The sequence below is a fragment of the Pinus tabuliformis genome, chromosome 7 (genome assembly GCF_031772625.1).
Source record: "Pinus tabuliformis cultivar Carrire ecotype Pingquan chromosome 7, CPIR1, whole genome shotgun sequence".
Lineage (NCBI taxonomy): Eukaryota > Viridiplantae > Streptophyta > Pinopsida > Pinales > Pinaceae > Pinus > Pinus tabuliformis.
Genome location: NC_142293.1, coordinates 524,849,717 through 524,921,805, shown reverse-complemented (window position 1 = coordinate 524,921,805; position 72,089 = coordinate 524,849,717).

Below are 72,089 nucleotides of genomic sequence, written 5' to 3'. Positions count from 1 at the left end.
CAACGGGTCGCTTTCTATTGACATCAGCACATTATCTAGAGAGATGACTTAGAAATCGTCAGTACCTTGAAATCTGCATGCATCAATGGCAGGTTTCTCGCCTTTGACGTCAGTTTACATCATTGACTTTCGATCGAAGGATTCTGTGAAATGTTCGACATCAACTCATTCATTCACATCTCATGGATTGTACTGGGTACTTTGAGAACCATTGACATTACTGGTGGTCTCTCTCACACTTGTTAACAGTTTACATCATCGACTGGTAATCAAGTGGTTTCTACCATGTTCGACATCAACTCATTTATTCGCATGGCTAGAATCGTACCAATTCGGGAAGTAGAAATGAAGACCCTGGATCTAGTTCCCACCATCCAGGCTGCGAGGAGTTTTGTATTCATTATATAGTAGACCAATTATAAATAGATGGCTGCGTCCATACTGTGTCTACGAAAGTCTATGATTATGATGTACTGCAAGATCATTCCTGTATCAGAATAGTTAGTCTGTTAGTTAAAGTTTTGATCTGAGTATGGGAATGCCTACCTCAGCGATGATATAATCTTATACATGTATTTTGTGTTGAAAATTGCAGGTTCTGACTAGGCTCTCCACGAGATAATCCTTGAAATGATAAAGCGCTTCACCCTTCCTAGATAATACAAAACCCTAATCTACTACAGGCTTCGCACTTTAGGGGGCAATCTGTTACACTAAAAAATGTCACCATGGCTATTTACAGTTAGTATGGCTCTATCAACAGTCATGCTATCCTCCTGGGCAAGTCTTATGCCTCTGCTCTCCATGTCAAACTCCAAAAAAGAGAGAAAGTCTTTGTAAATGTGTTTATCTCTGGGTACGCAGATTCTCTCGGCCTTACCTGCGTATACGCACCTAATGTTCACAAAAGCTGCGTACTTGTACGCTCTGTATGTAAAGGGACAGGTGCGTACCCCTGTAAAGGTCAAAAGGCGCGAGTTTCATCTTTAAAAAGTTACTTGTGGTCATTTCTAGAGCATTCTAGAAGGTTGTTCGACATGTATTGAGTGCCTCCAGATGGTTCATGTACCCCTATGAAAGAGGAACTTATCCCATCAAGAGAGGAGCTATCCCATCCAAAGAGGGGATTATCCCATTGATGGTGGACCTGATTAACTTCCTCTTGAGCACTATAAATACAGGCATTGGGCCTGAAGGAGGGGAGGTTGAAAGCTAAACATTTCTAAGGGTAGATGCTGCAGGAATTAGGACTCCCATTTAGAAGCTTGTGAGGAGAGATTCCCATCCTTTCTTGTTTCATTTGGAAGTGGGTGAGCTTTTTCAAAGTAAAGGAGAACTCTTGATGGACCTTGGGAGGGACTTGCACAACACCAAGGCTCAGGTTGTAATTGTTCCTTTTGTTTCCTATTAATGCAAATGAGTCCATTCTTCTCAATAACTTGTTATTTATGAGTTGTTTCATGTACTCCTTGGTCTATATGTTAAATATGTTTTATTTTATGAGATTATCAAGTGCTATTTAATCGTTTGATTGTTAGTGAATGCAGGTTTCGAAGTGAAGGAGGAGCTCATCCGGATCAGCGAGACTGGACTACTACAACAGCGTTGGACTACAGGTAGGATCTAAACACTTGATTTCTTGTATGGTAAATGCATGTTTAGAGAAGGATTTCTCTTGTTTGTCTTGTTTGTCACTAGAGAGTCTCAGACTCCTAGGGAGGTTGGTTGTGTCCACACTATCGACTCTTTCCGCCTGACAGCTCTACTAAACCAGTCTATAATCAGGTCATCATGGGAAATTTAGCATAACACTTCCTTGGAGAATCCAATATGGATCATACTTTTGGGGTTGGAAAGAGGGCTTAGAGGGATACCTCACGATGTAATTTCAGACATTGGAGATCCAAAATTACATAGATACAACAAATTCAATATTGAGCTCCTACAAAGTGAAAAAAGGTGTGTAGTTTTTTTTAATTTTTGCATAAGTTTGGCTGAAAAACAGTTTGAAGGAATTAAAAGGGCGTGGAAGCTAAGGTGGATGGTATAGAAGAAAAACTTTAAGGCATCATGGAATATTTAAAGACATATTTGACAAAATTTCTACAAGAAATGATTACTAATGGTGAAAGGGTAGTAAAGGAAACTCATGATGAGAGCAAAAGAAATGTTAATCATGATTTCATAGACTCTAACATTGGATTGAAGACCCAACATGTTCCAAAGATCGATATGAGGAAGTTTAGTGGCAAGGATCCCATAACATGGATACTACATATGGAGCAATATTTCGATCTCCATAATGTGAAAAAAAACATAAAAGGTATGCATTGCAAATTTATATTTGGAATCAAATCAATTTGTATGGTATCAATGGCTTTGCTCTGATAACCAATTTGTCACTTGGGAAATTTTTACAGAAGAAATGATAGCACATTATGAGGATACGAAAAGAAACACATTTTTTAGCCAATTGATAAATCCAAAACAAAAAGGTTCAATGATGGAGCACATTTAGGACTTCGAAAAATTAAATATAAGGGTAAAAGATATTCCAGAGGAGCACAGGATTGATGTGAACATAGGGACTTTAAAAGATAACATCCAACATGATGTTTTCCTTTGTGAACCATATTTATTGCAGAAGACATTCAGGTTGGAAAGAAAAATGGAATGCAAAATTATGGCAACAAGGAAGCCTACCACTCACAACTATAAAGATGGAAGTGTTGTTTCTCCTAGCTTTTCACCACCTACAAGGTTGACACCACAACAATTGGAAGAAAAAAGAGAAAAAATAATTTGTTAGAATTGTGATAGAAAATACACTAAAGGTCATAAGTTTGCTGAGAATAAACTAATTTACATAGATGGGGAAGAGGAGCAAGAAAAGGAATAGGAAACATCAAAAGAAGAAGATACACATGAGGAACCAATCCTAGAGAGAAAAGAAATGAATCTAACCATATCTTGTAATGCATTGACATGAATTACCACTCTTCAAACTCTCAAGATAAAAGGGCATATCAAAACGAGAAAGGTAATAGTGTTGATTGATTCCGGTAGTACCCATAATTTCATTCATAGTAAGATAGCCAAAGAATTGAATTTCTTCCTATATCCAGAACCAAACTGTCAAGTAATTGTTGTGTGTGGAGCATGATTATTTAGAGGTCTTTGTTTCAGCCGGATGTATACCCCAGGAAGTTTGTGCACCCCTCCACGTGAGGGGGTGCAGGGGGGACTTGTCCCCCCTGTGGGGGTCTGGGGGGGCCGATCCCCCCCTGGTTGGGGAGTCTGGGGGCTAGAAGTCCCCCAATAGGGGCTCGGGGGTAGCACCCCCGAAGCTAAAAATAGATGTAAAATTGCCTTGTAAAAGTATAGTAATTTCTAGTCAATCTGGGCCATTCATTAGGCAGATGATCTGACGGTAGAACTTATGTTTAGTTTAGGGTTTTTTGCCCTAGAAGGCAAACCCTCTCTTTGTATGAGGGCATTGTATTTGAGGTTGTGTAATATATGTGTATTCTCTGAGTGAGAAGCAGAGAGGTGAGACTGTGAGAGAAAATAGGGGATATTACATCAGATCTGCTATAGGTTGTGTCTCTTCATTTTGCTGGATAATAGAAAGAAAGGACTAGTTGTTCGGGGTGGACATAGCCCAAACTAGGTGAACCACGTGTATCTATGTCTCTCTTGTTTTATGTGTTTTCTGTGTTTATATTTCTGCAATATTTTATGTGTTCCATTGCTCCATAATATATAATTTTCTAACAATTGGTATTAGAGCCGAAGGTCTATTTGGCTGATAAACTCGTAGGAAAGAAGGGTTCCTCATTTGAGTGGGAGCAATGGTGGAAGATGGTAAGTTTATGGTCTAGAAATTTAATGGTAAAAACTTCTCGCTGTGGAAGATGCAGATGGAAGATTATCTGTATCAGAAAGAGCTATACCCACCATTGGGCGGAAAAACAAAGATGCCGACGGGTATGACAGATGAAGAATGGAACCTTCTCAATAGAAAGGCACTCGAAACAATACGGTTGTGCCTCGCAGCATCGGTTGCCTTCAACATTTCAAAGGAAACAATGACAAAGGGTTTGATTAAGGCGTTGGAGAAACTATATGAAAAACCCTCGGCCTCAAACAAGGTATTTCTTATGAAACAGTTATTTAATATGAAGATGTCGGAAGGTGGATCTGTTGCAGACCATTTAAATTATTTTAATACTGTTACAAGTCAATTATGTTCTGTAGGGGTAAACTTTGATGATGAAGTTAGAGCTCTGTTATTCTTGTGCTCATTACCAGAAAGTTGGAATGGTTTAGTAATGGCCATTAGTAACTCTGTTTCTAGATCTAGTACTTTAAAGTTTGATGATGTTGTCAGTGCTATCCTTAGCGAGGAAATGCGACAGAAAATCTCCAGTGAGACATCGGGTAATGATTTGAGTGCAGAATCTAGGGGAAGAAAAATGGAAAGAGGAAAGAGCTCATGATATCGTAGTAAATCAAGGAAAGGCAGATCCAAGTCTAGATCAGGGATAGTGTGCAGGAAATGTGGAAAGAAAGGACACCTAAAGAAAGACTGTAGATCTCGGAAGGGAAAAAAAGGAGATGCACAACAAGAAAACAATCATGAAGCAAATGTGATAGGTGAGGTGTTACAAGATGCTTTGATTCTTTCTTTCGAAAATATTACTAATTCCTAGGTGGTAGATTCAGGGGCCTCATTCCATGCCACACCTGATAAGAAATACTTTCATGACTATGTTCAAGGAGATGTTGGACAAGTTCGTTTGGGTGATGATAAACCCTGTAAAATTGTTAGAATGGGTAAGGTTCTTGTAAAACAGTAGAATGGAAACCAATGGCTACTAAAGGAGATAAGGCATGTTCCAGATCTAAAGAAAAATCTGATTTCAACAGGGCAGTTAGGTGGTGAAGATTGTGTGACAAATTTCATAGATAAAGCTTGGAAGGTCACCAAAGGAGCCCTGGTAATAGCAAAAGGTGAAAAGGTTGGTACATTGTATTTATGTAATGGTATTTCTAACTCTGTTAATGCTTTAACTTCCAAAGGAGAAGATGCAACATTATGACATCATAGGCTCGAACACATGAGTGAAAAGGGGATGAAGATTCCTCACTCAAGGAATTTGTTGCTGGGTTTGGAGAATGTTGATTTGGACTTCTGTGAGAATTGCATTTATGGAAAACAGAAGAGAGTCAGATTTCTCAGAGTTGGGAAAGAAAAGAAGAGTAAAAAATTAGAGCTTGTGCATACAAATGTATGGGGACCTGCTCAGGTATCATCTCTCGGTGGCTCTCATTATTATGTTACTTTTATTGATGATGTAACTAGAAAAACTTTGATTTATTGTATTAAGAATAAATCTGATGTATTTGATACTTTCAAGAAATGGAAAGCTTTGGTTGAGATTGAGACAGGAAAGAAATTGAAGTGTCTTAGATCAGACAATGGAGGTGAATATTGCAGCAAAGAGTTTGATAGGTACTGTTCAGAGCATGGAATTCACAGAGAGAAGATAGTTCCAATAACACCACAAGAAAATGGTGTGTCAGAAAGGATGAACAGAACAATCATGGAGCGTGCAAGGTGCATGAGATTGCATGCAGGTTTTCCTTTACAGTTTTGGGCAGATGTTGTAGATACTGTTGTTTATCTAATAAACAGAGGGCCTTCAAGTTCCTTGGATGGTGGTTTTCCAGAGGAATCATGGACAGGTAAAAAGGTAAACTACTCTTTTTTAAATCCTTTTGGTTGTGAGGCCTTTGTCCATATTGATAAAGAAAATAGAACAAAGCTTGAGGCAAAGTCAAATAAATGTACCTTTGTTGTATATGGTGTTAATGATTGTGGTTATTGCTTATATGATTACGAAAATCACAAAATCATTAGGAGCAGAGATGTAATATTCAATGAAAAGTTCTTGTATAAGAATTAGTTGCAGGAAAAGAATCAGGAAAAAGAAAACAAGGAATACATAGTTCTCGATGAGATCACTAAAAAAGTAAAGGTGCCTGAAAATAATAATAATCAACAACCACAACAACAGCAGCCACCACAACAACAGGCACCCCAAACACCTGAAAGTGGTGTTAGAAGATCTACCAAGATAAGTAGACCCCCTGAACGATACTCTCCTTCATTATATTATTTATTGTTGACTGATTCTGGTGAACACGAATGTTATGAAGAAGCAATGCAGGTCGAAAGCAGGAAGAAGTGGGAGGTAGCCATGGAAGAAGAGATGGACTCCTTAATGCATAACCAGACTTGGGACTTAGTCAGGTTTCCTACAGGAAAAACTACATTGAAAAATAAATCGGTTTATAGGATGAAGGAAGAAGATGGAGGGAAACAGAGGTACAAAGCTAGACTTGTGGTGAAGGCATTTGCATAGAAGAAAGGTATTGATTTTGATGAAATATTTTCTCTTGTTGTTAAAATGACTTCAATCAGAACTATTTTAAGTCTAGTAGCAGTTGAAGATTTGCATCTTGAGCAGTTAGATGTAAAGACAACCTTTCTCCATGGGGGTTTGGAGGAAGAGATATATATGCAGCAGCCACAAGGATATGAGGTGAAAGGGAAGGAGAAACTAGTGTGCAAGTTGAAGAAGAGCTTGTATGGCTTAAAACAGGCTCTAAGGCAATGGTATCTAAAGTTTGACAAGTTTATGTCTGAACAAGGTTATACTAGATGTCACTCTGATCATTGTGTCTATCTGAAAAAGCAAAATGATGGCAGCTATATTATATTGTTATTGTATATGGATGACATGCTTGTTGCAGGGTCTAACATGCAGGAAATAAATGTGCTCAAAAGAAAATTGGCAAATTCATTTGCAATGAAGGATTTGGGAGCTGCAAAACAAATCCTTGGTATGAGAATCACTAGAGACAGGAAAAATCGCAAATTAACATTGTCTCAGAATGAATACATACAAAAGGTGTTGAAAATATTTAATATGCACAATGCAAAACCAGTTAGTACACCTTTTACTAGCCATTTCAAACTTAGTATGGAAATGTGCCCAAAGATGCAAGAAGACATGGATTATATGTCTAAAGTTCCATATGCATCAGCAGTTGGAAGCTTAATGTATGCAATGGTCTGCACAAGGCCTGATATTGCACATGCAGTGGGAGTTGTAAACAGGTACATGAAAAATCCATGAAAGGAACATTCGATGGCAGTGAAATGGATTCTCAGATATTTGAAAGGTACCACAAATCAAGTATTATGCTTTGGTGGTTCAAACATTTTTCTACAGGGATATGTTGATGCAGATATGGCAGGTGATAGAGATAACAGGAGGAGCACTACAGGATATGTATTTTGTTGGGTCCCTATAATACTAGTGATTACCCCATTACTATTGTAGTTGTACCCCTTATTAATATTGTTGTGCCCCTATTATTCCCATATTGTTATTACTGTGCCCCATAGAATCCCTCTATTGTTATTTTTGTGGCTTTATATTATTATTGTTAGGTCGGCTGGGTTATATTATGACTCCTTAGACTCCTATATATAGAAAGGAGGTTTTGTCATTTGAATCATCCAAGAATTGTTCATTTATGTAATGTAAAGGAGGTTTCCCCCTCGAAGAGGTTGAATTCTAAGGCGTTGATCTATCTTTTCTATCTTTTTTCTTAAGCTGGTTTCATAACATTTGGTATCAGAGCTTTGGATTCTAGGGTTTCGCTGCTCCAAACAGGTCATCATGGAATTTTCGCTAGAACGTTTTTTCTGCAATGTTTCAGAAGTTACAAAAAAAACCCATTTGAGAAGAAATCACGCTAAACCTTAGGTCTGAATTTTAGAACTGTTTGTGCTATATTTACGGAGATATGATCTGAGGAAGTTGGTCTTTTTGCAGACTCCTGAATTACATTCCAAACAGGTGACCTGGGGAAAAGCGTCATAACTTTCTCTCTGGGGATTGGATTGAAATTTTGTAAGAAGGTACAGAAAGAGGATGGACTGTAGTTTCTTGTATGTGTTTTTCAGATCCAAAGGTTGAAACAGTGACATGTGGCACGTCGTACAAGTTCGCTCTACTGAACTAGTCTATAATCAAGTCACTATGGGAGATTTCGCATAACTCTTCCTTGGAGAATCCAATTTGGGTCAGACTTGTGGCATTGGAAAGAGGAAACAGAGGGCTACTGTAGGTCACAAATGTAGATCTAGATGATTGGAAAGTACAGAGATACATGAAAGGCAATATCGAGCTCCTACAAAGTGAAAATAGGTGTGTAGATTTTCTTAAATTTTTGCTTAAGCTTGGTTTGAAAATTTATTTTGAAATAATTCAAAGGGCATAGTAGAGCATTATTATTGGTAATTGATGCCCCGAGGAAAGAAAATGCAAATTCCTAGTAAGGAACCTGAAAGCTCTAGCATGACTCATGAAGAAGAGGAAGAAATGCAACATGATATATCAAAATTACAAGACCAAGTGCAACAATTGTCCCTTGCACAAAAAGGAACAGAATCTAAGATGGATGGTTTAAAGAAAGGCGTAGAAGCTAAGATGGATTGTTTAAAGAAAGATGTAGAAGCTAAGATGGATGATTTGAAGATAGATTTGAAGACAGACATGGAAGAATTGAAGACAAATATGAATAAGTTGCTACAAGAAAGGGTCACTAATGGTGAAAGGGTAGTAAAGGAAACTCATGATGAGAACAAAAGAAATGTTAATCATGATTCCATAGACTCTAATGTTGGATCAAAGACCCACCATATTCCAAAAATCGATATGAGGAAGTTTGATGGCAAGGATCCCGCAACATGGATATTACAGATGGAGCAATTTTTCGATCTCAATAATGTGCAAAACACACAAAAGGTACGTATTGCAACTTTATATTTGGAACCAAATCAGTTTGTATGGTATCAATGGCTTTGCTCTCGTAAACAATTTATCACTTGGGCAATTTTTATGGAAGAATTGATAGCACATTATGAGGATAAAAAAAGAAACACTTTTTTTAGCCAATTGATAAGTCTCAAACAAAAGGGTTCAATAATGGAGCACATTGAGGAGTTCCAAAAATTGAACATAAGGGTAAAAGATATTCCAGAGGAGCATAGGATTGATGTGTTCATAGGGTCTTTAAAGGATAATATCCAACATGATGTTCGCCTTTGGGAACCTGATTCATTAGAGAAGGCATTCAGGTTAGCAAGAAAAATGGAAAGCAAAATTATGGCAACCAGGAAGCATACCACTCACAACTATAAAGACGGAAGTGTTGTTGCCCTAGTCTTCCACAACCTATAAGGTTGACACCACAACAATTGGAAGAAAAAAGAGAAAAAGGGCTTTGTTACAGTTGTGATAGAAAATACACTAAAGGTCATAAGTGTGCTGAGAAGAAATTATTCTACATAGATTGTGAAGAGGAAGAAGAAAAGGAGCAAGAAAGGTCAAAAGAAAAGGATATACTCCAGGAACAAAGCCTAGATAAAGAAGAAATGAATCCAACCATATCTTGTAATGCATTGGCAGGAATTACCACTCCTCAAACCATCAAGATAGAAGGACAAATCAAGAAGAAAAAGGTAATAGTGTTGATTGATTCAGGAAGTACCCACAATTTTATTCATTGTAAGGTAGCAAAAGAATTGAATTGCTTCTTATATCCAGCACCAGAGTGTCAAGTGATGGTTGCAAATGGAGGAACAATAAATTGCTTGGAAAGTGCCATAATATCAAGCTATCCATGGGAAAATATGTATTGACTAGCCCAATGCTTTCCATTCCAATGGGAGGTGCTGATGTTGTACTAGGAGTCCAATGGCTACAATCCTTGGGTACAATAGCTTTTAATTTTCAAGAAATTTTCATGAAATTTTCTGTGGAAGGAAAGGAAGTTGAATTAAGGGGTATTGCAGGGAAACCGGGAAAGATAATCAGCTCTAACGGTATGACAAAGCTTCTAAAAAAGGAACAAAGAGGTGTAATTGCACAATTATGTTCGCTAGATGTTTCCACATTGGAATCATCTATTTCTCCAGATCTCCAAAAAGTCTTGGACAATCATTCCAAGGTATTTGAGACTCCCAAAGGTCTCCCACCTATTAGTGATCATGATCATGCTATTCATTTGATTCCAGGAAGTGTTCCTCCAAACATCAGGCCGTACAGATATCCCTATGCCAAAAGAGTGAAATTGAACGTATGGTTGCAGAAATGCTAGAGGCTGGTATAATTCAACCAAGTCAAAGTTCTTTCTCTGCTCCAGTAGTATTGGTGCACAAGAAGGATGGATCATGGCACATGTGTCCAGATTATAGGGAGCTCAACAAGCTCACTATTAAAGATAAGTTTCCCATTCCTGTCATTGATGAATTACTAGATGAATTGCATGGATCAATTTACTTCACCAAGTTGGATCTTCGTTCAGGATATCATCAAATCAGAATGAAGATTGAAGACATTCCGAAAATAGCATTTAGAACTCATGAGGGTCATTATGAATTTTTGGTCATGCCTTTTGGCCTTACCAATGCACCTTCAACATTTCAAGGTTTGATGAATTCAATTTTCAAACCATTCCTTAGAAAATTTGTGTTAGTATTTTTTGATGATATACTAATCTACAGCAAGTCTTGGAAGGATCATGTTGAACATGTTGACAGGGTGCTACAACTATTGGAGGAGAAACAATTATATGCAAAAAGATCCAAATGTTTCTTTGGAGTACAAGAGGTGGAATATCTGGGTCATATTGTATCTCATGAAGGAGTTAAGGTAGACCCTAGCAAAATTAAAGCCATTAAGGAATGGAAAATTCCCACATCCATAAAGCATCTGCGAGGATTTCTAGAGTTGACAGGGTATTATCACAAGTTTGTTAAGAATTATGGGAGAATAGCAGCACCTCTAACAACATTATTGAAGAAAGATGCATTTTCATGGACTGCAGAAGCAACAAAGGCCTTCGAACATCTTAAAGAGGCAATGTGCCAAGCACCGGTCTTAGCTACACTGGACTTCACAAAAACCTTTATTGTGGAATGTGATGCTTCAGGAAATGGAATTGGTGTTGTTTTAATGCAAGATGAAAGACCCATTGCTTTTGAAAGTCGTCCAATCAAGGGAAAGTTTTTACACAAAGCTATTTATGAGAAGGAAATGTTGGCAATACTCCATGCACTTAAGAAATGGTGACCCTACCTAATGGGAAGACACTTCAAGGTAAAAATGGATCATGATAGCCTTAAATACCTTTTAGAACAAAGATTATCCTCTGAAGAGCAACAAAAGTGGGTCACAAAGATGTTGGGTTATGACTTTGAAATCATCTACAAAAAAGGGAAGCAAAATGTGGTGGCAGATGCACTCTCAAGAAAGGATGAGGATGTGGAAGCATTGTTGTGCGCCATTTCTATTATCCAACCAGATTGGATAAATGAAGCAAGGGAGGAATGGAATAATGACGAAGAAGTGTGGGCACTTATTCGAAAGTTACAACAAGATTCCAGTATGTCTAATACATTTAGCTGGCAAAATGATTCGTTATGGTACAAAGATCGCTTATACCTCTGTAAGAATTCCCAGCTAAAACAAAAGATTCTTATGGAATTGCACACTTCTCCCTTAGGAGGGCACTCATGATTTTTAGAAACTTACCACACGGTTAAGAAGGAATTTTTTTTGGATGGCCTTAAATCAGATATTCAAAAGCTTATGGCGGAATGTTTGGTTTGCCAACAAAATAAAGTTGAAACAATTAAGACACCGGGTCTATTACAACCTTTATCCATTCCAAGCAAACGTTGGAAGGAGGTTTCAATGGATTTTATCACAGGTTTACCCAAGTCTGAGGGAAAGAGTATCATGATGGTGGTAGTTGACAGACTTACCAAGTATGCACACTTTTGTGCATTATCACATCCATTTAAAGCCAGTATAGTTTCTACTGCATTTATGGAAACAATTCAAAAGCTACATGGAAACCCAAAGATTATTGTAAGTGACAGAGATCCCATTTTCACTGGAAATTTTTGGATAGAATTATTTTATTGTCTTGGTACTCACTTAGCTCATAGCTCATCTTATCATCCTCAATCTGATGGGCAAACTGAGATAGTAAAGAAATGTTTGGAAGGATATCTTTGTTGCTTTGTATCTGATAAACAGACACAATGGGTCAAATGGTTGCCTCTGGCTGAATGGTGGTATAACACTTCCTTCCATACAGCAACAAAAATGACCCCATTTATGGCAATTTATGGGTATCAGCCACCATCCATCACATCATATTTAAGAGAAAATTCTAAGGTTCAAGTAGTGGAACATCACATTGAACATCAACAAGTAGTCCTCCAACTCTTAAAGGATAACCTCGTGTTGGCACAGAATAGAATGAAACAACAGGCAAATCAACATCGTAGCGAAAGAAGTTTTGATGTAGGTGATTTGGTATTCCTACGGCTACAACCATATAAGCAAATGTCCCTCAAGCAAGCTAAGAAGGATAATAAATTATCACCAAAGTATTATGGTCCATACAACGTGTTGCAAAAGATTGGTACTATGGCATTCAAATTGGAGCTTCCTCCAGCTTCTCGATTGCACCCAGTTTTCCATGTTTCATGTTTAAAGAAGGTTATAGGCGACAAGCTCCCAGTTCAAACAATATTGCCAAAACTTGACGAGGAAGGAAAAATTATATTGGAACCGGAAGCAGTCACAGAAACAAGAACTTGATAGCTACGAAATCGATCAATTTCGGAGTATCTTATCAAGTGGAAGAACTTATCCGCTGAAGATTCCACATGGGAGGATGAGAATTTTACACAAAAGCATCCAGAACTTCTCAAGCATTGAGGATAACACTTTTTTGAAGGAGAGGGGCATGTTGGGTCCCTATAATACTAGTGATTACCCCATGACTATTGTAGTTGTACCCCTTATTAATATTGTTGTGCCCCTATTATCCCCATATTGTTATTACTGTGCCCCATAGAATCCCTCTATTGTTATTGTTAGGTCGGCTGGGTTATATTGTGACTCCTTAGACTCCTATATATAGAAAGGAGGTTTTGTCATTTGAATCATCCAAGAATTGTTCATTTATGTAATGTAAAGGAGGTTTCCCCCTCGAAGAGGCTGAATTCTAAGGCGTTGATCTATCTTTTCTATCTTTTTCTTGAGCTAGTTTCATAACATATTTACTGTTGGTGGAACAACTGCCAGTTGGGTTTCAAAAATCCAAAGTGTTATCACACTTTCAACAACAGAAGCAGAGTATGTTGCTGCTACAGAGGCTATTAAAGAAATGATTTGGTTACAAAGGTTTATGGGTGAATTGGGTAAGGAGCATGATATGGGCATGTTATACAGTGATAGCCAAAGTTCCATTCATCTTGCAAAGAACTCAACATTTCATTCCAGGACTAAACACATATAGATCAAGTACCATTTCATATGATCAGTGTTGGAAGATGGAGAACTGAAGCTGGAAAAGATACACACTAGCCAGAATCCTGCAGATATGCTAACAAAAGTTGTAACGAGGGAGAAACTGAGAATATGCTCAATTTCAATTGGTCTTCAAGGATGACGATGAAGATGAGAAATAGCTAGGTCCAAAGAGGAGCCATTGTCCAACAAATGAAGCAGTGGTGGAGTTGCTACAATCATTCTCCAAGTGGGAGATTGTTGTGTGTGGAGCATGATTGTTTAGAGGTCTTTGTTTCAACCGGATGTATACCGAAGGAAGTTTGTACACCCCTCCACATGGGGGGTGCGGGTGGCACTTGTCCCCCCCACAGGGGTCCAGGGGGGCCGATTCCCCCTGGCTGGGGGGTCCAGGGGCCAGCGGTCCCCCGGCAGGGGTTCGGGGGTAGCGTCCCCGAAGCTAAAAACAGATGTAAAATTGCCTTGTAAAAGTATAGTAATTTCTAGTCAATCTGGGCTATTCATTAGGCGGATGATCTGACAGTAGAAATTATGTTTAGTTTAGGGTTTCTTTCCCTAGAAGGTAACCCCTCTCTTTGTATGAGGGCACTGTATTTGAGGTTGTGTAATAGATGTGTATTCTCTAAGTGAGAAGTAGAGAGGTGAGACTGTGAGAGAAAACAGAGGATATTACAGCAGATCTGCTATAGGTTGTGTCTCTTCATTTTGCGAGATAATAGAAAGAAAGGACTGGCTATTCGGGGTGGACGTAGCCCAAACTAGGTGAACCACGTATATCTATGTCTCTCTTGTTTTATGTGTTTTCTGTGTTTATATTTCTGCAATATTTTATGTGTTCCATTGCTCCATAATATATAATTTTCTAACAGTAATGGTTGCAAATGGAGGAACCATAAATTTCTCTGGTAAGTGCCATAATATCAAGCCATCCATGGGAGAATATGTCTTGAATACTTCAATGCTTTCCTTCCAAAGGGTGGTGTAGATGTTGTACTAGGAGTCCAATGGCTACAATATTTGGGTACAATAGCTTTTAATTTTCAAAAACGTTTCTTGAATTTTTTCTGGGAAGGAAAGGAAGTTGAATTTAGGGCTATCAAAGGGAAATGGGGAGAGATAATCAGCTCTAACAGCATGAAAAATATTCTAAAGAAAGAACAATGGAGCGTAATTGCATAATTATGTTCACTAGAGGTTCCCACATCAAAGTCATCTATTTCTCCAAATCTCCAGAACATTTTGGACAATCATTCAAAGGTATTCGAGACTCCCAAATCCCTCCCACCTATTCGTGATCATGATCATGTAATTCATTTGATTCCAGGAAGTGTTCCTCCAAATATTAGGCCTTATAGATATCCCTATGCCCAAAAGAGTGAAATTGAATGCATGGTTGTAGAAATTCTAGAGGCTGGTATCAACCTAGTCAAAGTTCTTTCTCTACTCTAGTAGTATTGGTGCACAAGAAGGATGGGTCATGGCGTATGTGTCCGAATTATAGGGAGCTCAACAAGCTCACTCTTAAAGATAAATTTCCCATTCCTGTCATGATGAATTATTGGTTGAATTACATGGATCAACTTACTTCACCAAGTTGGATCTTCATTCAGGGTATCATCAAATGAGAATGAAGACTCAACACATTTCAAAAACAACATTTAGAATTCATGAGGGTCATTATGACTTTTTGGTCATGCCTTTTGGCCTTACCAATGAACCTTCTACATTTCAAGGCTTGATGAATTCCATTTTGAAACCCTTCCTTAGAAAATTTGTGTTAGTATTTTTTGATGATATACTAATCTATAGTAAGTCTTGGAAGGATCATGTTCAACATGTTCACAGGGTGCTCAAACTACTAGAGGAGAAACAATTATATGCAAAAATATCCAAATGTTTCTTTGGAGTACAAGAGGTGGAATATCTGGGTCATATTTTATCTCATGAAGGTGTTAAGGTAGACCCTAGCAAAATTAAATCCATTAAGAAATGGAGAATCCCCACATACATAAAGCATTTGCGAGGATTTCTTGGTTTGACAGGGTATTATCACAAGTTTGTTAAGAATTATGGGAGAATAACATCACCTCTAACAACATTATTGAAGAAAGATGTATTTTCGTGGACTCCAAAAGCAACAAAGGCCTTTGAACATCTTAAAGAGGCAATGTATCAAGAACTAGTCTTAGCTACACCAGACTTCACAAAAACCTTTATTGTGGAATGTGATGCCTCAGGAAATGAAATTGCTGATTTTTTAATGCAAGAAGAAAGACCCATTTCTTTCGAAAGCCATCCAATCAAAGGAAAGTATTTACACAAAGCTATTTATGAGAAGGAAATGTTGGCAAGACTACATGCACTCAAGAAATGGAGACCTCACCTAATAAGAAGATCCCAGTTCAAACAATATTGCCAGAACTTGACGAGGAAGGAAAAATCATATTGGAACCTCAAGCAGTCATGGAAACAAGAAATCAACAGCTACAGAATCAATCAATTTCATAATATCTCATCAAGTGAAAGAGCTTACCCACTGAAGATTTCACATGGGGGGATGAGAATTTTATACAGAAGCATCCAAAACTACTCAAGCATTTAGGACAACACTTTTTGAAGGAGAGGGGTATGTTAGTTCTGTATACTACTAGTGTAAAACCTTATTGTTATTAGTGGAAATCCCTTATTGTATTATTGTACCCATATAGTCCCCATGTTGTTATTATTATGCCCCATAGAAGCTCACTATTGTTATTTTTATGCGCCTGCAATATTATTGTTATGCAGGCTCTGATTGTATTGGGACCCCTTAGACTCCTATATATAGAAAGGATGTCTTGTCATTTGTATCATCCAAGAATTATTCATTTGTGTAAAGTAAAGGAGGTTGCCCCCTCAAAGAGGATGATTTTGAAGTCGTTGATCTATATTTTCTATCTTTTGTGAGCTGGTTTCATAACACATTCCATGTTCTTGTTGTGTTGCATCATGTTGATCATGGTTGTAGTAAGGTTATCATGAGAAGCTTGATGTTGATTTTTTGGAATGTATCGTCAGGAGTATATGATTGGTTACATGATTATATGCATCTTGATTACATTCTTCTATGTTAGGTTGCATTCTTGGTATGTTTGATTACTACTATCAGTCTTGTAGGTTGGTTACAACAATTGATCACTTATGCTTGAATACATGTGTTCATGAATATGTGTAGTTGATTAAGCATTTCTTATGCATGTCGATGGTTTCATGTGGAAATGTGTAAAATGGAGTAATGGTTGTTGTCATACATGAGATCATAGCATGTATTGTTGATATGGCCTTACATTGATGTCTAGACCCTAGCTAGAATGATGTGTATATGTTTGGTGTTCATGTGTTATATGTCTATATGCAGTTGTGATGCATGTATGGACTTGTTTATAGTTATGCATGGATAGTAGGTCAAACATGCCTTTTGAAGTCATGATATTTAAGCTAGGTCATTAGGGTGATATTGGTATGTTAGGATGCTAATGTGTTGGCTGAGATAGACCAGCAGATGCATATCATCATAATTACATTGCAACATTGGACTTTGGGCTAAGAGGAGGTCGTCATACATGTATTGTATGTTTTGAATGTAGGTATGTAAGATAAGGATTGTTGTATGCATTAGGTTTATATACATTAGGTTTATGTACATGTATTTTGATGTTATGGTTACACTCATGATAGATGTTAGTTGATTAGTGTAGTTATATGCACATGTGTCAGATAGTCAAGAATGATAGTAACATGTAGTTGTGTGCATTGCTATTGTTGTTTTATATTAGATAACATAATGAATATGTTATATGTTGTTGATGAGCATGATAGGTTAACTTGTTGTTGTTATATGCTAATAAATTGATAATTAGGGTTATTACATTAAGATCTTGATGTTATATCTATAATGCTAAATTGGATTGGACTATGTAGATGGTTAGGGTTATGACATTCAGGTATGAGCCGACATATTTGTGATATGGTGTTGTACTAATCTAGATTGACTTTGCATATGTGTGAATAATAATTATGTATGAGTTATGATGTAAACATGCTAGTTAGTGACTATTTGGATATCATGATTGTATTTATGTTTGAGTTAATATCTCATGAAGTTATACCATGCTAACTAGATTGATTGTGTAGGCAAGACTGCCTCCCATGAGATATAGTAAGGTACGAGTTTGCTTATGTCATATATTTGGTGCTTCACTGTTTGATTATGTCATGTAGTTAATTTATTTAACATGGTATTTTGCAAGTTGGTTGAACATTTGATGCATTTCATAATATCAATATGTGTTCCAATGATTTTGTTTTAGATGATGATACTGATACGTATGCATTGAGATAGTTGATATGTACTTGAATGTAGTGGACAATTGTAGCATTATGTCTAATGACTATGACTTGACTATGGATTATACCCTGATTGTTTGTAAAGGTTGACTTAAAATTGATAGATATGATTGCCTCGATATTTGGAACATGTTCTTGACATGTGTGAGTAGTTGTAGGAAATATACTTGGTATTAGGGTGAAAAGGTAATAGTTGATGTGTTTATATAACTAATAGTTAGGTGATGTGATACTACATAGTAAGCCCCGATTGTAGCAAGGTAGAAAGGTAAAAGGAAGGAATTGGACAAGGAATTCCTTTGGTTAGGTTTGGAAACACTAATTCTAAATGAATGAGTTCTTCACATGTAGGAAGTCTTCTTGACCTTAATATTGTCTGACATTATGTGGATATGTGCTAGATTCATGAACATGTAATTGACATATAGGTTAGCTAGTCTCTAGTTACAGGTGTATTTGTCAAGGAATTGGAGTTCCATGAGAGATGATGTGGATGTTTTCAGTTGCAAGGAAACATACTTGGCACACCAAGGTAAGGTAACTGGTGTATTATTATGTTTTGTTATGAAATGACATTATGTCTTTATGGCAGTATGATGTAGGGAATTGCATGGCAAGAGAGGTTGCCATGAAATCTTGAAGAAGGATCAAATTGAGCTTTCCTTGGTAACAATGGGGATTAAGTCATGGTGTCTGTGGTTAGTCTTGTGCTTTTGATATTTTGTGATTGTTGTGGTTGATGTGCAATTTTGAGTGTGTCTAATGCATATCTATGCCACTTTATTGCGGTGTTTTGTTTCTATTGGCTTTCATGCTTTTTATTATTGGTTGTTTCTTGGTATTGCCTTTTATGTTTTGAGTCTTGGGAATTGTTTGGGAAAGAGGAGAGTTAATGGAGCTTGGGGAGAGTTGTGTGGTTCCAAACAAGTAATGTAAGACTTAGATGAAGCTCTGTGCATGAGTAAGCGCAATGGAAGGTAAGACTATGAGAGTTAGTTGGACTAGCTGGTCTATAGTGATAAATGGAGGGTAGCAGTACAAACATTTGAAAGGTAACTAGAAAAGGTAAAGTAAATGGATCTGAGGTGTTAGATACCTTGGCTATGTTTGGAATGATTGTTCTCAATGTTGTGCATGAATAAAGGAAGTTCTCTTAACTTAAACCTTATGTTATCTGGTAATTATGTTATGACCATGATTATGCTGATGTTTATATATATATATATATATATATATATATATATACATGTATGTCATTGTTTGAAAGAATGATGATTTTTTTGTGTTGGTGATCATATATGTATGTATGTATATATCTATGTCATTGTCTAATAGGGTCATCTGGAATCATCCTTGTGGAGGAATGATTTCTTATGCAGGTGAATGGCATGAAGAGGTTCCTGGTCTTATGAGGAATCAATTGAGTAGAGTAGTGATGACAAATATAAAATGTCAATATCATATGGTTATGAATTTATATTATGTGATTATATTATGTCTATGTTCTGGACAAGTTATATCGAGGGATACAATAATGAAATGAAAGCAATGTGGTCTGTGACATGCTGGGACAAGCATGGATATGACAATGGAAGCAAGGTTGCTGGTAGAGATAGTGTGGTTTTGGATGTGTGGTACTATTGTTGTGCACGTGATGTCATGTGCATGTAGATGTTGGATATATGACGCTATGTATGGATGATGCTATGTACATGTTTGATATGCAGTGCTATGTACATGTGGTGTTACGTGCATGTTGTACATGTGGTGCGATGTAAATATGGTGTTGTGTGCCTGAATGTACAAGTGGTGTTATCTACATGTTGTACAAGTGGCGATGTGTGTAGGTGTTGTTGTGTACATGTCATGCATGTAGTGTTGTGTACATGTGGTGCCATGTACATGTCGTACGTGTGGTATTGTGTACATGTTGTACAGTGGGGTAGTGTACATATGGCATTATGTACACATTGTGTACATGGTGCCATGTACCTGTGATGCTTTGCACACATTGTGCAGGTGGTGCTTTGTACATATGGTACAAGTGTATGAGTGGTATTGTGCACATGTCATACATGCTATGTTGAAGGCACACGACACTAGGTGCATGTATTTCATGGTGTTGTATGTCATGTGTGGTTGTATGTGTGTGATGCACACTATGTGTATGTGCACATGGTTGAGGAGAAGGAACTGGGTTTTTTTCAGGTGTGGTAACTAATACAAAGTGTGTACGGAATAAAGAAAAGGTTGAAGATAAGGATTGATGAAAGGACAAGTATCAAAATTTTAATTCAGTTTTATTTATGCATGTGTTTTATGACCATGGTATATGATGATTATATATGATCTATGATTTTGGTTTATGATGGTTACATGTGATTTCTGATTTTGATTTATGATGGTTATGTTTTGAGCTAACCAAATGTCATATGTTTATACATGATGTTTTGATCAAACAATTAGTTTGACAGGAAGCAAAAAAGATTGCAAGTGTACCTTATTGACGGGCTACCAATGATGTCTGATTTGAAGATATTTCAATTTATTTTGAATCTAATGGAAGTTATGTTCATGGAATAGGAATGCATGAACATGCCCGATTTAGTGGTTGAAATTGAATGCAAGAATTGTAAGTAGCAATAAAATAAATTGGAACATGCAACAGTATGTTGGTAGAGTACTTAAGGAACATGGCCATTGTGGAACACTAGTACCCAATAGTTTCCATTGATTTCCATGAGCATGCTATGACTGGTATGATGGTTTTGAGGCAAGTGTATGCCTTGGTTGTTTGATATTCCGATATGAGGAAGCTTTGCGAAGGGACGGATTTCCTAGGCTAGGGGATGTTGAGGAACTTGGAAGGTGAATGACTGCATGGAAGGGGGTGACCAGATTTTCTGATGGACTATGTAGCAAAGAAGGGAAGGTCATGGATATATTGGTTTTGGTCATTAGCATTGCTAGATGGAATCATATGCACATTAGGATTGTGCCTTGAAACAATGAGTCGATAACTGTTCGCTGAGGGGATAAGTGGCGCAGGATTATATTGTTGGACATTGGATGTGGTTTTGACTATGACAATGGATTCTGAACTTCCTGGGAAGGAGGTGAATCCTGGTATTACTTTGAGTGTGGAGGTTTGACCTTCTGGACTCCCTTTTTTACTGATGCAGGCATCATATCATTTTATTTGTTTGTTGAACAAATGTCCATATGTGTATATGTGATTATTGTAAATATCATAATGAAATGTGTTATAAAGCTCCTGTATGAGGTATGTTGTCATGATGTTCTATTTTTTAGTAGGTAATTCATTATAAATACTGTAATGAGATAAGTTATAAATCCACATGGGTAGTATGTTTTTCTTCTGTAGTCTTGTTGCGGTCTTGGTGTGGTTTAACACTGAGGATGGTGTTCCCCGAGGGGGTTCTGTAACAACCCTGGTGAAAATTTGTATAATAATGTAAATAAAGGAAAAATAAGACCACGGGTAAGGGAAACATATTCCAAGTTGAATGTTGGGCAAAGATATCCTAGTGGGCATCATTGGATGTGTGTTTTGGCTAAGGAAAATTGGCAAAGGCTGAGGAAAAGGCATTAAAAGGCAAAAGGCATTTTTGGCACATGTATTTATAAAATAAAGGAAGTTAGGAGAAAAGTAACATGAAAGGTTACAAGTTTAATGTGAGGGTGAAAATTAAGGAAAATAATGGAAAATGCAGAAAATAAAGGCCTCACTAATAAAAAGGCTTTTGATAATCAATTGGCAAGCTCTTAGTTAGTGTAAGATTTTTTCTAACCTTTTATCAGTTCAAGTTTGGAGCTCTCTCATTATTCTCTCTCTCTCTCTCTCTCACTCTTAGTCACTTAGAGTTTTCTTGGATCACTCTAGCTTTGGATCAAGGAAGGAAAAGCAAGGAAAGGGAAAGGAAGGAAAGAAAGGATCAAGGAAGGAAAAAAAGGATTAAGTAGCTTTAGCAGGAATACTTGGAGGTAACATTTCTAGCTGGTTTGGACATGCATGGATTTTCATGTTGGTGTATGGTTCTCTTGCTGTTGGTTGCATGGTTATGCCAGGTTATGATAGTGGCTTTCAACCTAAAATTGCCTTCTTCTAGATGCCATGCTGTTGTGATGTTTATTTTGGATTTTGAGCTTTGGTTTTCCATATGGATTTCAGAATCTAGGGCAGAGGTGCTCTCAAGTTTCATTCCCAAATGCCTAGGAATCTCTTGACCAGTTTTGGTGGGATACACAGTAAATCCTGAGGGAGAAATATCTATTTAGGGCCTAGTGATCTAGGTTTGGATTGCAGTAAAGCATGACATGCTGGTCTTGGTTTAAGTCCTAGTGATCTGGGATTGGATTGCAGTAAAGCCTAAAAGATAAGGAGATGGAAAATTCATCTAGGATAGTGATGGATTCTGGATGGCATTCCAAGTTTAGTTCGGTTGTGATGAAAGAATTGGTTTTTGTGTGATCACGGTTTGATAAGGGTGGAGGTGGTTTAACCTCTGGATTCCCTTGGTTGTTCTTGGATTGGTTGTTCTATAAGATCCCACATTCATGCTTCGAATATGGCACGGGGGTGATTGGGTGAAAGAAATATTTGGTCTAGTGATGTCTACAGTTGGGTTTTACGTGGAAGTCCCAAACCTAGTCAGATTTTCCTATGGTTAGTAAAAGCTAACTTTTGTTACTTTGGAACTCGTTTATATTTGGATTTAATGGATGTCGTATATATGATATTTATATGGTTGTATTCTGGTTATAAGCATGGTTATATCACTGGTTCATGTCATGGTCATTTCATGTATTTTCTTATAATTGTTAAATGGATGGATGCAAGACCTAATTGATGTTATAACAGTTCAATGGAGAAGGTGGTGATCCTTCTGGTAACGTTTCATAACTTCTTTCAGTCATTCATACTATGTCTTGTATCCTAGACCAGAAGGTTACATTGATGCCAATTGTTTGACAGAATGTCAGTCCCAGTTGGGGATTCTCAGTCCTAGTCCTGAGGTTGAATTTTGATTTTTTAATCTTGTCATCATGTATTTTATGGATTTTGAAGTTTGTAAGAAGTTATCGGTAGAGGTCAGGATTCTGGGCTAGGAAAGTGGCTCAAATCTCAGGGATGCTCAATAGGTCTAGTGAAAAGAGTCCAGGGATGTTGACACATAGGCTTGTGAGAGTGACTTTGGCTTCTGGACGTTGTCATTCCTATAACATCATAGAGAATAGGGGTTAAAATGCTTAAAAAATTAGTGGGACTTAGGGACAGGATGCTTGAGTCGCTTACATGTCTCTTATGGGTGTTATGATTGATGTGGATGGTTTTGTTTCATATGTTTCATTGATTCCATTTCCTTAAGGTCACCAAGAAGGTTTAATCCCTTATAGTGACATATCTCATCACATGTTTAATCCATCTTGTCAGTTACTCCTGTAGACTTGGGAGGAGGGGGTGTTTCAAGTACCACATGTACAACATGTACACAGGACAATGTGTACACAACACCACCTATGGAATGTGTGCACAACATCACATGTACCCGGAACCACATACACAACATGTACACAAAGCCGCATATACATTACACCACCTATAGAACGTGTACAAAATACTACATGTACACCCATGCACAACATATAAACGACACCACATGTACACAACGCAACATGCATGACATGTACACAACACCACATGCACACAACACCATATGTACACAACATAACATCTACAACATGCACACAACACTATATGTACATAACATTGTATATATACCATGTAGATAGCACCCTATGTACACAACACTGCATATCCAACATGTGCTCAACACCATATGCACACAACACCACATATCCATCATGCACACAGTATAATATGTACACAACACCGAATATCCAACATGTACATAACATCATCTATACCCATCACTACATATGCAATACACACACAACACCATATATACAACAGGAACACACCATCATATGTACACAATAATACACATGTTACATGTACACATCACCATAGGTACAATCACTAAATATACAACATGCACAACATATACACAAAAGTAGTATTGCACATCCAAAACCATAATGTCCCCACCAAGTAACCTTTCTTCCAGTGTCTCTTCACCATCCATGCTTATCCTAGCATGTCACAGATCACATTATTTTCATTTCTCTGATGTATCTCTCAGCATTATTTATCCATAAAGTAAACATAGGCATAGTATAAACATATAATATCAACTCATATCCACATGATACTGACCTGATAAATTTTTCGACGCTACTCTTCCCACTTGATTCCTCATAAGACCATGAACCTCTTTATTGCCCTTCACTTTCATAAGCAGTCATTCCTTCACAAAATGATCCTTGAAAACCCTATCAGATAGTGAGATAGATACATATATACATACATATATATATACATGTGAACACTAGAAAAAAACAATCCTAACGACCCTGAAATTCAACAACATACATACATACATAACTACATATATACATGCATATATAATCATAAATATAATCATAGTCATAAAAAACTTACCAGATATCATAAGGTTTGAGGTTAAGAGAACTCCCTTTATCCATGCACAACATGCACAACATTGAGAACAACAGTTCCCAACTTAGACAAGGCATCTGTTATCTCAGATCCATTTACTTTACCTTTCTTACCACTGTCCAGTTTCCACCAACGGACCCATCCAATTCAACTCACTTTAATACTCTTGCCTTCAACTACCCCTTACTCATGCACCAAGCTTCATCTAAGTCTTCCATCACCTATTGGGTTTCATCCGGCTCTTCCTGAAATCCATTAACTTTCATCATTTCCAACATCCCAAGACCCTCAAAACTTAAAAGGAAAGAAAAAATACATACAAGAAGAAAACCATGAAAAATTATAGCATTAAAACACCATAAACAAAGTGGCATGATCATTCACTAGATGCAATAAATACCACAAATCAAGTGCAAAAAAATTAGAAAATACCAAAAGAACAAGACTAGAAACAAACACCATGAATGAATCCCTGTGGGTTCTCAATGCTTCCAAAGGGAAGCTCAACCTAAGCCTTCTTCAGAATTTCATGGCAGTCTCCTTGCCATGCAATTCCCTATATCATATTTCCATAAACACATAATTGTCAGTGTATAAATAATCATAACAATATACCAGTGATCTTACCTTGTTATTCCAAGCACATTGTTTTGTAACTAAACACACATGTCAACCACATCTTCTAAAGTTTAAGACAATATGTCTATTAATTTTAAATCAACCTTTAACTATTCTAACAACCATTTCATAATCATCAATCAACTCACATTCATTAGTCATAATACATAATGCTACAATTATCACCTACTTACATTCAAGTACATATCAACTGTCTCAACACGTATGTGTTAGTACAAACAATACCATTATGTCATGTAATCTCATAGATAGACATACTCACATCATGCAATTAATCAAAATTTCAAAAAACAAATAGACAACATAATAGACACCAAACACTAAAACACCAAATAAACAACATAATCAAACATTCAAGCACCAAGTAGACAACATAAATAAAATCATACCTTAATGTATCTTAGGAGAGGCTATCTTGTTTGTACAATTAATCTAGATTAGCACAATATAACTTCACAACATATCAACTCAAACATAAATAAGGTCATGATATCCATAACAATAAATAGCTAACATGTTCACATCATAAGCTCATAAATAATTGTCATTCATGAATAAAAATCACATATGCATAGTTAGTCTAGATTGGTACAACAAAATATCACAAATATGTTGGCTCATACCTGAATATCATAACCATAACCATATGCATAGGCCCATATAGGTTAGTCTGATACATATAACATCAAGAAATTAAAATAAATGACCATAATGATTAGGCATATGACCACAATGCATACAACAACAAGTCATTATCATTCATGACTATCTGACACATATGCATATGACTACACTAATGAACTAGCATTTGTCATACATGTAACCATGAAAACAATAAAATAGCAAGTATATAAGTAACCTTAACTCTTATAACAACCATTATCCTACATACCTACATAGAAAACATAAAAACCTATTTGACGATGTGCTCTTACCCTAAAGCCTAGTGTTGGAATATCGCTCTAGTGATCTACATCGCTTTCTCTATCATAGCCAACACATCAGCATCATAACATACCAATAGCATCATGATGGCACAAGACCGCAACAATGACCATCACATTGCATCTCTCACCTACTATAGATGCATAACCATGACCATCACAATGCATGCATAACAACACATTCTGCTCATCCAATCCAAGGGGTTAACCATGCCCTGATACCACTCTATGGTATCAGATATCACACAAAGAGAACAGAAACCACCCAAAGAAAATGAAACCCTCTATGATAATACACTATAACATCCTCCTCCCACGTCATTTACCCAAGTTAACCAACCCGCTAGGGTAAACGTGTGACAAGAGGCTACTGTGATCTGATTGAACTCCCCATGTATAGATAAAGAAGTGGAATTGACAAAACACAACCAACCTGACCTTCTACACATGCTACAAAACCTCAAGAACCAACCTTCCTAGGTGACCAACCCCTAAGGCAACCAAACATCATACTAACCTAGAGCCTTAGTCGATCCCATGATATGGGCATGCATGCGGCTCGGGCCCTCCAACTCTCACAATAAGGGAATGCAAGTGACTGGGGTCTTTTTCAGCTAGTTCAGAGCCAACAACCTCGAATTATGTGCCACTTTTTCAGGGTTGTGTCCCAAGACACTGACCAAAACTTCATGAAACTTCCAAAATGAAAAGAAACATTGAAACAATGATACAGATGCAAATAATTGAAGAAATAATTGACTCGACCCCTTGTTATAGACATTTTTGTGCCTTACAACATTGAGCATGAAATGTCCATAATCCAAGGGATCCAAAGTCCCTAAATGAGTTGTTCCTACCCCTAAAGGAACAAGGTCAACCAAAGACAACTTCTCCCAGAGGTTCTCCACCAAAAACCACTCAGAAATGGTTAAATCAAGATCAATTCAGGAGCTCCACTAGCTGTCTGCGCTGAAATGCAAAGTCTGCACTGGCTACTTTCACTGCAACGCAGGTAGAAGCACTACCAGGGTGCGCTGAGCAGGAATTGACAAATGGCAAGTTCATTCAACGAGGTGGAAAGACCCTAGAAGCTTCCAGAATCTTCCTCAATGACACTTGCCTCAATGAATTCGACTAGTGATGAGTAAGAGGTTCTCAACCTCCAAGTGGAAGCAAGAACTGATAGTGAGAAGCCACAAGTCAAAACATGAGTTGACTCATCCTCTCTGCTCACATCTATATATGGATCTCTCACCCAGAGGTTCAGGAGGCTGCAATTTTGTACTTTGCAGAGAATTGCGGTTGGTTTGAGATTGAGATTAGTGCATTTGGTGATTTATGCTTTGTTGGAGGAGAGGAAGGGATTCTTTTGCTGGGAGGTAGATGCTGGATCGGGACTCACTTGGTTGTATCTCCTCTTGAACCTTGTTTATCATATCAATAAAGCTACTTGAGTCTCTCCTATATGCTTGTATTTCAATGATGTGTTGTTGTATTTGCATATTTAGTTTATATCTGATCCTAAACTAGTTATGAATGTGAATCTATATCTTTCGTGTAGTCTTCTGCTCTTGTGATCTTGCAGGAACCGTGTGAAGCTGGACCAGTGAAAGAGCAGGCAGCGGGAAGCGAACGAAAGAGAGAGAGATTGGATCGAAAAACTAGCGGAAGACACCGGTTGGTTACATCCTTCTTTCTCTATTTGCATCTCATAAAGAAGAATACTCAGATAGCTTTCCTTGTTTGTTGCTAAGGCACTATCACCTCTTAGAGTGGGATAGGGGCATTCCGTATTGGATACTTTTCCCAACAACAAATTGGCGACTCCGCTGGGGAGAGTATCTTGTTGGTTTACTTGTGTTTCTATTGCTATTCATTCCATAAACTCAAGAGTGCCGAATCGAACTGCATTTGCTATTTACAAATGCAAAGTAGAGATCAGCTACTCTAGCCCTCTCACTGGGCCTGTTTATGATCTGAGAAGCTGATCCACAAGTGCTCTAACAGCCCTTTGTGATAGATCTTAGTCCTCCTATAAATCATCCTCCTAATTGTACCTAATTGATAGCTTTTATCCGGCCAAAAACTGTAGAAAAAACTGCAAACCGTAACCCAGAACCCAGAAACAACTCTCGTTTCTGCTTCAGCGCAGACTCTGTGAAGAGGTTATGCATTTCAACGCAGGTCCCGTGAAGGATACCTGCACTGAATGTCAAAACCTCTGTGTTGGGAGTGCGTTGATCAGTCTTTGCCTTGTGCAGCTGTGGTTCCCTGCTTCCTTTTGCTCAGTTTTATCTCTGTTTTTTGCAGCCTGTTATCAGTCAGTGTACCTATCTGAAACCCCTTTTCTTTGCTTCAATTCCACCTCAGTTGTATAAAGAAACTGTATTTGTTCTTTGTGTATTTGTTACATCATTTGCAGTTTCCCATTACAAAAGTAAACTGGTCATACTGTCGCCCTTAGATCTAGACCTGTCGTAAGTGTCGTTTTGATCTTAGGAGTGAGTTTGTTTGTTGTTCTCAGTTGATTGAGCTTTTACTTTTGTCTTTTGGTTTGAATTTATGCATTTCTAGTGTCGAAACAAGTAAATCATAAAGTGTCGTAATCATCTTTTTGATTTTGAAAAAGGAACTTGTTTATGTTTTCACTTGAAATCGAATTCAAATTTGTACAACAGCTTTCTTTTTAGGCATCAATATTAAGAAAGCGAAAAGAAATACATGCATTTGTGCATTTGCATTTTGATAGTTTGCATGTTGATTTAGGAAAAGTGCATTACAGTGTGCTCTATGCTCTTTGAGAAAAGTTTGTGTCTTCCTTTTCCCTTTGTAGCTAGGATTTTCATTGTTGAAAAGATATAAAAGCTTGCTTATCATCTTTAGACTGCATTTAGGAATTGTATCATACATCTCGTGGTGATCCAAAAAGGCAAACTTCTAAGAAAGATCAACCTAAAATAAATTGAATGAACTTAACAACGCTTTGTAACTTAACGCACAACATAGAGGTCTAGGCTAGAGACGTGTTCCGGCGTCGTAAAGCCTGGTGACTGTCGATCTCGCTGATGGTGGGTGATTCCTCCTGAGGGACGATAGCGCCAGTACGGATTGTGCTCCCACGTACCGTCGAGTATATATTGGGAGACCCCTATAGGCATAAAAACTTTATCCTTAGGAAGCCGTGTCGGCCGCCCTACTAATCGCAATGCACTGAACACAGCATTCAGGAAGATTGACCGCCCGTACCCTAAAAAGTATTCTGCGGTTTTGCGAAAAGTTTGGCACACCCTCTACCTAGAACTCCAGAGTAGTTCCTTTTGGCCTTTTTCAGACTCTATAACGGAAAAAGTCCATCCGAGCATTTGTCACTTCGGGCTCGTTAAAACATCGAAGGAGACTAGAGTCATCTTTAGCTTTTTCTCGACTCTTTAAAACTGAAAAAGCAAGTTGTGTCTAAAGCGTCGTTAAAATTTATTTTAAACGGAACAATCACCCTTTTTCCTGCGTTGATCTTTAGGTTGAGAAAATGGAGCCCACCAACCAAGGAATTCCCCTTGGTGGAAATCCTAGTCCCTTCTCCTCTTGGGGAGATGTTGGTGCGCCCCATATGGCCACATTGTCGCTTCCAGGACTTACAATTGGCTTGCCGATCTGGCTCTTCTCAACCAATGTCGTTCAGAACACCACTATTCCTGAACAGTCGAATCAACAGTTAGACCAGTCCAGAGTTGCTCACCAGCCTTCTACTTTATCTAATTCTTCCTCTCCTCCTTCCTCTTCGCTTGACGGAACTGGTAAAACAAAAAACCAAGTTCCTAAGGAGAAGAAGGAAAAGAAGAAGAAAGAGAAGAAGAAGAAGGAGCCAAAAGCGACTGGGGGCAAACAAGTGTCATCTGACAAAAATCCACACACAGCACTGACTAGGCCTAAATCGCCATGTGTCATATGCAAGGGAGACCACTTCCACAGAGATTGTCCCTGCATCGCTCGGATACTAAGGGACTGGTCTCCCCGTTTGCACAATCCGGTAGCATCAACCTCTGATAGCCATGTTGAATGCATATTGTCAACTAGCGAAAGTGAAGCCCTTGGACAAAAAGGGAGAGCTAGATCTCCCTGTAGACTATGCGAAGGCGACCACGCCATCCACCGTTGTCCCTTCTTAGACGAAGCGAAAAGAGTTTTGGATGATCGTCCGGTTTCACCGTTACGACTTCCTCCTGGATATAAAAAACTCTTGCCAAGTCCTTCGTTAGTTGAAAATCCAGCTGGCCCGCTCAAGTGGTCAGCTGAAGTGTTGGTCATTGAAGATGAACCAGCTGAATCCATACCCGACGAAAGTCAAAAGGTCGAGACGGTAGTTGACCCGGTCTTGCCTTCAGAGGATTTATCTTCAAATGATATAGTCACTGAAGAGGATAAAGATGACACCATCCAAATTCTCTTCATCAGCATAGACTCCGACGAGCACGGGGGCACTCCCCCCATTCCTTTATCGCAGGAAGGAAGTTCGTCAGAGCGATACCCGGTCGTTTACTCGGTCCCACCACCAAGCAACCTAGTTGTCTCCTTCGACTGGAACCAACTAGGCAGACCCCGTTTGCCAGCAAGCATACCATTCAGAATTATCGTCCAAATATACAGAATGGTCATGGCTGGCACCATCATTGATGAGGGGGCGTCTGTGAGTATCCTTTCCTCTATTGCTTGGAAAGCGCTTGGTTCGCCAGCGCTTTTGCCTGAAATGAGAAATCTATCAGGCTTCGATAAAGGAACCAGTCGACCTTTAGGGATCCTCCCCAATGTGCCCATAACATTGAGAGGGAAGACCATTCAAATGAACGTAATGGTCATTCAAGGACCCTTGGATTATAACCTACTCCTTGGACGAGACTATATATATTGCATGGGAGCCATCGTCTCCTCACTCTTTAGAGTAATGTGTTTTCCGCATGAAGGAAGAGTGGTCAAGCTCGTGGACCAGCTTTCATTTCCCGGATCACGCATCGCAAATAGTCATATACCATCCCTAAATGGTCTCTTCACGCAAGAAATGTCTCAACCCACGGTCCGTCCTCCCGATGAGCGCGAGTGATTCGGAAGGATATGACTGGAACCCAGGGGGCATGCATCCTAGTCTGCTTCGGCAGAAAAACTTTGGGTATAGGGTAGGTTTCCGCGGGAGAATATGACTAGTCTGTACCCCGCCTATGCTGGAAGAGGGTTATTCTAGAATAAGATTCTTTTGTCAAAGTTATGTGAGTTGACAGACGGAGTCTCTCACCTTTGTCTATTTCGGTAAACATCGCCGAGGAAGTGTTTTATTCGTGGCCGCGAATGGAGCAATCTTTGGGTAACCTGAAAGAGGTAGACCTTTCCTGCTAAAACAAATGTTTCGGCGGACAAAGTAAGGGTAACCTTGAAATCGCACTTTATACCTGGGGGCATGCAAACCTTTTGGAGTGCAAGCAAGGGGCGGCTATTTATTTTTTAAATTTTTAGGACCTCTAACCATTTAAACTCGTAGGATTAGTCGTTTCCGAACTTGCATAAAGAAAGGATTCCAGGAGCATAGCTTTGTGAGGCGCAAGCTCCATAAAAAATGGAATCTTACATGAGACATTCTTATCATATGATTGGATAATCGAGCAGTTTTAGCACATAGTTCATGCTCGTTAAAAAATAAACATAAGATCGAGTAGTTTTAGCACATAGTTCATGCTCGTTAAAAAATAAACATAAGATCGAGCAAGTGTTTCAATTTGCGTTTAAGCTCGTTAAAAAATGAACTACCCGGTAAATAACCACTGCGAAAGTAAATTATTAGCCGTTAAAGCCTTGGTCGTGTTTGCACCATCACCTCCACTTTTCCATTGGCCGATCATTCACCTCCATTTGATTGTTTACCCATTTTGAGGAACAGCTGCGAAGAGTGATCTCACTTAGCCATCCTTGTGACACTGCCATGATCGGAAAATTCCAACCGTTACCTGGAATCAACTGCTACCCGTTTTATCACTCGTTCCTCAAAAGACGAGTCTTCTTTAAGCTCTTTTCATCTGACTCGTAAAATATGAAAAGATTGCCGAGTTTTGGCCTTCCAACTCGTTAAAGCGACCGGAAGTGCTATCCCTCCTCTAGATTTTAATCCTTTTGGACCTGAGGGATTATTGCACAAAAAGATCGAGCGCTTGTTTTGTTCAGCTCGTTAAAACTATCGAAAATCCATCCCTTATGTATTGTTTTATACTTTTTCGGACTTAAGGGATTAGATGACGAAAAAGGAATTTTGGAGTTATCTTTACGTACCTTTTTAGACTCTCTAAAAATGAAAAGGGACCGAGTTGTCTTTGTCGTTAAACTCGTTAAAAAACATTAATAGCAACAAACTTTTCTTTAGACGAGAACGAGTTTCACTATCGCTAGGCTCGTTAAAACGTAGCGATGGGTTTGCCTGAAGGGAAAATTATAGAACAAGCATATGTTATCCTCCTCAAGCTTGACAAAAATAAAGAGGTACTGGTCAGAAATGACTGGGGAAAAATTGGGAGAAACTCAAAGAACTGTTATTGGTAGCAAGTCGCTCTTGAACATGACACTTCCACTCCGTGCCTGAGTCGGGTTGGGTTGTTTCATTCACCGGTCACATCGCCATGGTCTCGCCATACCATCCATCTTTGGGGTAAATGCTACCAATCCATCACACAAGTGTCGCCGATATGTTCAAGAGAAGTCATCCGGAGAAGTCAACCGTGTCCCATCCACTACCATACATTATCCTTCATCCTTTCATGACCGCCACCCTGAACCATATATCATCAGATCGTTTTCACCTCCATCAAAATCATTTGCTCCGTTCCGTGTCACTGATGAGGGATACATTAAGGCCCTCCTTTGACGGATCGCTTCTTGTCGACATCAGCTCATTATCCAAGAAGTTGATCTAGGAACACCCCCTTCAGTACTTTGAAGCTTGCATACCTCAATGGCAAGTTTCTCACTTCCGGCGACAGGTATACGTCAATGACCTTCGACCGAAAGATTTTGCGTGGTGTTCGACGCCAAGTCCTTTATTCACACCACGTGAATTGTACTGCAGTACCTTGAGGGTCATTATCATTATCGGTGATTCCTCTCGTGCTTGTTAACAGTTTACATCATTGACTGGTAATCAAGCGATGTCTTTCCATGTTCGACTTCAGAGCATTTCTCACATGGATCGACTTGTACTTAGAGTGAAGATCGAACGAGATTGAAGACCCCGGATCTAGTTTCATCCATCCGGGCTGCGATATATATTCAGGAAAGATGAAGACATTGACATGTACATCATTGCAGCAGATAATCATCCTACCAAAAGGATGATGATTTCATCAAAATCATCAGTCTACCATCAGACGATTGTCTGTTCTATGTACAGAAAAATGAATTTATAAAGCTGAGCATGGGAATGCCCGCCTCAGCTAGATTGTGAAAGCAGTATGAAAAATAATGTATTGTATTGTATCTTATTACAGGTCTCCTCCCAGCATTAGAAGAACTTCGGATCCTCCTAATAAAGCATTTCACCCGATAAACGGCCTCATACTTTAGGGGGCAACTGTTATAGACATTTTTGTGCCTTACAACATTGAGCATGAAATGTCCATAATCCAAGGGATGCAAAGTCCCTAAATGAGTTGTTCCTACCCCTAAAGGAACAAGGTCAACCAAAGACAGCTTCTCCCAGAAGTTCTCCACCAAAAACCACTCAGAAATGGTCAAATCAGGATCAATTCAGGAGCTCCACTAGCTGTCTACGCTGAAATGCAAAGTCTGCACTGCAACGCAGGTAGAAGCACTACCAGGGTGCGCTGAGCGGGAATTGACAAATGGCAAGTTCATTCAATGAGGTGGAAAGACCCTGGAAGCTTCCAGAATCTTCCTCAATGACACTTGCCTCAATGAATTCGACTAGTGATGAGTAAGAGGTTCTCAACCTCCAAGTGGAAGCAAGAACTGACAGTGAGAAGCCACAAGTCAAAACATGAGCTGACTCATCCTCTCTGCTCACATCTATATATGGATCTCTCACCTAGAGGTTTAGGAGGCTAGAATTTTGTACTTTGCAGAGAATTGCTGTTGGTTTGAGATTGAGATTAGTGCATTGGGTGATTTATGCTTTGTTGGAGGAGAGGAAGGGATTCTTTTGCTGGGAGATATATGCTAGATCAGGACTCACTTGGTTGTATCTCCTCTTGAACCTTGTTTATCATATCAATAAAGCTACTTGAGTCTCTCCTATATGCTTGTATTTCAATGATGTGTTGTTGTATTTGCATATTTAGTTTATATCTGATCCTAAACTAGTTATGAATGTGAATCTATATCTTTCGTGTAGTCTTCTGCTCTTGTGATCTTGCAGGAACCATGTGAAGCTGGACCAGTGAAAGAGCAGGCAGCGGGAAGCGAACGAAAGAGAGAGAGATTGGATTGACAAACTAGCGGAAGACACCGGTTGGTTACATCCTTCTTTCTCTATTTGCATCTCATAAAGAAGAATACTTAGATAGCTTTCCTTGTTTGTTGCTAAGGCACTATCACCTCTTAGAGTGGGATAGGGGCATTCCGTATTGGATACTTTTCCCAACAACACCCCTAGAAGCCATGACATACCTTTCTTTAAACATATCACAAATATGCTTTCTATAGGACATGATAACGGATCTAAGCATAGGGGTCTCATACTTATGTAAAACTCACTAAGATGCATTGGTACCTTATCACACTAGCTTCATTATCATCTATTAGGTCTCACTGTTCATTCATTGACAAATCAAAACATGATGAGAGTCATACATCATCATCGTCATAAAGCATACTCCTAACCAACATATAAACAACAAAAATAATAATGATACAACAACCATAAAATCCACATAGAAAATAGTACATTTACACATCAAATACCAAGGAGAAGGAACTCTTACTAAGGAATGTAAAAACCAATCAAGTTTGGGACTTCCACGAACCACCTGACCATAGATTGGCTGAACCAAATATTTCTTTCAGCCAATCACCCCCATCCCACATTCCAATAATGAATGTGGGACTCATAACTAAAAAAAGAACCGAATGAGCATGGATGCCACTGGATTTCTCCACCTACACTATGAGGAATTTTACTGTCTCCTAGTCCGTAGCCTTTACTGCAACCCACAGTCTAATTCACAGATCACTAGGACATAATTGAGACATCACCCTCTAGGCTTTACCATATATCCTTCCATTCATTGACCAAGGATTCCTAAGCATGATTAGGGGCACCCAACTCTAGTCTTTACCATATATCCATCCATTCACCAGTTGAGGATTCCTAGGCCCACCGATGTAACATAAAAATTTTCTTTACTACAACCCACAATCCATTTTAGGGTTTACTAGGCCAAGGCTTTACCACAATCCATAATCTAGTTCAGGGATCACTAGGCTATGTTGTTGACTTGATGGGCCCTAACCTAGGTTCAATGTTAATTAGCCAAGTAAATCCCTACACTACTGTCCCTTTCGGCATCAATCCGCGGAGCGTGGACTGAAGTCTCACCCGAAGTAGTATGGGGGGATGCAAGAACCAAGTTTCCACACCTAGAGATGGTAGTGATGTCGTTTTATACCCTAAAATTTCCTTCAAGTAGGTCGATAAGCCTTTTAGGGCTTATCAATATACTTCTCTTATCTGTCCTTCAAACTTCTACGAAGGTCTACTATTTTCCTTCACGTACCCTAGATAGGCAGATCAGGCACTTACGCGCCTCTATAATTACTCTTTACTTCCGTTTTTACCTAGATTAGCTTAAGTATTGACTAACTTCACATGCATTAAGATGGTCTTCGTGTAAACAAATATTTTTACTTTTGTTGATATAACAAAGAAAAACATATGGATTCACGCATCAATACAACATTTAAACATAAACCCAATATTCATCATAACATAGTCATATGCAAAAGTAAAATACATCATACACAAATAATTCTAGAATAACGCTCTTTACTTATGCTTCAGATCTTCTCTACAAACTCTAACTACCCTATGCACACAGCTGCAGGGGTCCATGCATTTAGTTATGGACTTCTACCCTAGGCCTCTGTGCACACAACTACAGAGCCTCTTTCCTATGCTAAGACTCTTCGCTCTTATCTCTCACAAACCCATCAATGACTCAAAACATATCAAGACTCAACTGAACTGCCTTAGACTCATCTAAGACTTCCCTTTTTATACAATTCCATGGTCCAGGGACAATGGGTGGATCTCTTAAAGTCGACAAAAGTTACATAAAAGGAGGGTGGAATCCCTTGTTGAATCTTTACATCTTCATGCTCTGTGGACACAAAATGGGGAGACTTTACATTTCTTATACAAAACTTGGGCTTTTAACCCCAAAAATGACCATAGGGGACCCGTTCCCAACAACCCCCCAACACAAATATGGTGACTCACCCCCGAGTCACTCTATTGTCATGGACATCTTATTGCAAAGACCTCCCAGCTCTACTTGTACTGATGCAACTTTAGCAACACACTGCATCATCGGTTGCTTAACCTGTTCCACTAGCTTCTCTCTTGTTGGTCCTGCACTATTTGTCGTGATTCGCTGATGTGTTTCCTGCAGGTTCACTAGCTTTCCTTTAGTGGTGGTTGTGAGCACATAGGATTCATCTAGTCAAGGCCCCAATCTAGCCTTCAAGACAGCCTCCCTTTGTTGTGCTGCATCCACATGTTCCTTTGGTTCCTTTGTTTCCTGTAGCTTTGCCAACCTCTGTGTAATGGCGATGGTGCATGCTGCCGCTCTGACCTCGTCGTACCTCTACTGTAATTCCCTCACCTAGGTTTCTAATTTGTGCAGGTTGGGATCTTCCTACAGATTGGTAACTACTTCGAGAGACTATTTGAAGAGCACAGTGAAATCCTTCACCGAAACTTCAACTGTTACAACTGCATCTTTGATAGCGGCCTCGCGCTACTCTTTAACGTCTGGTGGACTCGAAGGTTGGGCCTTTGTTGCACTAAAAAATTGTCACCTTTCTACAATCTGTGTGAGTCCATTACCACTCATACTTTCCTCCTTTGCAAGTTTAAAGCCTCAGTTCTTCATATCAAGCCTTCCCTAAAATTCTCTAAAACTCTGGTTCTGCACTTTCTCTTAGTCTTACCTGTGGTCCCACACCTAAAGGTCATGTCCCCTGCGCACTTGACTGCTCTGTCTTTGTGTTATGGGTGCAAACCCCTGTAAAAGTTAAAAGGCGCAAGTATATTCTAAAAAACTCACTTTCAGTCATTTCTAGAAGCTTCTGGAAGGAATCTTGAGGTGGCAAGTTCGCTCTCTTAAGGTTCATGCATCCCATACCTTAAGGAGCTAACCCCTTGATGTGAGGATCTTATCCCTTTGAAGGAGGACTCTATCCCTTCATAGGTGGACCTGTAACCTCCTCCTCTGCACTATAAAATGAAGCATTGGGCTAGTTACTTGGGAGGTTGAAAGCTGAATATTTTTGAGGTGAAATGCTGTTGGAACTTAGTCTTCTTAGTTGAGCTTTTATGAGGAGAGATTACATACCTCTAAGATTTTATTTGGAAGAGTGCAAGGCTTGTGAAAGTAAAGGAAATTCCTATTTCGGACCCCAGGAAGAGCTTGTTCAACATCAAGGCTGAAAAGGTTGTAAGGTTCTTCTACTTCAAAGTTAATACAAATAAGTTTGTTTTTCTCAATAAGCTATTCATTTATGGTTTATTTTATGGATTCCTTGATCACCATAACAGACATGATTTATGATATTTGCTATGCAGGTGCCATTTTATGTTTGTTTGTTTGTGATTGCAGGTCTTTAAAGATAACTCTTTCGAATGATCGAGGGATGACTACAACAAACAAGTGTTGGATCTAAGGTAGGATCATAACACCTCTATTGTTTTTATTTGTGAATTGCATATGTCTAGAGAAAGATAGATTTTTTTTGTCTGTCTGTTGCTAGATTATCTTGTGATACTAGGGAGATTGGTCTTGTCTGCAAGAACGATTTATCCAGCCAATAGCCTTCAACTGAAGCTCTGTAATTTTAAGGTTCAACTCAAATTGAACCTTAGCCAACTCTATCTTGGCATCATGCACACATGTAGTGAGCTTCTGAATTCTGGCATCGACGACACATCCTCTCGGATATGCAGCTCTGGAACAGTTTTGCATGCTTTAGCTACCATGGTTGTGGTGCGCTCATTCTTCTCCTAAATATTCTTAAGGAGATCAATCATGAAAGTCTTCTCTACAAACATCTGGGCATTGTTAACCTTCTTCTCGCTGATCACATTCAATGCCCACTACTCTCAGGCTCGAAGTTCTGCGATCACAACATCTTGCAGGGTGTGAAGGGATTCACTTGGAAGCATGGCCAAGTTCAACCCAACCCTTTCTAGAGCACTAACGGTGGCCTTGTCATCTTCTACTTCTGCAATCAATGCTCCATCCAGCAGCGTGACTGCCCTGGGATCCATAGAGTGAACCATCTTTGCTACTTCTAAGGTTCTCGACAACAAACTAATCGATGTCACACTGCCCCACCCTACACTGATCTGAGTAGCTTGGATTTGCAACTCATGCAGACCTGTCTGAATCATGACCAGGGCTTGTTTCTACTACTTCTCAAACTGCTGCAGTAGTTCCACGATCACATCCCTTACTATGTCCCTGATGTCATTCATATCACCTTCCATCAAAATGATCGGATCGAGCAATGATTTACTTGCCTTGGACTTCCTCTGCGGCCCTCTTGTTTCCTGCTCCCTGGTGCGCTTAACTTGGAATGGAGTAGTCTCTGGGTCTGCACCACCCTATCCTGATTGCTTCTCTTTGTCGTCCATCTATGGCGAAGGAGACTTCTGACTCCTGTCAAACTCATGATCCTCCTCGTCTTCCTTCTCTTCCACATGCTCCTTAGCAGCGAGCTCTGCTCTAGCTTTTTCCTTAGCCTCCTTTTTCCTCTTGTCGACCAATTGCTACATCTTCAACCACGCCTCTTCCTTCTTCTACTTTCCTTTGGACTTGCTAGATCCCGCAGATAAATCTAAGGTTGTGTGCCACTCTGCTAGCCAGATTCCATTGTCCATCGCGAGGTATGGGAGATAATATCACTTTTGCTTAGGGTCCTTCCATGCTCGCATGGAGACACAGTGGAAGTCCGCCTTGAAATCCACATATTCTGCCAACTACTCAAAGACAGTTGGTGATATCCGTGGCTTGTGGTTTATTGTAGCGCGAATGCTTCATTCCATAAGCACCCAAAAGATCTTACTGGCCTTAACCCTTTCAGGGTCCTTTGTGGCCCAGAGTGAAGCGAACTTTACTACTTCTGGTAGATTTGATGGAATCAGAGGAAACTGAATGTCCTCTGGTAATTCCCACCCGACTAGTACGAATGATAGCAGAAGCCATGCATAATGGAAGGTCTTACTCTAGTCTTGTGCTTCTCTGCAGCTTGCGAGGAACTCGCTATAGAGATAGCGTGCCCAATTAAATTGTACACCCTCTGCGCACTGGGCCACTAATGACATGACTAGTGTTGGCACTTCATCTACGTGACACTTCCTCATTATTTTCCTAGCCAGGATCTGGGTGGCTACCTTAACCGCGAGGTCTGTTATGCTGGAAATTGAGTAGCCGTGCAACTTCTTGGCAAGCTTAAATTTGTCCTTCATTCTCTTGGCGAGGTCATGCTCACCCATATTTCTGCTCAATGACTTGGCTAGATTCATCCCTGAGTGTGGTAGTAATGTGATCTTATGTATCAACATATCCGTGATTGGTATCGGTTCTGCTAACCATAGGCACCCATCGCGTACCAAGCATAACAATTTTTTGATCACTATCAAAGTTATGGGCATGTGGTTGTAATGTGGCACCCATACTAGGTTCAATAGTCTTGCCTTGTCCAGTTGTTTAATCCACTGCCTCGACTTCAACGCGGTCACACCAGAGTTTTTATAGAAGATGTGGGTCATAAACATATCAATCGCCAAGTGGGGGAACCGCTTAGTATCTGCCAAGTCCTATTCATCTAACTTCAAATGTGGCACGCGGGCCAAGCGTGGACCTTCGAATGTGATATTGTTTGGCAGGAATGGTGTGTTAAGTAAGAATTTTCCCTCATCGGGTCCTTTGGGACCTTCATCTTGCCTCGGTGTGGAGGAATTTATTCTGGTAACTTGGAAATAAGGTCTGCCACCTGAATATCGATATCCTCTGTGCCCATACCAGCGTCTTCCACGCCCTCATCAGATTCTAGGTCTACTACCTTGCCCTTCTCCTGCACGGTAGGCTTCTCTTTCTTCTAGTGCTTTCTCAGTGACTCACGCATCAGCTGTGTCGCTTTCTACTTGTCCTTATTTGTCTTAGGACCCTCTCCAGTTGGTTTAGGCCTTGGCTTGGGAAACCTTAGATATTTTGGCACTTCTGCAGGCACCTCTATACTTGCAACCTCAGGTCTAGTGCCCTTAGAGGCCATCGATCCTCTAGCACTTACGGTTTCAACGACCGCCGACATGAGGCTAGTAAGAAGCTCCTGGGTTGGTTTAGGCAACTTTTCAAATACTGATCTAGCCACCAAAGCCTTAAAATGAACAAGGTTCATGTGTGCCTGATAGCTTAACACCTCAATTCTCAGAATGCAAAGTGTTTTTCGTTGGGAGGCCATCTGTAATTTATAGAAAAATTCAAATTCGAATCTGACTGTTGCCCCCAAAATCCACTCATAAATGATAGATTGGAGGACAACTTTCAAAGGTCTCGATCTTAAATTCTTACTTAAATGCCACCCCCTACTCCACTTAGCCATTTTCTCACTGTCACCTCATGAACAGTGACCATAACAGTCACTTTTTGGCTGGCCTGTGCGGTCTCTCCTCCTATAGCGCAACTCTCTTCGCGCTTGTACTTATAGTGTGACGTTCCTCCTTTCCGCACAGTCCCCTAATTGTGCAGCTCTACAACTTGGGCAGTGTAGTTTATAGTCTCGCGCCTCCTTTTAGCTACCTAGAGCACTAAGACTGTGCTTCCATCATATATTCATCTGGCTAGATCCCGGTGTATGGCTTCAATCATCTGCCATTTACCCTCCCTGGAAATGGCTCTCCATTCATCCTCACCAGCTGAACTGCTCCACCATCGGTAATCTCCTCGATGACATAAGGCCCCAGCTAATGCATCCAAAATTTTCCTAGAAATTTATCAAACTTGTTGTCATATAATAACACTAAATCATTTACCTTGATGGTGCATAGCTTGATGTGTCAATCGTGCCATGCATTTTCATGCTCCTTTTGAACTTGTTGATGGAATCTAGCCAAAAATTTATCCTCTTCCATCTTTATCAGCTGCATGAACCTTTCTTCCAGGGCTCTGTGGTCTGCCATTCCTATGAATGCTGATATGCACAGACTAGGTACAGTGTACTCCATTGACATCATATCTTCTACGCTATAAACCTACCGAAAATGCATCTCTCCAGAAATATTTTTTCATGTCATCCTATAAGCCCATAGCACTGTGGGTACACGCACATCCCAATCATTTATTTGTGCATTGCAAACCTTCGTCAGCACATTCTCCAATACCTTATTAAATGCTTCAACCATCTCATTAGCCTATGGGTGATATGATGTCCTCTTTTGGTGATAAAATTGGAATTCCTCCATCAACGCGCTAATCATCTCATTAAGGAAATTCGTACTGCGATCGCTCATCAAAATCTTCGAGAAACCAAACCTAGTCAATACATACTCAAAGATGAACTTTGTTGTGGTTGCCCCTGTACAGTCCTTCACAAGCTGTGCCTCCACCCATCTGGTCAAACACTCTATTGCGGTGATGATGTACCACGCAACTATCTTCTTTCCTAGAGGCTGAATTGGTCCTACAACATCAATAGCCCACTTCTCAAATGGCTGTAATGATAGTTGCAGATTCAGAGGCAGCTCATCCCTCTGTGATGGCCTACCCATTGTCTGACATGCATCACATGCCTTACAATAAGCCTTGTAATCCTTATGAAGCATTGGCCACCACAACCCAGCATGTAAAATCTTCTGCATTGTTACTTTCCTACATAATGTCTTGCCACAGCTCCTCCATGAGCTTCAACGAGGATGCTGCTTCATTCAAACTCGGGCACATAACATCGCAGTATTTCATTTGACCCCATTTTATATAAGTGTCTTGCAATGACAAAAAACTTTGTCATGCACACCACCAACTCCTTCTTTTGTTGACTAGTATACCCCTTCGGAGTTGTCCTTGTCATTAGGAAGTCTATGATATCTGCAAAGTGATTGTCCACGAAACACACTACAAAGAGCTATGCATCAAGCAGTCCTTCCTCCAAATTAGTAGGTGCCTCTCCTATTTTAATGTGCGATAGATGATCCAGTCTGGCATTCAATCGTCTTGGCTTCACAATAACTTTGAAATCATATTACTAAAATAGCAACAAAAATCTACATATCTTCCCCCCCAACACAGGCTTGTTAACCAAGTACTTCAATGCAAAATGGTCTGTGTACATCTTAAAGTGTCTACCTAGCAAGTAGTGTCTAAAACTCTAGAGCGCGTATACCATGGCCAAACCTTTGCGCTCTCTTGTTGAATAATTCTTCTCAGCTTTAGACAAATTCCTACTCGTAAACGCTATAAGGTGATCCAACTCTCCCTCATTGTCCCGTGTCAGCATTGCCCCAAGCACAATACATGACGCATCCACATGCACATGAAATTCCTTATTCCAATCCGGGAAGACTAAGATTGGTGCAGTGACCATCTTTTCCTTTAACACATCTAAGCTTTGCTAACATTCTTCATTCCAACAGAATGTAGCATCCTTCTTTAGCAACTTCTCCATCGACGTAGTAATCTGGGCATAACTCTTAATGAACTTTCTATAGTATCTCGTATGCCCCAAAATTGTGCACGAATGTTTCACACATCTTGGTGCTTCTAAGTTAATTATAACTGCTATCTTAGTTGGGTCGACCATTAATCCTTGTCTGCACACCACATGGCCCAGTAAGATTCCAAAAGGAGCACAAAACAAACATTTTTTTAAATTGAGTATGATATGATACCTCTAGCATGTATCCAGCATCAATCGTAGGCTGGCTACATGGTGTTTCACTAGCCCAAACACCGTCCAATTGTTTAAGTATACCTCCAGAAAATTGTGGATGAAGTCCTTAAATGCCATGATGACTACACGCGAAAATATCGCCAGTGTATTATTCTGTCCAAAAGGCATTACAATATACTGAAAGCACCCCCATTGAGTGGCAAAGATCATCTTACTTCTATCCTCCAGCGCGATCTTGAACTGATGGTACCCCGAGAACCCATTCATGAACGAATAGGCTTCTTGTCCTCCTACAATATCGATCACTTCGTTGGTGAATGGAGTTGGAAAGGGATCATGTATGTAGGCATCATTCAAATTCCTGAGATCTACGCATATCCTTATTTCATCCTTTTGCTTCTTTTCCTGAACTACTATTGGGCTCAACCAATCAAACTCTTTTACTGGTTCAACAATACCCACTGCAAGCATTTTATCCAACTCCAAGCAAACCCTTTCTTTATACTTCAGATTGAGGCGGTAAGGGCTCTATTTGATCAACTTTGTGTCCAATTTAAACATAATTTTCATAACTCCCAAGTCCCTTATTATCCCCTTTAGGTCTGAGAACTTCATAGGGAACAAATATTGGTATTCTTGGAGTAATTCAATGACCTTATCTATTGTTGCGTCATCCCAGTAGTCCCCAATATTTACAAATTTCAACTCCGCCTCTATTCCTGTGTTCACTTGTCTTGTTTTTAACGATGTAGTGATATCTGGATTTTCAGTTTGTGGTCCTTCAAATTTGTGGTGACCTTCAGTCTCTAGGATATTAATGTTCCTCAGATCTTCATCCTCTTCTTCAGTAGTCACGTTGTAGCACTCTAGTGTGTGGCTCAACTGGGTCGTCCAATCCAGTTGAACTAATTCCAAGGGATCTTGCGGTACTCTAAATATTGCCACCTTGACTTCCTACAATGCCGCATCAATAATTTCGAACCCATCCTCAAAGATAAATGTCATCAAGAATGCTTGTTTCAAAATGTCCCATTCTTCAGTGCCATGGTGGAGCTTAGTTTCCAAGTACCAGTTCATCGGTACTACATCCAAAGTATGACAAAACAGATGCTCCCATTTAGGCTGAGGCTCTACTCCATAAACCTTATTCCATTTGGCTAGGTGATCGCACGGGTCGATCCTTCCATCTTATTTCTCTGTTAGCCATACTTGTGGGTGACCAAACCATAATCTCATCAACTTCTATACACACACGAATCATCAAAATTGTCTTTGTACATACCCCACCATCTCGCAGGCATAGCACGCAACGCCTAATCCAAGGCCTGGAAGCAATTCTTCTCTAACACTTACCTTTTGAACACATCTAAAATGTTATTGACATCAGTTAAACCATCATAGTAAGGTAGAATTATTACCTCTGATGATACAAAATGCAGCGACTTGGTCATCATGTTCTAGCGCAACATAGATACTTCATGCAGTCGGTTCTACCAGTGCTCCAACTCCTCATCTAAATTTGATATGTAGGAACTTTCACAGTCCCAAGCAATGCATACATTTGCTGTTGGATTCACCCAATCCTGATCTCATGATGTTGTCTTATAAATATGGTCCAAATAATCATCACTTTCATAATCACTAACCAGTTCAGTATAGTGCGGTCCTTCTGCAGGGTCTAGGGGCAATACTATGCAGATATCTTTCTTTCCAAATATCATATTTCACTTCTTCAAATTGATTACCCCATTCATGTCAGTAGCCCAATCAATCCAAAGGTTCCAAGGTAGGGATTTTTGTCATCCACAATCTCTATCACTTCAAAATTATCCAATGCACTCATGCCCTCAATATCAACTGCCATTCCCTACAGCCTTCCAATGGGGATAATTTTCTACTAATTTTCCATTCTTAACTGAATTTGAGACCACTACAGTGCCAGTCTCCCCATCCTCTCCCATGTTTATTTAGGCAAGACATTCATGTCTGACTCGAGATCTAGAATAACTTGATCCATCTCATATTCTCATATCTGCACAGTGAGCCTCATCTCACGCCTCGTTCTTGCCTTATGCTTACCAATCTTCCTGACTATGCACGGTCCATCAAGAGAATTTTATTTTCCAGCACACTTATTTATTAGCTCCTGTAGTCCTTTCATAGGCTTTTTATCATGCATCAGCTTCATACAAGTCTCCAAGAAAGTAGTAAGCATGGAAGGGTCCATCTCTTCAGTTGGCTTCTCCTGACTCCCTAAGGTAGAGGCCTCAACAAAAATTTTCTTTGCTTCCATCAACGTTTCCCTTGTGCACTCTAGATCATACCCAGTCTCCTTTTTTGTCACTTTATGGACCCATTCACCTTCCTAAGGTTGCTTCCCCTTGTCTTCACCAATCGTCATTCCACTTCGTAGCACAATATTTACCTTAGGATCCTCCTCGTGAGGCTCAGCCCTCATCATCTGTAGGTTCTGAGTCGGTTGCTAAGGCTGCAATCCATTTTTGCATATCTTAGCTAATAGTACAAGGCAATCCTCTATCACATGGTCAAACTGAGTACAATATTGGCATGACAGACGTGTCAGGTTTGGGTAGTCTCGCATGTAGTGTCTCAATCCTCCACAATTGTAATAAATGACCTATCCTTGACCTATACCAGGTCCTCCTCCACCTCGGCCTCAGCCTCATCCGCGCCATTGATATTCACCTCGCGCTCCCCTAGCACCTTGGTCTAGAGGTCCAGTTTCTTCCTGCACCCTATATGCGGGAGTTCTATCCATCATTAGCTCATAACTACAACAATTATGCTCATCATGACCCACCAATTGACAGAAGTTGCAGAAGAGCTGTTGCAGTGTCTGTACAAATTTCTGCAGCAAATGGCAATTGTCTGTCGCATGTTTTCCAGCTACTTGATAGATAGCACACCATAGCACAGGCCCTGTACTTGGCCCTACTACAGCTTCCAACCTTAGAGGCATTGGTACCCCTGTGGCAACATAATTGGTGAAGACTGGACAGTGATCTCTGTCATGCCCCTGACTTTTTCATTTCAGGCACCAAACTTCTTCGCACACCTCTAGCTGAGCTATCCTATCTTTCTTCAGGCTCTAAAATTCTAGGCACAAGTTCTGCAACTGCGCGTGAATCTGCTGAACCCCTAAATTAGCATCTTGCATCGGTGTCTCATGCAATCTCATTGCAGTCTCCAGCGCTTCTGCCTAGGCTCCAATATTTTGCTGTGACAAAACAACCCTTAGATGAGGCAAGAGTGAAGCCACAAACCATTCACGATGCTGCCCATCTGTAAGATTAATGCTGGCTTTGTAGATTGTGCACTTCAACCTTTGATCCAAATCCCAAGGTGTCTCACTAGGCTTCATCATGATCTCCTTAAATCCCACAATTTACTGAGCTTTAGATTTCGGCCTCTTGAATTCCTTATTTAGCATGGTCTGAATATTTGCTAATGCAGCCATTGAATAAATAGTGCAGTACTTAATGTACCATGTTAGCGCATGTTCCTGCAAAGCAGTAACCAATGTTGCTTCATTCATATGATCATCTTTAATACCCTGAGCTTCCCATACGACCTTAATAACAAACCAAAATTGGTCTAGGTCCTCAGCTCTGGACCCCTTGAGCATAGGTAATTTTACTGAATTCACCATATTGGATGGTGGCGGAGGTGGCGGTGGTGTGGGTGAAGGTGTGTGCGGTGGAGGTGAAGATGGAGGTGTTGTAGGTGGAAGGGGTATTCGCAGTAACCCTTGTCTTATCAGTTGAAAAACACTCTGTGGAGAAGCCTGTGCTTCTTCCTTGTCATTACTCAGAGGAGGTCTAATTAGTGGGCTATATTCAGGGTCTGTTTCCCTCTATCCCTGAAGATATTTCCAGTTCATGTAGCTCCAAACATCAAGGTAGCTGCATAACCTGCTTTTCACACAAGAGAATCTTAATCCATGTATTTAAAGACCTTAAATACCTACCTCGCGGTCCCTTGAAGAAGCGGTGCTCTGCTTCGCTGTAACTGACTGAAGTATCGACCGCGAACTTTGTCACGAACCCTCCTATGATATGATCGAGCTAATGATCGACAACTCATGTGATATTGTCTTTAGAGGCTTCCAATCACTGCACTAACTATGTGTTCCAAACTATCGGACTTTCAAGTCTCCACCTTCCTTAGTTGCCTGCCAATTTCATGATCCACTCGTATAATTCGACCAGGAAGGATTAGAATAAGATTTCGTGTATCTATGTGTATAGATATATGTCCAAACACTATTCTTTCATCAATTGCGGATTACTATTCTCTTGCGCCACGAATTCGTGGATCTTTCTATTCAACTAGTCTTCGATCTACTTCTTAGTTGGATTCCAGTGGTGTGGCATCACACATCTCTTTATGTAGATCCTTGTCTCGGCAACGAAAGCATTTGTTGGCTTGATGGACCCTCACCTAGGTTCAGCATTAATTAGTCAAGCAAAGCCCTACACTACTGGCCCTTTCGACATCAATCCGCAGAGCGCAAACTGAAGTCTCACCCGAAGCAGTATGGGCGGATGCAGGAACCAAGTTTCCACACCTACAGATGGTAGTGATGTTGTTTTATACCCTAAACTTTCCTTCACATAGTTTGATAGGCCTTTTAGGGCTTATTGATATACTTTTCTCATTCGTCCTTTAGACCTCCATGAAGGTCTACGATTGTCCTTCGCATACCCTAGATAGGCATATCAGGAACTTACACGCCTCTATAATTACTCTTTACTTATGAATTTACCCAGATTAGCTTAATTATTGCCTAACTTCACATGCGTTAAGATGATATTCATGTAAACAAATATTCTTACTTGCGTTCATATAACAAAGAAAAACATATGGATTCGCGCATCAATACAACATTAAAACATAAACCCAGTATTAATCATAACATAATCATATGAAGCAGTAGAATAGATCATACATAGATAATTCCAAAATAATTCTCTTTATTTATGCTTCAGATCTTCTCTACAGAATCTAAGCACCCTACACACACAACTGCAGGGGTCCACGCACTCAGCTACAGACTTCTACCCTAAGCCTCTGCGCACATAGCTGTAGAGACTCTTTCATACGCTAAGACTATTCACTCTTAGCTCTCACAAACCCATCAATGACTCAAAACATATCAAGACTCAATTGAACTGCCTTAGACTCTTCTAAAACTTCCCTTTTTATACAATGTTGGGTATGGAATCCCCCCCACAACAGGTTTTGGGGCTCAAAGCCCAAGTTTTGGTCAAAGGTTTTGTAAGACTCCACGAATTGTGGGTGCGGAGCGCGAAGTATAGGATGAGTCATAGGGATGTCCACCCTATAATATTGTAATGTAATGTAAAGTTATGTTGGCCTACCCATGGTCCGCGAACCATGGGATTGTATAAATAGAGCAAGGCTCTAAGTTATAAAGATAGCAAATTACAGAGGGGAGAAAAGGAATGTTTCAAGCTTAGAATAGAATTCTAAGTGTCTTGGGTTGTAGTAGTAGGAAGAGGCTCTACAGCTGAGTGCGTAGAGGCCTAGTAGAGTCCGCAACTGAGTGTGTGGACCCCTGTAGCTGAGTGTGTAGGGAGGAGTCGAGTCCGTAATCGGGATAGAAAGCTAATAAAGAGAAGTTTATCCTAATTCTGTGCATTTAGTCTTGAATCATTATTCTGTTGCTATGTATTACTTTTAATTTGTTTATTTACTACACACAGTTGAGTAAATGCTTGTATGGTTCAGAATACTTATATATGAAAATAATCTAAGTAATCAGCTAACAGTGCATAATTAGGAAAGACTTGGGTAAATAACAAGGATTGCTCTGCAAATAAGACTGCGTGAAGACAACATCGCTGGCCGCGAGGTGCCCACTAGTGCGCGTAGCACAATGAGTGCAAAGGTTGGACTGCGTACGAATCCCAACATATCATACATCCCTAGGGTGAGGAAACCTGGTTCTAGCACCCTCCCATACTACTTCGGGTGAGACCTCAGTTCGTGCTCCACAGACTGTTGCCGAAAGGGCCAGTAATACCGGGATTTTCTTGGCTAAATCACCTCTGAACCTAGGTTAGGCCCATACAAGCCAACATATTATCCCATGGTCTATGGACCATGGGTGGATCTCTTAAAGCTGACACAAGTGATCTCTTAAAGCTGACACAAGTTACATAAAAGAAGGGCGGAAGCCCTTGTTGACTCTTCCTCTGTGGCCACAAAATGTGGAGACTTTACATTTCTTATACAAAACTTGGGCTTTCTACCCCAAAACTTGGGCTTTTAACTGCAAAAATGACCCTAGGGGACCCATTCCCAACACATGTGTTATTTCTTTCAGAGATCCACCTCACTCAGTTTTGAATCCATCTGACAATCCAGCTCCATAAAAACATGATAACCCCATCACACCAAGGCTATCTGGAAATGACAAGGTTAGGATGAAAAGCACTGTCACATTTAGAAAAACCCATGCCAATGACAACAAGAGAACTAAGGACACACATGCATAACCATGGATGCCAAAACTAGCAAGGAAATCACACATGCAAATCGATGCATGCATACAATCTTGTTGTAGCTTCTATATCCTTCTCTTCCTTACTTCATCCTTTCTTTCCTTTGTCTTATTTTTCTTTCTTGATCCAATGTTGTAGTGCTCCAAGAAAAGTCCAAGTGTCCAGGAGTGTGTGTGTGTGTGTGAGAGAGAGAGAGAGAGAGAGAATAAATAGAGAGCTCCAAAACTAAACTAACAAAAGGTACCAACTAATCCTTAGAAGCCTTTTTACTAATGAGGTCTCTATTTTCTTCAATTTTCCATTATTTTCCTCCTCACATGAAACGAGTGATCCTTCACCTCCATTTTCTCCTAATTTCCATTAGTTTTATAAATAAAATGCCAATTAATGGCTCATGCCTTTCCAAAGCCTTCGCCTTTTCCATTGTCAATTTCCTTAGCCATAATAAACCAAATGATTACCCACACTAGGATGTTTTTCCCCACGTTCAGCTTGGAATACGTGTCCCATGACCTTGGTCTTATTTTTATATTTACATGGATTTTTAATTAGGGTTGTTACATCTCCTCATACCTCTACACATATATCCCTATCTACCAATATTTGTTTTCCACAATGGGCTTACCTAATAATCTTTATATTATGTTTAGAATAGAAATGGAATACATAAATTCTTGATATCCTCTTTGTTATAATCATTCCTAGTTTTAGGAAGATGATTTGAAAATGTCAGTAGATGAAGTGTGGAGGCCCCTGATGTCTTCTCAATTGGAAACATATATGTCTTAGTTTACATATAATATTTCCAATATTAAAAGGGATGTGAATAAGTTGTTCATAGCTTACAAATAAAATTTGCAAGCTAAATTAAATGAAGTCAAGCATGTGATAGGGAACCTCTTTGAAAAAGAAGAAATGTCTTGGAATCATAAGAGGTGGACCATATGGGTAAAAGGAAAATATAACAACACCACATTTTTATAGGTTCACTTCTTACAAAAAAATCTCAAAGTACATTTGGGAAATATTAAGGTCATACGGTTTCATTGTGTGCACACTTCATGACATGGTGGATGAAATTAGGTGCCATTTTATGTGTGTTTTTAAAGAGCCTAAGGGATTCCCTATTCAAGATATTATTGAGTTGGTAAAAAAATTTACTTAGATTTTCAGTAAAGATATGTATAAATCATTGGATGAGGAAGTGCGAGAAGATTAAGTGAAGACATCTATCGATGCTCTTAAAAGCGGAAAAATTCCTAGCTTGGATGGACTGCTTTTGTAATTCTATGTTGACTCTTATGATCTCCTCAAGGATGAAATTATCAAAGTGGAAAGGGAATCCGAGAAATCCAAGAAATTATTAAGTTCCCTCAACTTGATATTTCTCACAATTATTCAAAAATCTCTTGACATCTCCACTTCTGATGATTATAGGATAATTTATTACTACATTTTTTGTATATAAGATCATTTCAAAGATCATTTAAAAATGTTTAAAACCCACATTAAGTAGCCTTATCTCTCAAAAACAATTTGGTTTCCTTCATGGGCGGCACATCCATGGTGCAATCTTTGTATCCTAGGGAGTTATCCACTCGATTAACCTAGTGTATGCCCTTGTGATAACCCTTAAGACCGACCTATCTAAGGCTTATGATCATGTATGTTGGGCCATCCTTCACATTTTTCTTCAAAACCTTGAAATGGACCTTGAAAAAATCAATTGGATCATGGGATGTATTCAATCAGATTCTTTTGTTGTGCTCATTAATGGCTATCCCTCAGCTTTCTTTAAGGCCTTACCTAGATTGTCAAAACGATGCCCAATTTCTCCTTACTTCTTCATATTGATAGTTGAAGCAATTAGTAATTTTTTATTTTAATTGCAATATAGGGGGCTTCTCAAGGGAATTCCTAGTGCCAACCAACACTAATTGTCATATACTTTTTGTAGATGGCATTCTCTACTTCATTCTAAGATCACAACTCAGCCTTACTAGTATAAAGTATTATCTTGTAAAGAAACATGCATGGTCATAAATTTCAACAAATATTTCTTAACCTATCACTCTTTACAATAGAATTCATTTCTATTAGCCACTACTCCTTTTTATTTTTAGCACAAGTCCCTAGATGAATATTTGAAATACTTCACATTCCATCTCCAGCCCAACAATTATAAAATGTAGGACAGGATTTGGTTGTATAACAAATTATAAGGCTGCATATCCCTCCAAGTAAATAGAAATTTGTCTCTTTGGGGTAGACTAATATTCTAGAGGCTATTATTGAAAGTATTCAAGTCTACTAGATGTTGATAGCCAAAAGTCCCAAGTATATCCTCTTTAAAATAAGGAAATTTGATTTCAAGATTCCTCGGGAGAGAATTCACTATGTTATTTCTATTCCTTTGGTCAAATCGTTAAAGATGGAAACACTTTAACATCTAGGGAGTTTGGCTTTGAAAAATATCCTCATATTTAGCAAATTATTGGCTAGTCGTAGCCTATGGAGTCTCAATAAAAATAATTCCTTGTGGGGATGAATACTTAAGGAAAAAAACCTTCTTAATGAGTCCTTTCTATACTAGCTTATAAGGCCTAACAAATATGATAAAGGTTTTACTATCTAGAAATCCTTAGTGGTTTACTCTCCCTTGGTAGGAAATTTGATTTCTTGGTTAGATGGCAATGGTTATAGGAAAAAATTGGGGAAAGATCCTTGGCTTGGGTAATGTGATGGTTAACATTTGTTTTAGGATCTTTTGAACTCCCTATATAGGTCTAGTATTTTTATCATTGTTGATGTAAAATCTTAGTCTCCCTAAGTCATTGGTAGGGTGGGATAGAAATCATTACTTGACCTAGGTCTAGAGGCATCAAAGGAAATTGAATGGAATAAATTAAAAAATATTCTTGTAAATTGTTTTGCAAGGCCAATGGAAGATTCCAATGATGATCTTTGTTGATCAAATAACCTATTTATAGGTCACTATACAACCAAATTTGGATTTTTAAATTTACTCAAATTCCAATCTCAAAGGGAACCAATCTCGCTATGGAAATCTTATGGAAACTCAACGATTGGTTAAAAGATATGATCACCTTATGGATTGCACTCAATAATAATCTTCTCACTTTGGATAATTGTTTAAATAAAGGGTGGTAGGTCCAAATAATCTATGATTCTTTTTTATGAAAGCATCACTTATTTCTTCCTCTGTTGTGCTGACATAGTTCAAGTGACTTGACTGGTCTTTGCTAAGTTATGTCCACAATAGAATTGGATTGACAATATGTTTGAGAATGTTTTATTATTATTGTTGAGGGATATATCAATCCTCCGATTCGAATCATTTACCTGCATCCTCATTTTCTATATCTAGTGGGATCATAACTAGATTATATTCTACTCCTTTTTTATCCATCTAGAAATGATAGACAAAACAATAAAAATGTTGTGTAGGGAATACATGCTCCCCCCCATAAAATTAGAAAAATTGAATTATTTTCATGCTAGTTATTGGTTATAGGTTCCTTGGGGTTTCTTTGACAATGCCTCATAAGGGAATCCACCATATTATAGCAAACCATTTTGTTCCCCATATATTTATTTCTCATCATATACGTATATGTTATATGGGGGTTTCTACTCAATTAGACAATATTAGAAAACCCTCTCATGTCTCCCAGAACCTAAGGCAAATTTATCAAGCGATCTATTACAAGAAAAGTGGATGCAATCAATTAAACTAGCATTAGACTGAAATTGAAAAAGAAATGGTGAATAACAACCTTCTTGTCCTTATGAATAGCTCAGCTAGAACAGTCGGCGTGGATGAGAAATATTCCTCAGCCAATTCCAAGGGAAAAACCTACACAAAATATCGACAAACATGATATTCACAACATATATACTTCACCAATCCAAAGCATTAGCAAGTAAGCAACATGATGCTATTAAATGGATTAACAATAGTCATAATCGAAATCATTACAACATAAACATAAATGCCATAAGATTGAGATAATGATATGGAAGAAACAAAATTAAATCTATGTAATCAGTGAAGGAAGATTACAACCATAAAGGGTTGTAACATCATATCCTCCAATTCCTAGCTCTTCAACCTCTGGCTCAATCAATATCTTGGCAACATAATAGTGCATGAATTCCGATCCTGATTACAATGGCCTAGCCTCAAATATATAGGCAATGGGAGACTCTGATCTTTTACCAACTTCTTCACCATTTCGCCTTGGAAAAAATCAAAAGGTTGTAAGATGTTTCCTCCACTTTATTTCTTTCTCTCCATCTAGTAGTCTTGGTTAGGATAGGAAACATTCATTAATGAAATTGAGGTGATATTTTCCAACATTATAGTCAACTTTGAGTAAATAATAGAGATTCAATGAGTTGACTCGTGAGTTTTCCTTGTGGGTTCATGAAAGTTAGATAATGTGGTCTAGAGTGAGGCTACATAAAATTAGTGGCTAGGGTAATGTAGGTTACTAGAATATGGTCTACATTATCATGCTCTATGTAGGTTTTTTAGGACATGTTAGTGTGGAAAACATGCTTGCAATAAGGTTTTATTTTAGTCAACAAGTGTTCTTCTCCTCTGAGATGTTAAAGAGGTATTTTATAGCATAACCAATTCCCCCTAAAGTGTGAGGTCAGAGAATAAGGTGATAGCCAAAATACTTTATATCATAGTTGAAAATAGAGAGTTTCATAGTTTTAGAACTGAAAACAACACACATATGTCAAATATATATAATAATCATGTCCTAAGTTATACATTCCCATGCTCACCAGCTAAACTAGAATGATGTCTAATGAATCTATGATAGATCATCCATCGATAAGCACAATGTGGATAGATGTCATAATGTAATCAATCTGATAAGTTGTCTCCAAAAAACAATAGTTGCAGCTTGGGAGAGGAAACAAGGCTGAGTGATGTAAGCCTCTACCCAAGGTATTTATCACCATCGCATAATAGCATAATTCTACACGTGAATAAATGAGCTAATGTCAAGCATGCGAGAATTCATTTGATTATCGATCAATGATGAAAATCATTAATATATACGAGGATAGCCACCGATAAGGATGATAGTCTGTTGGGTCCCTATAATACTAGTGATTACCCCATTACTATTGTAGTTATACCCCTTATTAATATTGTTGTGCCCCTATTGCCCCCATATTCTTATTACTGTGCCCCATAGAACCCCTCTATTGTTATTTTTGTGGCTTTATATTATTATTGTTAGGTCAGCTGGATTATATTGTGACTCCTTAGACTCCTATATATAGAAAGAAGATTTTGTCATTTGAATCATCCAAGAATTGTTCATTTATGAAATGTAAAGGAGGTTGCCCCCTCGAAGAGGCTGAATTCTAAGGCGTTGATCTATCTTTTCTATCTTTTCTTGAGCTGGTTTCATAACATTTGGTATCAGAGCTTTGGATTCTAGGGTTTCGCTGCTCCAAACAGGTCATCGTGGCATTTTCTCTATAAATTTTTTTCTGCGACATTTCAGAAGTTGTAAAAAAAACCCATTTGAGAAGAAATCGCGTTGAACCTCAGATGTGAATTTCAGAGCATTTTGCACTATATTTGCGGAGATATGATCTAAGGAAGTTGGTCTTTTTTCAAACTCCTGAATTACATTCCAAACAGGTGACCTGGGGAAAATCGTCATAACAATCTCTCTGGGGATCGGATTGAAATTTCATAAGAAGGTGCAGAAAGAGGACAGATTCTAGTTTCTTGTATGCATTTTTCAGATCCAAAGGTTGAAACAGTGACTCGTGCGACGTCGTACAAGTTCACTCTACTGAACTAGTCTATAATCAAGTCATTGTGGGAGATTTCGCATAACTCTTCTGTGGAGAATCCAATTTGGGTCAGACTTGTGGCATTGGAAAGAGGACATAGAGGGCTACTGCAAGTCACAAATTTAGAACTAGATGATCAAAAATTACAGAGATACATCAGAGGCAATATCGAGCTCCTACAAAGTGAAAAAAAGGTGTGTAGATTTTCTTAAATTTTTTATTAAGACCGGTTTGAAAATTATTTTGAAGGAATTATTATCGGTAACTGATACCCCAAGGAAAGAAAATGCAAACACCTAGTAAGGAACCTGAAAGCTCTAGCATGACTCATGAAGAAGAGGAAGAAATGCTACATGATATATCAAAATTACAAGAACAAGTGCAACAAATGTCACGCTCACAAAAGCTAACAGAAGCTAAGATAAATGGCATGGAATCTAAGATAAAGGGCATGGAAGCTAAGATGGATGATTGGAAGACAGATTTGAAGACAGACATGGAAGAATTGAAGATAGATTTGAACACAAACTTGAAGACAGGCATGACAGATATGAAGACAGATTTGACAAATTTTCTACAAGAAATACTTACTAATGGTGAAAAGGTAGTAAAGGAAACTCATGATGAGAACAAAATAAATGTTAATCATGATATCATAGACTCTAATGTTGGATCGAAGACTCACCATATTCCAAAAATCGATATGAGGAAGTTTGATGGCAAGGATCACGCCACATGGATATTACAGATGGAGCAGTTCTTCAATCTCAATAATGTGCAAAACACACAAAAGGTACGTATGGCAACTTTATATTTGGAACCAAATCAGTTTGTATGGTATCAATGGCTTTGCTCTCGTAAACAATTTATCACTTGGGCAATTTTTACGGAAGAATTGATAGCACATTATGAGGATACAAAAAGCAACACTTTTTTTAGCCAATTGATAAGTCTCAAACAAAAGGGTTCAATAATGGAGCACATTGAGGAGTTCCAAAAATTGAACATAAGGGTAAAAGATATTCCAGAGGAGCATAGGATTGATGTCTTCATAGGGTCTTTAAAGGATAATATCCAACATGATGTTCGCCTTTGGGAACTTGATTCATTAGAGAAGGCATTCAGGTTAGCAAGAAAAATGGAAAGCAAAATTATGGCAACTAGGAAGCATACCACTCACAACTATAAAGACGGAAGTGTTGTTGCCCCTAGTCTTCCACAACCTATAAGGTTGACACCACAACAATTGGAAGAAAAAAGAGCAAAAGGGCTTTGTTACAGTTGTGATAGCAAATACACTAAAGGTCATAAGTGTGCTGAGAAGAAATTATTCTACATAGATTGTGAAGAGGAAGAAGAAAAGGAGCAAGAAAGGTCAAAAGAAGAGGATATATTCCAGGAACAAAGCCTAGATGAAGAACAAATAAATCCGACCATATCTTGTAATGCATTGGCGGGAATTACCACTCCTCAAACCATCAAGATAGAAGGACAAATCAAGAAGAAAAAGGTAATAGTGTTGATTGATTCAGGAAGCACCCACAATTTTATTCATTGTAGGGTAGCAAAAGAATTGAATTGCTTCCTATATCCAGCACCAGAGTGTCAAGTGATGATTGCAAATGGAGGAACAATAAATTTCTCTTGAAAGTGCCATAATATCAAGCTATCCATGGGAGAATATGTATTGACTAGCCCAATGCTTTCCATTCCAATGGGAGGTGTTGATGTTGTACTAGGAGTCCAATGGCTACAATCCTTGGGTACAATAGCTTTTAATTTTCAAGAACTTTTCATCAAATTTTCTACGGAAGGAAAGGAAGTTGAATTAAGGGGTATTGTAAGGAAACCAAGAAAGATAATCAGCTCTAATGGTATGACAAAGCTTCTAAAAAAGGAGCAAAGAGGTGTAATTGCACAATTATGTTCGCTAGATGTTTCCACATCGGAATCATCTATTTCTCCAGATCTCCAAAAAGTCCTGGACAATCATTCCAAGGTATTTGAGACTCCCAAAGGTCTCCCACCTATGCATGATCATGATCATGCTATTCATCTGATTCCAGGAAGTGTTCCTCCAAACATCAGGCCATACAGATATCCCTATGTCCAAAAGAGTGAAATTGAACGTATGGTTGCAGAAATGCTAGAGGCTGGTATAATTCAACAGAGTCAAAGTTCTTTCTCTGCTCCAGTAGTATTGGTGCACAAGAAGGATGGATCATGGCGCATGTGTATGGATTATAGGGAGCTCAACAAGCTCACTATTAAAGATAAGTTCCCCATTTCTGTCATTGATGAATTACTAGATGAATTGCATGGATCAATTTACTTCACCAAGTTGGATCTTCGTTCAGGATATCATCAAATCAGAATGAAGATTGAAGACATTCTGAAAATAGCATTTAGAACTCATGAGGGTCATTATGAATTTTTGGTCATGCCTTTTGGCCTTACCAATGCACCTTCAACATTTCAAGGTTTGATGAATTCAATTTTCAAACCATTCCTTAGAAAATTTGTGTTAGTATTTTTTGATGATATACTAATCTACAACAAGTCTTGGAAGGATCATGTTGAACATGTTGACAGGGTGCTACAACTATTGAAGGAGAAACAATTATATGCAAAAAGATCCAAATGTTTCTTTGGAGTCCAGGAGGTGGAATATTTGGGTCATATTGTATCTCATGAAGGAGTTAAGGTAGACCCTAGCAAAATTAAAGCCATTAAGGAATGGAAAATCCCCACATCCATAAAGCATCTGCGAGGATTTCTTGGGTTGACAGGGTATTATCACAAGTTTGTTAAGAATTATGGGAGAATAGTAGCACCTCTAACAACATTATTGAAGAAAGATACATTTTCATGGACTCTGGAAGCAACAAAGGCCTTTGAACATCTTAAAGAGGCAATGTGCCAAGCACCGGTCTTAGCTACACCAGACTTCACAAAAACCTTTATTGTGGAATGTGATGCTTCAGGAAATGGAATTGGTGCTGTTCTAATGCAAGATGAAAGACCCATTGCTTTTGAAAGTCGTCCAATCAAGGGAAAGTTTTTAAGCAAAGCTATTTATGAGAAGGAAATGTTGGCAATACTCCATGCACTTAAGAAATGGCAACCCTACCTAATGGGAAGACACTTCAAGGTAAAAACAGATCATGATAGCCTTAAATACTTTTTAGAACAAAGATTATCCTCTGAAGAGCAACAAAAGTGGGTCACAAAGATGTTGGGTTATGACTTTGAAATCATCTACAAAAAAGGGAAGCAAAATGTGGTGGCAGATGCACTCTCAAGAAAGGATGAGGATGTGGAAGCATTGTTATGCGCTATTTCTATTATCCAACCAGATTGGATAAATAAAGCAAGGGAGGAATGGAAGAATGACAAAGAAGTGTGGGCACTTATTCGAAAGCTACAACAAGATTCCAGTATGTCTGATACATTTAGCTGGAAAAATGATTCGTTATGGTACAAAGATCGCTTATACCTCTGTAAGAATTCCCAGCTAAAACAAAAGATTCTTATGGAATTGCACACTTCTCCCTTAGGAGGGCACTCAGGATTTCTAAAAACTTACCACAGGGTTAAGAAGGAATTTTTTTGGGATGGCCTTAAATCAGATATTCAAAAGTTTGTGGCGGAATGTTTGCTTTGCCAACAAAATAAAGTCGAAACAATTAAGACACCGGGTCTATTACAACCTTTATCCATTCCAAGCCAACGTTGGGAGGAGGTTTCAATGGATTTTATCACAGGTTTACCCAAGTCTGAGGGAAAGAGTGTCATCATGGTGGTAGTTGACAGACTTACCAAGTATGCACACTTTTGTGCATTATCACATCCATTTAAAGCTAGTACGGTTTCTACTGCATTTATGGAAACAATTCAAAAGCTACATGGAAACCCAAAGATTATTGTAAGTGACGGAGATCCCATTCTCACTAGAAATTTTTGGACAAAATTATTTTCTTGTCTTGGTACTCAGTTAGCTCATAGCTCATCTTATCATCCTCAATCTGATGGGCAAACTGAGATAGTAAACAAATGTTTGGAAGGATATCTTCGTTGCTTTGTATCTGATAAACAAACATAATGGGTCAAATGGTTGCCTCTAGCTGAATGGTGGTATAACACTTCCTTCCATACAGCAACAAAAATGACCCCATTTATGGCACTTTATGGGTATCAACCACCATCCATCACATCATATTTAAGAGAAAATTCTAAGGTTCAGGCAGTGGAACATCACATCGAACATCAAGAACAAGTCCTCCAACTCTTAAAGGATAACCTCGTGTTGGCATAGAATAGAATGAAACAATAGGCAGATCAACATCGCAGTGAAAGAAGTTTTGATGTAGGTGATTGGGTATTCCTACGGGTACAACCATATAAGCAAATGTCCCTCAAGAAAGCTAAGAAGGATAATAAATTATCACCAAAGTATTATGGTCCATACAAGGTGTTGCAAAAGATTGGTACTATGGCATACAAATTGGAGCTTCCTGCAGCTTCTCGATTGCACCCAGTTTTCCATGTCTCATGTTTAAAGAAGGTTATAGGCGACAAGCTCCCAGTTCAAACAATATTGCCAGAACTTGACGAGGAAGGAAAAATTATATTGGAACCGGAAGCAGTCATAGAAACAAGAATTCCGCAGCTACGAAATCGATCAATTTCAGAGTATCTTATCAAGTGGAAGAACATATCCGCTGAAGATTCCACATGGGAGGATGAGAATTTTATGCAGAAGTATCTAGAACTACTCAAGCGTTGAGGACAACAGTTTTTTGAAGGCGAGGGGCATGTTGGGTCCCTATAATACTAGTGATTACCCCATTACTATTGTAGTTATACCCCTTATTAATATTGTTGTGCCCCTATTGCCCTCATATTGTTATTATTGTGCCCCATAGAATCCCTCTATTGTTATTTTTGTGGCTTTATATTATTATTGTTAGGTCGGCTGGATTATATTGTGACTCCTTAGACTCCTATATATAGAAAGGAGGTTTGGTCACTTGAATCATCCAATAATTGTTCATTTATGAAATGTAAAGGAGGTTGCCCCCTCGAAGAGACTGAATTCTAAGGCGTTGATCTATCTTTTCTATCTTTTCTTGAGCTGGTTTCATAACATAGTATCCAAGATATGCATTGCAATTTAGTGAGTGTGAATGATCCAGGTGGATATTAGAGGCCACTCACCTATTCCACTTGGACCCCTAGAAATATTTCTTTTAGTTTCCTTAATTCTAGCACAAGGTACTATTTTTTGCATTTTTTTCAAGTCCTAAACTTCGAGAGTTGTTTTGAGGCCCAAAATGATGTTTTTTTTAAATGGGAAAACTTGAAGCCTACAAGAGAGTTTTTCAATTGAAAGTTGTAGTCCTCAGATAGATCTTTCTAATGAGGTATTGTACACACCAAATGAACATTGTATGCTAAAGGTACAACCCCGAGAAGTTGGTGTACTAACTAACCCCAACAGGGCCCACAAATGTTTGGCACTTCATCTCCTCGGGTTGGGTTTTTGGATGTTCTAGGTTTTTCATTGTTTCTCAATATTAAAAAGGCCTCTGATTCTCATTATAAGATAATTTAGTGGCGTGTATATGCCACATCGCTTCTTAGAGATAAGCTAACTTCACCAGAGCTAGTTTATTTGCATTCTACATGTAAACAAATTTTAGTATTTTGCTATTAATGAATTGAAGTTCAATTTTCACTATAGCTCTTTGTTTCTATTTAAATGCATATTTCATTTTGTTCCTACATAAATATGGACTGACGAATAAAGTTGTCAAGGTTGAACAGTCGTAGAATTGTTCAAGTGGGAGCCAATAATGAAAACCCCCAATCAAATGCATGGAAACCTTCCACTGAGGATTGCAAGCTCCAAGATACTATGGTGTTTCTTGATTTTATTCCTAGATAATGTGTTAAAGTTGATAGGAAAGAACTTGTCAAAGGTATGCAATAATGGATCCTACCTCAACTAATGTGAATCAAGACAAAATGATTGATTTTTAAGGCAAAGTAGAATAATAGGATGAACTTACTCAAGGAATTAGGTATATGATCAAATGGTTGATAGAGGGAACAAATTATAGACAATACTTTGAATAATAGAAGGCATGACACCAAAAGTAATCGGAAACTTAGATTAAGAACACCAAGAGGAGCAAGACACGGAGATGCAAGGACATCAGGGTATTAAGGAAAGACTAATAAATTGGTAGGGTTCATAGAGAGGCTAACAAAACAAGAATACGTTGGGAACAGTTCCATGTTCAAGGGATGGACAATAGACTACTACCAAAAATTCCATCAGATATAGATATAGTCACCATTGCTTCATCCAAATTTTCCCCAATCTTCTTAGGTTTAATGAGTCTAGAAAGGGTAAACTTGGCAGTCTTTCACATTTAAAGAGTCTAAAAGGAGATTTAAGAAGACTCCAAGTGGTTACCTTTGTCATGGTTGATGGACGGGCATGACAAATGGTTAATAGTATACTTGGCATAGTTCCTTTTCCGTAGTTAGTCCATGGAGTTCGAATAAAGTGATAAAATTCTGCTCAATAGAAGTCGACCTCATTTTTTTATGAGTACAAGTGGAATGAAATAAACTTGACATTTTTCATAAAGTTCAAAATGAGTCAAATGAAGAAAGCTCATTGTATCTTTTTTAGTTTAAAGAGAAATAAAAAGACAAAAAAAAATTGCTCAAATGTTATTCATAGGATTTTAACGAGCCCGAATAAGGTAACTCAAGGATTTTTCTATCTTACAAGCAAGAAAAAGTCTATAAAAAGAAGTTTTGTTCTTCTTCATGGGGGTTCAACAAGCCCGAAGAAGTAAACTCAGGGTTTTTCTAATTAACGAGCAAGAAAGATATCCTAAAATTAATGTTCATTGCTTGATCTCATGTTCAACCAGGGTCGAGTCCAAGTGGCTCTTCATAAGACCAAGAAAAAACATCATGGAACTCTTTAAAGAGATAGATGAAGCTAGAAATCTCCTTAGGAGTGCAGTTTTCTCCAATATGTATATTTTCCATGACACCAGTATTTATTGAGATATCGATAAGCATGGCTTTGGATAGGTTCCCTAAGTTTCCTTTTGTGTTGATCTCATGAACGGTTGTAAAAGGGGAAGGTACAATCTCAAGGTAATCAACACAAATGATTTGTAAAGGATAAGTGCCCAATTTAGACTATAGAGAAACCTACGGAGAGTGGTGAAACTCATCCCAAGGTGGCTCTTCTAAAGACATGACTTTCATGATATCTTTTTCAGAAGGAAAGACCTTATCAAGGAAGTCAATATAGGTAGCAGCGATGGGAGAAGTTGTGGTACCATTGATCTGAACCAAGGAAGAAGGAGACTTAGATTCCATCCTGATATCTTGATAAGCTAACTCAATAGATGAGAGGGGCATCTAGACTCCAAAAGAATCAATGGTAGAAGGGGTCAGGAGGATCAAAGGATCAATAGGGCCATAAAAAATAGTCCAGACCATTGAAATGATCAGAGGAAACTCGAGCAGCGTAAGAGAAAAAACACCCTACAAGCAAGTAGGCCTTTAGCAGACTGGTACTGATGCTAAAAAACATGTAAGGAGAGCCACCAAATACAGGAACATTACTGGCAAGTAAGGGTTGAAACTTGGTGGTGCAGAAGGACAATTGATCTAAAGTGGAAATATTCCCATCATGAGGGAAAGAAATAACCATAAATATTGATGACACAATGGCTTGAATTTCATATGTCCAACTACATTCAAGATGAATATTGTAGTCGAACGAGCGATATACAACTTCAATTTCATTAGATACAATTTCCCCCCTAAGAGTGATGGGGAATCTAGCTAGATATCCTTAGTATTGAAGGTGTGGCAATAAAAATCTTTCAAGGAGTTTAACAGTGGGGATAAAGTGAGTGAACCCAAAGAGAGCCAATAGGAAGTATCCATCACACAATTTGAATCACCTTCATCAATGTTAGTGTGGTGGATGAATTCCCTTTGCTTGAATCTCCACTTGAAATGCAAGTTGATGGGAAATATGAGGTATACATTTATCCATGTCAAAGACTACTGTTGATAGTGCTCGACCAACCAACATTTAGGGTATCTCCCCAATGTGAAGTCCCAATTGGAAATCACACCATTTGGTGTAGGAGTCCCATCCAGTATAAAGGCCCAGTTGATGAACTCTTAAATATTTTCCTTGGCTCTAACTGTCAGCGAGAGAGAGGGATGCAATGGTACCTTCAAAAAACAAGGTGTGTCTGTTGAGTATTTAGTTGCAATTGTGTCAAGGTTATTCTAGTACAGAGGGGGGAGAAAATTGAGCCTCTAAGTGACATATAATAGTACCACCCAAGAAGAGACACGCATGAACTAGAACGTTATTTCTATCATCCAACAGAATAGTTCATAGTAGATGCGACAGTCATTACAACCAATAAAAAAAGAAATATTTGTCTAATATCCCATGGTATAGTCCACAAGGATGGGACAACAAACAAAACCATTAGACCACATTCTCAATAATATAAGTACAAAAATAACCGAAATAGTTCAACTATGTTAGGGTCCCACCCTAAGCCCCTTATTTATGTAATGGGATCACGTCATAGTCAAGAGTCAATAAAGCCCATATTAATAATTGTAAGTGGTTAATCCGCAATTAATGACGGAACCACAGTTAGTTGCAAATGGGCCGTAGTATTAGATATATGGTATTAATAAAATCCACGGTATTGGCCCGTGGTATTGCATGTATGAGTCATATATAAAGGATAGAGACTCCCTGCAGGGAGCATCGTGTCTTATTTTGTAATCGAGCTCTGCTCTATTGGAGGTTGCCCCCTCGAAGAGGCAAGTGAACATTACTCTCTGAATAATAAAATCATTGCTATTATGTGTTCTGGGTATATTTTCTTCGCATATTCTATATTTGGGTATCATTTTGCAGGTTAAGAGCATAACAAGTGGTATCAGAGCACTTTCCAGGGCCGGTGGGATCTCCATTTCTTAGCAAATTTTTTTTTGGCTAGAGACGTGTTCCGGCGTCTTTAAACCACGGGATCTATCGTTGAGTGCATAAACCTGCGGATTTGGCGGGGCATGCATGCAGGAAATACAAGAGGTGGTCACGTCTGTTGGACTCCCTTATAGCCCCTGTGGGTACCCCTTCGAGTAGTAGCGCATTAGACAGAACCATGCACGGACTGTCTTCCACATACCCTCTGGGTATATCAGAAGCCCCCTAGGCTCCCTTGAAACCTCGCCATAGATAAACCGTCGGCCGTCTTGCGGCTACAGTACACCGAGAACAGCACTCGGAGAGATTACTCGCCCGTACGATAGGGTAGTCGGGTTGTACGGCTAAGGGTACGGTCAATCCTCCTTAGTTAGAGCCCTGAAACATTGGGCCGAGTACTACTGCCAGACCCTTATGTATATTGCGATCTGTAGCACCTGACACTCCTCAAGACCATAGTTCCCTTTTCTATCGGGGGATCACACATCATCTATTCCAGATCCGCTTGTGCAAAGGGGTGCAGCAACAGCAGACATCAGTCCCACAGTCTCGAGTTCACAGATCAGTCATTCCGATCTATTAGATCCATCAGATCCGCAACAGCAGTCTTTTTTGCCACCCAGAGCTATCTGATTTGCCATTCAGATCTCTCAGATCCACTAGATCGGAGTGTTGTGAAGGGTTCCTATACCGGGGTATAATTTTCGGAGGACTTTTGGCCGCATTGACATTTTGAGGATTTGGCGACTGCAATATTGATCAGGAAGGAGTAAAACTCTGTTAGGAGTTTTCAGAAAAAAAAAGTCTGAGATCTTCTGGGGCGCTTATTGGTGATCTAGCCCATTAGAATCAGGACGACGAGCTGAGCATGGTGGTACCATTCAATTATTAGTGAAAATTTTTAGGCGGTCCCAAATTTTTCATCAGGTTAGTGTATGGTAGAAACTAGAGCTCAAGCGATGGCCAATGAAAGGATGGACAAACTTGAAGAATCCATGCAAACCCTCCTCAGTCAGCTTAACGGACTATGTAGCCAGGTCGAGAAAACAATCCCGAAGGACAGGGAGAAAGCCCACGAGGAGGGGTATAATGGCAATGGATACAATGAGGGTGAGTCTAGCCACTCTCCTCACGTCTGGCACACCCACCAACAACCAAGTCAGTGACCTCCCAAGTTGGATATGCATAAATTTGACAGTTCTCACCCGTCGGCATGGATAGCACAAATGGAGCAGTATTTCAAACTGAATCGCATCTTAGATGATGCGACTCAGCTTATGTTGGGGAGCATGTACTTGGACAATGAAAGGTGGCAATGGTGGGAATGGCATCAACGTTGCAGTGGACCTTTTAGAACTTGGACCCAATTTACAAAAGCTCTTCAAGACCGCTTTGACCAGGAATCCTCTTTTTTGGGTCGTCTTACTAAGCTCCGACAGACTGGTACAGTGGATGAATATATTGCAGTTTTTGAAGCCTTAGCCTTCCGCACTTAGGGTCTCTTAGATGTGTTCTACACGGAATGTTTTATCAGCGGTCTTAAAGAAGCTATCAAAGCCCAAGTCCTACCGCACCACCCTCCCACATGGATGGAGGCTTGCAAGGTAGCCCGTAACATGGAACGTGCATTAGCAGCCCAATACAGTCGCCCAAATTTCTCCGCTAAAGGTCGCCCTCCACAAGCTCACAACATGACTCAAACACTTAAGGTCCAAAAGGTGTCACCGGCGGAAATGGTCGAAAGAAGAAAGCAAGGCCTATGTTACTACTGTGATGAAAAATACTCCCCAGGTCATAAATGCAAGGAGCCCAAATTTTTTGAAATTGATGCCACTGACTACAGCTCAACAGAGGAAGATCCACCACTGGAGGAACATGAGCCGCTAGAAGAAGACAACCAAAAGGACAATGTCTCTGACGAACCAGTTATTTCGTTGCATGCTTTGGCAGGAATTTCTTCCCCTCAAACTCTCAAAATCAGAGGTTTTATTAAACATCGCCCAGTAGTAGTCTTGATTGATAGTGGAAGTACACATAATTTCATCCATAAAAAAGTTGCAGAAGTAGTGCATTGTTTTGTACGAGCAGTTTCTAACTTCCAAGTTCAAATTGCGGATGGAGGCACAATGAAATGTGAAGGCCGCTGTGAAAATGTCAAACTTCAAATGGGGGATTATTAGTTGAAAACCCACATGTTTACCATACACATGGGGGGTTGCGACATTGTCCTCGGCGCTGAATGGCTCCGCACTCTTGGGCCAATCACAATGGATTTCCAGGAGTTATATATGAGTTTTAAGCAGAACAACTACACACATACCCTCCGTGGACTCTAGGCGGGAGCCCCCTCTATCATCAGCTTGCATAGGATGGAAAAATTGTTAAAAAAGGGCAATCATGGAGTTGTAGCTCAATTTAATGCCATCCAGGCAGTCGAAACCAAGCCTTTGCCAATTCATCCTGAGATGCAACAGATTTTAAATAACCATCTGCCGGTCTTTGACAAGCCTCATGAGCTTCCACCCTCACGAGGGGAACATGATCATAGCATCACCTTGGTTCCAAGGGCCCAACCCCCAAATGTGCACCCATACAGATATCCGTTCACCCAAAAGAATGAAATAGAAAAAATCATCAAGGAACTTTTGGAAGCAGGTGTCATTCGTCCCAGCATTAGTCCTTATTCATCCCAGTGGTCATGGTGCTCAAGAAAGATGGGGAGTGGCGGATGTGTCCCGACTTCAGGGCCCTCAATAAGTTGACAGTCAAAGATAAATTTCCCATCCTGGTGGTTGATGATTTGCTGGATGAACTCAATGGGGCTCAATTCTTCACTAAGCTGGATCTTCGCTCAGGCTACCACCAAATTCGCATGAAGGAAGTCGACATTCCCAAGACTGCTTTCAGAACTCATGAAGGCCATTATGAATTCCTAGTCATGCCATTTGGTCTTTGTAATGCCCCCTCTACTTTTCAGAGCCTTATGAACCACATTCTCAAACCATATCTCAGGAAATTTGTCCTTGTCTTCTTCGATGACATCCTCATCTATAGTTGCACTTGGGCCGCACATCTTCAGCATGTAGATCTACTCTTGCAACTGCTCCGCAAGCATAAATTATTTGTCAAGATGTCCAAGTGTTCATTTGGCATGGCAGAAGTAGAGTATTTGGGCCACATTGTGGGGCATGAAGGTGTCAAGGTGGACCCCAAAAAGATCCAGGCAATGCAGGAATGGCCTCAACCTAAGGCCTTGAAGAGCTTAAGAGGATTTTTGGGTCTCACAGGCTATTATCGTAAATTTTTCCGCAACTATGGTCGCATAGCGAAGCCCCTCACCCAACTCCTAAAGAAAAATTCATTCTTCTGGAATGAGGAAGCACAACAGGCCTTTACAGCTCTAAAAAATGCCATGTGTTCCACTCCAGTCTTAGCACTACCTGACTTCACCAAATCTTTTGTCATTGAATGTGATGCTTCGGGTACAGGAATTGGGGCGGTCTTAATGCAGGAAGGGCGACCGTTGGCCTTCACAAGCCAACAACTAAGTGGGAGGAATCTGGGCCAATCTACCTACGAGAAGGAAATGATCGCCATCTTACATGCAGTCGAGACCTGGCGACCTTACTTATTGGGGCGACGTTTCCAAATCATCACAGATCATCACAGTCTTAAATATTTTTTGGAGCAATGCCTATCCTCCCCACAACAAAATAAATGGCTCGCCAAAATGCTGGGATATGATTATGAGATCATTTACAAGAAAGGGAAAGACAATAGTGTAGCAGATGCATTATCTCGCCAATTTGAGGAGGAAATTACTCTGCTAGCAATCTCCCTCCCCATTCCAGAATGGATTGAAGAGGCTTGCAAGGAATGGTTTTCACACCCCGGGCTCTCCCAACTCATTTCTCAATTGCAGGTAGATCCAAATTCCACCAAGGGCTACTCGTGGTAGGATGATATTCTTCGCTACAAGGACAAAGTCGTAATATCACCAACATCCACCCTCAAAAGTCGCATTTTGGCAGAATTGCACTCATCTCCCATTGCAGGACATTCGGGCTTTCAGAAGACATATGCTCGCACCAGAAGATCATTTTTTTGGACAGGCATGAAAAAGGACATCCTTAATTTCGTAGCAGAATGCGATGTCTGTCAACGCCACAAAGGGGAAACCGTCAACACACCAGGCACATTACAACCATTGCCCATTCCGGCATCAATTTGGACGGAGGTTTCTATGGATTTCATTACAGGTCTTCCAAAGTCAGGGAACAAGTCAGTCATCATGGTGGTTGTGGACCGACTGTCGAAGTATGCTCATTTCTGCGCCCTACCCCACCCGTTTACACCAACTTTGGTTGCTCAATCTTTCATGGATCAGATCTTCAAATTGCATGGCATGCCCACTTCTATTGTTTCCGACCGTGACCCGATCTTCACTAGTAATTTTTGGCAGGAACTCTTCAGAATACAAGGCACTCAACTAAAACTCAGTACTTCCTATCATCCGCAAAAAGATGGTCAAACTGAAGCCGTTAACAAATTTCTAGAAACCTACCTTAGGTGTTTCACTTCAGACAAGCAACACCTTTGGGTACAGTGGTTACCTATGGCTGAATGGTGGTATAACACCAACTATCATGCCACCACCAAAATGACTCCCTATGAAGCAGTATATGGTCAACTCCCACCTTCACCTACTTCGTACCTCAAGGGGTGCTCAAAAGTACAAGCAGTGGATCAACTCCTACAACACCGCGCAACCATGCTCGCCCATCTTCGAGAGAATCTTCATCAAGCTCAGAACCGCATGAAGCAACAGGTAGACCAGCATCGCTTAGAGCACCAATTTCAAGAAGGGGATCCGGTCTTTTTACGGCTACAACCATATAAGCAAACATCACTCAAAGACAAGGGGTGTCAGAAACTATCTCCCAAATTCTACGGACCATATCAAGTACTTCAGCGCATTGGAGAAGTGGCTTACAAGTTGGCCTTGCCACCAACTGCAAAAATCCATCCAGTTTTCCATGTCTCATGCCTCAAGAAAGTGATTGGGAACAATTGCAGAATTCAGACTAGTCTACCTGAATTGGACAAAGAAGGGTCCATCTGGCTTCAACCCGAACAGGTCCTAGACACACGAGACAAGCAACTACGCGGCCGCATGATTAAGGAAGTCCTTGTCAAATGGAAAGACACCTCCCCGGAAGATGCAACTTGGGAACCAGCCACTATTCTTCAGCAGTTTCTGCTGCTTCAGCCTTGAGGACAAGGCTAGTCTTAAGGGGGAGGGCATGTTAGGGTCCCACCCTAACCCCCTTATTTATGTAATGGGATCACGTCATAGTCAAGAGTCAATAAAGTGCATATTAATAATTGTAAGTGGTTAATCCGCAATTAATGACGGAACCACAGTTAGTTGCAAATGGACCATAGTATTAGATAGATGGTATTAATAAAACCCACGGTATTGGCCCGTGGTATTGCATGTATGAGTCATATATAAAGGATAGAGACTCCCTGCGAGGAGCATTGTGTCTTATTTTGTAATCGAGCTCTGCTCTATTAGAGGTTGCCCCCTCGAAGAGGCAAGTGAACATTACTCTCTGAATAATAAAATCATTACTATTCTGTGTTCTGGGTATCTTTTCTTCGCATATTCTATATTTGGGTATCATTTTGCAGGTTAAGAGCATAACAAACTATGTTAGCACATGTGAAAGAAAACATGAAATGAAAACATCCACAAAATAGTCTTACAAACATTCATAGTCCATGTGTGAAGAATGTGTTGGCCTCAAAGGCTTCTATTATTAAGTAAAAGTTCCAAGACACATGTTTACAGTGTACATCACTAGCCCCAGTCTTAGAGCATTGAAGCCACTCCTTGCTCCTCAAAGAACTAGTTGATCACTCTAATGCCTTACAGGAGGAGCCAATGTGAAAAGTCTTTTTCTCATACAATGAGTGAGTATATATAACCAAGGGTGACTCTTTGACTACCCTCATGACTATTTGACATCCTATCAATTTACAACTTACATGAGTCTTTACATTCCATGTGTGTCCTTTGGAATTCCACTTTAAAATACTTTTGAATACACTATACATGATCCATAATAGTGATGTGGCATATGAACACTCATGACATGACATGACACGATGACGTGGAATAATTGATGATGTGGTAATTTCATGTCACTATTGCTACTAAGTTTTGGATGTATTCTTGAAGATGCTTTCTCTTCGCCTCTGCATGACTTGGTGATGTAAAATCTTCAATGATATTGATTCTTGGATAGTGGTCGCAAAATTGTATCCCTTCGCTTTCACTTCATTGATCAACTTGTCAGTTCAGCTAGAAGAGAGTCTTTAGGCATGCTTCCCTCCTTATTCTCCTTATCCATCATCTTTCCATGACATGATAGGGTAATTGTTCCTGCAATTCACTCATGATGAGATGAGATCAATCTGAAAACCCCCTAGTCTAAGATGATGTATTCATCCACCAACTAAGCCCAGAAGAAGTAACAAGATGGGAAGAGGGATTTAGTGACTACGCAAAGCACAGTTCCAACAACCAAGGGAAAATATTTAGCTCTGAGACTGTGTAGTGTACAGCTCAAGGAGGCCTAAAGGATGAGAATGCGTAGTTTCCAGAGCTAGTGTGGTTAGGCTTACGGAGTGGATAGTGGGAGAGTCAACTGCACAATTTTTGGAGTCAAGGGAGGTTGGGTGTTTATGTAGCTACGTATTTTAAGTACTCAGAGGAGGATATTGAGGCTTGAGGATGTGAAATGTGGAGTTTAAGCTGGCCTGGAGGATAGGACTACACAATTCTAGAGGTCAAGGCTAGGACTTGGGCACAAAACCTATGCAGTACAACAGTCCTGGGAGCTAGGAACTGCACATTTTACAGTGCCAAGAAGAAAAGTCACAACTAGAGGGTTGATACTACGTATAACGCAACTCAGGAGAGACTTGAATGGGCTAGTTTGTTTGGTCGGGAAATATTTTTTTTATTTTTTTATTTTTTATTTTTTTTTGTTTTATTGTTTTATTTTTTTATTTTTTTATTTCTGAAAATGGCTGTGTGGGATCGATGAGATAGGCAATGAACTATGATGAACCTTAACTGTGATCACATACTTAGAATATTTTTACAGTATGACAACATAGATCATTCGAACACATGAAAAAAACATTTCCCTCCACGTGACTACTTTACGACAAGATACAACAAGCACAACACTTAATATAGACTTTAGGACGACCATGAGGAAACTTGTACGAAAATGTTGAGGACTTTGTGTATCACTGCGACAAATGTTTACATAGTTAGAGAAACTCATATACACAAAGATAGGCCTTTGAAACCATTAGAATAGACTTTCAAACATTGCACGATAGCCAAACATACCAAAAGACAAT